This window comes from Papaver somniferum, chromosome 11 (assembly GCF_003573695.1).
Source record: "Papaver somniferum cultivar HN1 chromosome 11, ASM357369v1, whole genome shotgun sequence".
Classification (NCBI taxonomy): domain Eukaryota; kingdom Viridiplantae; phylum Streptophyta; class Magnoliopsida; order Ranunculales; family Papaveraceae; genus Papaver; species Papaver somniferum.
In genome coordinates this window covers 70,790,860-70,862,948 of record NC_039368.1, presented here as the reverse complement: position 1 = coordinate 70,862,948, position 72,089 = coordinate 70,790,860, and the positions used below count along the sequence as shown (strand labels likewise).

The 72,089-nt window shown below is 35.6% G+C and overlaps 3 protein-coding genes and 4 long non-coding RNA genes across 7 annotated transcripts; 3 read left to right on the top strand and 4 right to left on the bottom strand.

Moving 5' to 3' along the window:
• Positions 1–11,645: 11,645 nt before the first annotated feature.
• Positions 11,646–13,256, bottom strand: LOC113324149. The gene is made up of 2 exons (XR_003347918.1): positions 13,098–13,256; positions 11,646–12,081 (listed from the first exon to the last, which is right to left on the bottom strand). It is a non-coding gene; the product is annotated as an uncharacterized LOC113324149 (long non-coding RNA).
• Positions 13,257–22,956: 9,700 nt separating this feature from the next.
• Positions 22,957–23,401, top strand: LOC113321908. The gene is made up of 3 exons (XR_003346913.1): positions 22,957–22,977; positions 23,089–23,193; positions 23,288–23,401. It is a non-coding gene; the product is annotated as an uncharacterized LOC113321908 (long non-coding RNA).
• Positions 23,402–23,486: 85 nt separating this feature from the next.
• On the top strand, positions 23,487–25,075 carry LOC113324538. Its single transcript, XM_026572856.1, has 5 exons — positions 23,487–23,534; positions 23,650–23,859; positions 23,946–24,178; positions 24,278–24,482; positions 24,746–25,075. The coding sequence occupies exons 1-5, from the start codon at positions 23,487–23,489 to the stop codon at positions 25,073–25,075; spliced, it is 1,026 nt and encodes a 341-aa protein (XP_026428641.1).
• An 8,087-nt stretch (positions 25,076–33,162) lies between these two features.
• Positions 33,163–34,062, bottom strand: LOC113324537. The gene is made up of 3 exons (XM_026572855.1): positions 33,872–34,062; positions 33,607–33,774; positions 33,163–33,454 (listed from the first exon to the last, which is right to left on the bottom strand). The coding sequence occupies exons 1-3, from the start codon at positions 34,060–34,062 to the stop codon at positions 33,163–33,165; spliced, it is 651 nt and encodes a 216-aa protein (XP_026428640.1).
• A 39-nt stretch (positions 34,063–34,101) lies between these two features.
• On the bottom strand, positions 34,102–35,277 carry LOC113324536. Its single transcript, XM_026572854.1, has 3 exons — positions 35,243–35,277; positions 34,645–35,117; positions 34,102–34,361 (listed from the first exon to the last, which is right to left on the bottom strand). Exons 1-3 carry the CDS (start codon positions 35,275–35,277, stop codon positions 34,102–34,104), a joined length of 768 nt encoding a protein of 255 aa, XP_026428639.1.
• A 661-nt stretch (positions 35,278–35,938) lies between these two features.
• On the bottom strand, positions 35,939–38,627 carry LOC113323558. Its single transcript, XR_003347690.1, has 3 exons — positions 38,066–38,627; positions 37,669–37,822; positions 35,939–36,380 (listed from the first exon to the last, which is right to left on the bottom strand). It is a non-coding gene; the product is annotated as an uncharacterized LOC113323558 (long non-coding RNA).
• A 5,300-nt stretch (positions 38,628–43,927) lies between these two features.
• Positions 43,928–46,121, top strand: LOC113320948. Its single transcript, XR_003346369.1, has 4 exons — positions 43,928–44,533; positions 44,799–44,917; positions 45,164–45,383; positions 45,665–46,121. It is a non-coding gene; the product is annotated as an uncharacterized LOC113320948 (long non-coding RNA).
• Positions 46,122–72,089: the final 25,968 nt, after the last annotated feature.

Below are 72,089 nucleotides of genomic sequence, written 5' to 3'. Positions count from 1 at the left end.
CAAACGATTCAACATATTGTGACTTTTTCACATATTGTTTCAACAGGAACCCCTCATGATCCTTTGATAAAGCCTACCAACATGGGCTAGAACTTAATCCCGCTAAATCAAAAAGTCACCCAAACCATAAGAGTTCACACATTATGTGATCGAATATCAAGGTAATAAAACCGAAATTAAACATCCCATAAATATATATAGCAATAAAATAAAGCATTCAAGCACAGGCTATGTAATCAAAAACTATCACACGAAAAATTATAAAATAATAATTTTAATCATAATAATAAGATAGTTTTATTCATAATAGACTTTACAATTATTGAAATCAAAAACTGAAGTCTATCATTCCCTTGATTTAGTCCTTCAAGGTTGAAGCCGGATCTGATGATTTCACAGGATTCCAATCATCTTATATGGTTACTAGTCTTGATTCAAGACTAACAACATTGTCATTGACTTCCTTTACTTCCTTTCGCAGATCTTTTTCCATATTCCTTACTTCACATAGGATTAAATCTAGTTTTAATGACAGATTCTTGAGAAGATTGTCATTGAGAGATAAAAAATTTCTTCATTTGGAACATCTTGATGAAGTTATGGAGATGAATCCGAATCACCATTGGAGGATTCGAGACGAAGCTTCTTGTTAGGAAACAGAATTTTCCAGAATTTTTCAGTCTTGCGAGAGTTGCAGCTAGAGGAAGACATTCTGTCAAAACTCTATAAAATTAAGTAAGAGCTCTTTCTTATTATAAGTTCTCAAAAACTTTTGAGAATATTATTCAATTAATTTCTTAACCGAAAACCCATTTAGAAATATTTTTATTCAAATATTTACAATTGTATCCTTACTGTGTGTTTTTGTAAGTACAAGTAAGGATTCATGATAACCGATTAGGTTTTCATATTTCGGTTGTTGAATTTTCTTCCTTTGAAGGTTTCAACATTCATAAAAGATTGAGAAGCACTTGTGTTTGAACTTTTAGGTTCAACTCTCAATCTCGAAGTAAGATCTTGATGTTCGACAATCGTATTCACCCTTTTAGGAGTGATTTTTGATCTAGACTTAGATCTTGGATTTTTTGGGTTTGTAGACTCTTCCCTTTTTAATATCAGGACATTGCCGTTGATAATGCCCCTTTTGTTTGCTTTGAAAACAAACTCCATAAGTCTTCTGGTTGCAGGATTTGGGTTTCACAAATTTGTTTGACCTTGTATCCTTGCCTTTCGAGATATCAATATCAGGTGACGATTTTCTGAAGCAGTTGAGTTCGTCTCTCAGTTTCTGATTTTCATCTTTTAGCTTCCTTATCTCATCTCGATAGCATTTAATCTCGAGAATGAGTTTAGATACTTGAACCTTTTCGGAACATTTAGAGACCTCGATTTTCTCTAATCGCTTGTTGAATTTCTCTTTATCATTAAGAAAAATTCGTTTGAGTTGATCAAGCGATGATATAATTCGATTGATGTTAGATTCAAGAAACTGAGATCTATTATCTTTACATGGAACCAATTTTTTTTAAATCGTAGGTGTAACCTCTTCTTGAGTATCTATAGTTGAGGATATTTCAGAGTTAGAGACTTCTGCAATGGTTTCAATATTATCCAACATATATTCTTGATTATACTCGTCAGGGGAATAATCAAGAGTTGCAGTATATGCATTTCTTTTCCATTGGTTATCCTTAGTAGGACAATCCGGAGAAATATGACCAAATCCTCTACATTTGTAGCATTGAGGAATATTATCATCATCATCCCAAGTGTCTTCACTATTACATGTAGAAATATGTTTTCTTTTTGACACAAGAGATTCTCTTTTCGGATGTCTCAAATTTTTTTTGAGTTGTTGAATAATAATAGACAAATGATGATTTATATCAGCCTCATCTTCAACATTTTGATCTTCCTGATCTAAGGAGTTTTCCGAACATTGATTCGTAATCTTTATACTAGCATTATAAGTTAGATTGTCTTTTTGTTTAGACGAATACTCCTGATCAAATATCTGTAGTTTTCCAACAAGGGACCTTCCTGATAATGAGGAAAGATCATTAGCTTCAATGATTGCATGCTTCTTAGAATCGTATTTTGATAGCAACGATCTGAGAATTTTGCATACTGTATCTTTTTCATAAATAGTCTTTCCAAGAGAGAAAGAAGCATTAACTATATCAGAGAGTTTGACATAAAACTCTTCAAAAGTGTCGTTGTCATCCATTCAAAGGTTTTCCCAATCGGACAATAGAGTTTGAAGTCTAGCTTCTTTTTGTGAAGTGTTTCCTTCGAATATGATCTGAAGATTATCCCAAGCTTCTTTCGAAGTTAGGCATGTTGATACATGATGTTGTAGATCACGACTTATAACATGTATAATAGAATTCAAACCATCTGAATTCTTCTTAGCAAAAGCCTTTTCTTCAGTTGAGTACTAAGTGTTTAAACTAACTTTCCAAATTTACTACTTTCGGGAGATCATAACCATTGACGACTATTAGCCATGCATTAAAGTCTCGTGATTGAAGAAAAGATCTCATAGAAGATTTCTACCATAGATAGTTTGATCCGTCAAATCTTGGAGGAACGTTAATCGAAGTCGATGCATGAGAACTCGAATTCATTTCTTATAGGTTGGATCGCACCAAACACGGATTGTTAGATCTTTTCGTGTTTGCCTACTCTGATACCAATTGAAAAGACGAGTATACCCAACTATACCTTAATCTAAAACTTTTCCACCTATAAGTCCTTTCTCCGAAAGTGATTGTTTATTGACTGAGTCGAGACAGTACAACTAATCGGTTCACACTTCGTGTGATTGTCAATGGATAGTATATCGAGAAAATACGACAAAAAGATAACTTGTGTGATTGACTATGGATACAAGATCGATAAAATACAACAACGAAGTATGTTTACTTGATAATAGGTTTGGACTTAACCAAACTCTAGGGATTGACTATCAAGTAAAATAGGAATTAACGTTTGTGTAATTTACTTTAAATTATAATAACAATTGCGGAAAGTAAAGGTAAATGACACAGCAAGATTGTTAACGAGGAAACCGCAAATGTAGAAAAACCCCGGGACCTAGTCCAGAATTGAATACTCTCGGAATTAAGCCGCTATACAAAATCAAACCAACTTCGTATAGTTGAGAACAAGCAACTAAACCTATAGTTCACCTAGTTTCCTCAGTATCCCTGCGCCTCCAACTTGTTAATAAGTCACGCACTTGGAACAATTCCTTTGGTTCGTATTCCAAACAGTAAAGGAATAACAAATTTGTTCGGTAACAACTCTTTTCAAACAACGTGATTTGAGTTTGACAAAGGCTCTTCCGTTTAACCAATGAACTCCTTTGTCGGGTCCTTAGATCAATCTCTCAACAACTACCGAAGTAATTGTTAGACTATGCAATCAATATTATTAATCACAAAAAAGTGTATTGATGCTGATCTACTCAACTAATCAATCCAATCTATCACAAAGATAAACCGATTATAGTTGGATCCCTTTCCAGCCGAAACAAGTATTATGCACACCAAAGATTATGAACCCAAAAAGTCTTCTTGTCTTCCAATCTTCTTTAATATTCAATCAGCACATGCACACAATCAACTTGAATCTCTTGTGATCAATCATACACAGAACAGAGTCTGTTAATGTTGGATTATTACAATACGTCTTTAGATATACAAACAGTCTAAAGATCCCCGTCGAAACTTCGATCTAGTTTGAGTGAATCTTATATCAGAAGAGAAGATTCTCAAGCATAAAAAAACTAGGTGCAATCAAAGTGCAACAACCGTTAGTCAATCAAATCAATCAAAAACTAATAATAAACCGCAATTATCTAGTTTCCTACCAACGGTACTAATAGAGCTTCTCAATCCCAAAGAAGTCTTTAAACTGAGCGGCCGTAAGAGATTTCGCCTAATTAGGTTACTTTCCTCTCCGAATAGGCGGCTCCACCAGTAACAACACAACTAGGTAGTTTTGCTGGCTCTGAGGATTAGTTTGTTAGAAATGCAAACTTCAATATTTATAGACAAGGAAGTTTGGACACCAAGGAATTTCCAAAACCGAATATTCTCAAAGATATGCAATAAACACAAAATCGGTTTTCATAATTCCTGGAAATGCACTGTCCAAATATTGACCGAAATCCCAATAAAAAAAAACTATAATCAGTAAATGCACATTACTAATTATTATTTTCTAAAGATATGCATTTGATTGCTGGAGATTAAATAGCATATAAAAACTAAGAAACCTTAATTAAAAGATTCTCAATTTATTTCGATCTTGGGATTCTCCTTTAGCTATTAAGGAATATTTTGAAAAATTAATGATATATAAGAGTTACTGCACATGTTCAAAGTATGTCGACATCTTTACTTTGCAAGTTCTTTTTCATACTTACAATCTTGGAAACGATTTTCCATACTTCCAAACAAGTTTAGAATTGGTTCGTCTGAATTCCAAGAACTATGTGATTGATTATCCTATCAAATCACCAATTATGGGTTTCACGGTTATATCAAAACAAGTTCGGTTCTACCTCCATGTGAGTATTGTGCATAGTCACGCTAGTTACCAAAATTCCGTTGACTAGGTACTAGGATCGGTTCCCCACAACTTATGGTAACTACTTGTATTCGGTTGCACATGTCCATAGGATCGGTTCCCTCAAAACTACAAACTTGTTGCTTATGTTCATAGGATCGGGTCCCCCATCTACTAAAAACGTGTTGCACCTCTTACAAGGATCGATTCCTTCTTGCAAATTTGTTGCACCTCTTACTAGGATCGGTTCCCCAATGACTAGATAAAAGTTGCTATTTACAAGGCATCGATCATACCATCTTGAGTGATTACTTAAGATCGGTTTCACTAATAAAAGTCATACCAAATACATAAGTCAGGCCTTGTAAATAGTTTTTCCAAGATACATAAACAAGTTTATGAGCGGTTATACTAAACACACATATTGGTAATTCAAAATAGATTTGCAATGAATAACAATACCAATAAGCCTAGCGATTTCCATTTCAATTTACAAAACGAGTTTATGAACTTACTTCCTTTAAACAAATGTAAAACATTGTTTCCTAGGATGAAATCTTCCTTTACATAGCTTCGCAGTTATGTTTTCAATATGCATGACTTGAAAGATACGTTAGGGAAAGAAACAGTTCAAGTCAAATATTACTAACCTCAAGAGGAAGGATGATGTTGTCGTTGTAGCTCCATACTTCTTCACATTCTTCAAGTCTTCATGTAATACTTGTAAGTCTCATATCCTAACACTTTCAAGCTAACCTATACGAAGTTGACTCTAGTATATAATCAAGCGACTCTTTAAATGAGTTTTGATTCACTAAAATATGACAACCAAACTTGACATACCAACGCTTGGCGGGTTCAACCGAGCTATGCTCTAACAACAATACAACGAATCGGTTCACACTTTGTGTGATCGTCTACGGATACGAGATCGAGACAATACAACAATCAAAATATGATTACTTGATAATAGGTTCGGGCTTAGCCAAACTCTATAGGATCACTATCAAGTAATACGGAGTTAAAGTTTGTGTAATTTACTTTAAATTATAATAACAACAATTATAATTGCGGAAAACGAAAGTAAATGACACAACAAGATTTTTGTTAACGAGGAAATCGCAAATGCAGAAAAACTCCGGGACCTAGTCCATAATTGAATACTCTCAGAATTAAGCCGCTATACAAAATCAACCTAACTTCGTATAGTTGGGACCAAGCAACTAAACCTATAGTTCACCTAGTTTCTTCATTATCCCTACGCTTCCGACATTCAATAAGTGAATGCACTGGAACAATTCCTTTGGTTCGTATTCCAAACAGTAAAGGAACAACAAATCTGTTCGGTAACAACTCTATTCAATCTAAGTGATATGAGTTAGACAAAGGCTCTTCTGTTTAATCCAATAAACTCCTTTGTCAGGTTTAAATCAATCTATCCAAAAACTACCAAAGTAACAGAGTTTAGATTATGCAATCAATAATAGGATCTTATCAAGATGCAAAATACTGATGCCTATCTACGCAACTAATCAATCAAATCTATCAAATCTATCAAAGATAAACCGACTATAGTAAGATCCTAGCCGATCAAGTTTTGTGCACACCAAATATTATGAACCCAAATCAGAAATCTTCTTCGTCTTCAAATCTTCTTAAATCTTCAATAAACACCTCACACCACAACTTGAATCTGTTGTGATCAATCACGCACAGAACATAGTCTGTTAACAATGGATTATCACAAGACGTCTTTAGATCTACAAACAATTCTAAAGATCTCGTCGAAACTTCGATCTAGTTTGAGTGAATCTTATATCAGAAGAGAAGATTCTAAAGAATAAACAAACTAGGTGCAATCAAAGTTCAACAACCGTTAGTCAATAAAATCAAATCGAAAACTAATAATACTGTAATTATCTAGTTTCCCACCAATGGTACTCGTAGAGCTTCTTGATCCCACAAAAGTCTTTAAACGAGCGGTCGTAAGAGATTTCGCCTAATTAGGGTACTTTCCTCTCCTAATAGACGGCTCCACCAGTAACAACACAACAAGGTAGTTTTGCTGGATCTTAGGATAGTTTGCTCGAAATGCAAACTTGGGTATTTATAGACCAAAGAAGTTTGGACATCAAGGAATTTCCAAAACCAAAAATTTTCTCGAGCATTGCAATATATTTCCAAATTCGGTTTTCATAATTCCTACAAATGCTCTGTCCAATATTAACCGCAATCCTACTAGAAAATCTCAAATTATTAAATGCACATTACCAATTTTTATTTTCGAGAGATATGCATTTTAATTGCTGGTAATTAAAAGCATATAGAATTAACAACCTTAATTAAATGATTCTCAACTTATTTCGGTCCGGGATCTCCTTGAGTTATTAAGGAATATCCTTGAACAATAAAAGATAAGAGTTACTGAACATGTTCAAAGTATGTCGACATCTTAATACTTTGTAAATCCTCTTTCATATTTACAATCTTGGAACCGATTATACCACACTGAAAAAGCGGGGGTCTATCAACACCACCCAATATTTCGTCTAGCAATCTGTATGGACAAACTCGAATACACTTTTAAGAGAATCAACAAGACTCAATCAATTAAAAGTATATCGACGAGTTTATATCTCTATCCTTATTTGATTTCCTCAAACAGAAACTGTAAGTACTAATCAAACACAAGGAATAACTTGGACGATACCAAAGACCAATGTCCAAGGATCGATCAATATCAATCGACAACCAAAGGTAGGATTTCCAATTGTTTAGATCAAATGAACAAACTGTATTATTTCTATTATATAAACAAATATAATGCGAAAAATAAATAACACAAACACCAGAAATTTTGTTAACGAGGAAACCGCAAATGCAGAAAAACCCTGGGACCCAGTCTAGATTGAATACACACTGTATTAAGCCGGTACATACAGTAGCCTACTCCAAGCTAACTTCAGAATGGACTGTAGTTGAACCCCAATCAGTCTCCCACTGATCCAAGGTACAGTTGCACCCCTACGCCTCTGATCCCAGCAGGATACTACGCACTTGATTCCCTTAGCTGATCTCACCCACAACTAAGAGTTGCTACGACCCAAAATCGCAGGCTTTAACAATAAACAAATCTGTCTCACACAGACAAGCCTATCAAAGGATAAATCTGTCTACCACAGAAAAACCCTAAAGTTATTGTTTCGTCTTTTGATATATAATCAAGGTGAACAGAAACCAATCGATAATCCGGTCTTATATTCCCAAAGAACAGCCTTGATTAATCAATCACCTCACAAAAATCTTAATTGTATGGTAGCGAAACAAGACGTCGTGGAATCACAAACGATGAGACGAAGATTTTTGTGATTACTTTTATATCTTGCCTATCGGAGAACTCTCACGATCTCAAGCCAATCAATCTGATTGTACTCGTACGTTAGAAGATGCAAGATAAGATCACACAACTACGATAAAAGTAGTATCGGTCTGGCTTCACAATCCCAATGAAGTCTTCAAGTCGTTAACCCGGTTTGAGAAAATAAAACCAGCGGGTTAAAGTAGAATCGACTCTAGCTTACAAACTAGTATCACACGGACGTGTGGGGATTAGTTTTTCGAGTTGCTAGATGTCCCCTTATATAGCCTTTCAAATCAGGGTTTCTCCTTGCTCACAAAGCAAACGCTATCCACCGTCAGATGAAAACCTGATTTAGATTCAAGCTAATATATCTCAACCGTTAGATCGAAATCTTAGCTTGTCATACACAAATGAACTGCACGCTTCTAGGTTTGTAAACCGTACCCAAACGTGTGCATTGTTGGTTCAATAATAGTCAACCAAAAGGTTAGTCATTTGAGCATTTCATACCAACCACTTTCTTCTTCACCATAACTAGTTCAAATGACTCACATGATCTAGTTAGAGAGTTGTTCAATTGCAAGGAAATCTTATGTACTACACAAGACATAATTGAAGCAAAGATTATTCGATTCACATGAATCGGTTCATGAACTTTATAGCCACGGTTTGCAAAAGCATTCCTTAGTCTTTATGAGTTAAGTTCAGAAATCATCTTTACATATATAACCTATATAAGTTCGCAGACTAGGTTCGCGGACTTGAAGTACTGGAAAGAGTTTTCAAACTCCAACAGAATTTCTCGGGTTTGAGAGCTTCGCTAGTTCGCGGAATGGGTTCACGGACTTGGCTCACGCAACACAGTTTGATAACTCAGCAGAAATTCTCGGGTTTGAGAACTTCGGCATTTCGCGGACTGAGTTCGCGGACTTGGCTACTAGGCGATTTCCAGCATGGGACTTATGCACATATGTGTTTCCAAAACATACTTATGTCCACTATGGTTATGTAATCTAAACTCTCATTCCAATCATTGAAACATTCTTAGAGGACGTTATATAGTTGTTACACTATTTATCGTCAAAGCAATTTTCAAGATGATCGAAACATACATGACTTGCGTCAGGTAAAGAAAAACATGATCGAAACGAAACGCTTACCAACACAAATTTCGAGATATAGATAGGCGAGGTATACTCGGATCGAAATACCAAATGTGTATAATCTAAGTCTATATATATAGCATACGACTTTTGTCTCAAGAAGTAGAAGATAAAATAGATAGACTTTTGAGTGACAGATAAGTTCAAGTCTTCACATACCTTTTTGTCGAGAAGTTCCACCGGTTCCTTGAGTAGTTCTTCCACTTGTATGATGAATCTCCATGAAGTCCTTGAGCTCAACTACACTTATTATCCTAGTTCGAGACTTAGTTATAATAGACTAGAAATCAACACTTATAGTTTTGATCACTAACATTGACAAACATGCTTGAGATAGCAACGCATGCGAGTTTCACCGAGCAGTGCTCTAACACACACTTCCAAACAAGTTTAGAACTGGTTCATCTGATTTCCAAGAACTATGTGATTGATCCAATCAACACACTAATCATGGGTTTAAGGTTCTACCAAACTCAAGGATCGGTTCTATCTTAATATGGTTACTGGGACCGGTTACATTAATTACCAAATTGGTCACATCAATTACCAGGACCGGTTACCGTATTCTCATGGTATTACCTGTGATCGGTCACACCAATTACCAGGATCGGTTACACCAATTACAAAGATCGATTACACTCTTTTGTGATCGATCACACCAATTACTAGGATCGGTTACACCAATTACTAGTATCGGTCACACCAATTAAAAATATCGATCATACCATCTTAGGTGATTACTTAGGATCGGTTACACTAATAAAAGTCATAGCAATACATAAGTCAGGCATTGTGACTAGTTTTACCAAGATACATAACAAGTTATGATCGGTTCTACTAACTCACACATATTGGTAATCCAAAGATATGCAATGAATAAAAATACGAATGTAAACATTGTTTCCTAGGACGAAATATTCACTCATACCCATACACATAATCACAGTAGCATTCATACGATTATGTCGATGTCTTATATACGAAGTTCAAAAGATGAGCGTTATACTTCGTATTGTAATTCCTTAATACTATGTCTAATAGAGTATAATCATTCACAGCTTCACAATTATGTTTTCAATATAGCACAACTTGAAAGATAGTTGGGAATGAAACAGTTCAAGTCAAAATATTACTAACCTCAAGAGGAAGGATGATGTCGTCGAAGTAGCTTGTTACTTCTTCACATTCTTCAAGTCTTCGAGTAATACTTGTATGTCTCATTATCCTAATCTTTATAGCCTAACCTATACGAAGTTGTCTCTAGAACATAATAAAGCGACTCTTTAATTGAGTTTTGATTCACTAAAATATGACAACCAAACTTGATATACCAACGCTTGGTGGGTTCAACCGATCTATGCTCTAACATAGTGTAAGTTAGAAAGTTTAGTACAGAATTAGAGATTAGTTAGTCTTAATTATTTAACACATAGATAATCCAGCACCGGGGAATAGTGAGGTTTGTAATTCTGGTGTATTTGTGTTATCTTTGTTCGTAGGAAACCATTGTCGAGTCATGCTAACCTGGACAGGCCAACTACAAGCGTGGATTTCCATCATAAAAGGAGGACTTGCTTCCATTAGTGAACTCGTATTCCGAGCAAGTGGAGTATCATCACTTATCCAAAATCAATCTGGTAATGTTAGACCATCATCTTTCTGAACTCAAAAGAATTGTTGCAGGATTGAGATTTCAGGGGAACAAACTAACTCCTATAGCGAGCATACATTATTGGATCATTAAGTTTACGCCAACATTGAACAGGGAAGATGTGCAAAGTAGAATTAGTACCGATTAATATCTAGACATGAAGACATGGCGTTTTACACTTTGAAGACCCCTTACCAATAAACATTATTATAGATCATCAAAAGTGAGACAAACCAAACCTATACTGAACTTTTTCTATGGCATTTGCTCAAACAGATAGATTTCAAAAACATTCTAGCAGGTTTATAAATTTGTGTTGAATGATGAAACACTTATGAATCACTATTAAAACCCTTGAGAAATATATCTGATTTGCTTCCTTCATTCAGAAATTTACGCCTAATTCATTTGGAGAAATCAATAGAAAAACCTAATTCTAATAAATTGCAGCGATTCAATCAAATTAAATATAAATCCATACTTCGAATCCCCTCACAGATTTCCCACATACATGTTAAGGATCTTCATGGATGAACTCTGATATCCCCAATTTCTGAACGAAGAAGCTTCTGCGGAAGATGCGAAAGAAAGAGGAAAAAGATTAAGAAAAAATGGGGACGCGGGATTCGAACACCGATTCGTTATCTCGTTGTTTTACAGATCCAACCTCTGTACATTTCCTTTTTTACATAACTATAAGAAGAAAAATAAAAAATTCAGAGGGGCATTTTTGTCACACAAAGAGGCTTCACCAAGCAATTGAGTCTTTTCTTTATATTAGTACTAGTCTAGACCCACGCGCACCTGCCGTTTCATTCAATAATTTCTCAACGACTTAGACAATAAATGTGTGTATTGTACGGTTATTTGACAATGACTTTACAGCTCCAAGGACTTTATAATTCTACCCAGGTATGTGACTACGAAGGTCAAGATTGAATATGAACGTACTTTACAAAGTTTTAGTACAGAACTCCAGATGATAAAAATGTCTAAGCGGGATCTTCCTAAGTATTATACTTCTAATACAGGTGAGAAGCTGTAATTAATCCCAGAATAAGAATTTGGGTCATTTGACTACATAAAGACCATTTAAAAATTAGACGTTAAGCATCAGTCTGCAGTTATAAGCATTCTGACGTCTTTCTAGATGAGCTCCGCTTTCGGTTTCCGTCATTGATTTGATTTGCTTTACCCAAAATTCAATGCAGCAAGTTGACTATGACATTGTTTCTCTTCAGTGTAACTTGCAGTTCTTTCTAGAAGTCGAGCTAGGTCGATTAGTATAGGATTTTGACGGAGATCTCAGAGCTTGCCCTCCATAAATATTTCTGCATTTGAAACACAAATTAACTCAATTGGAGCTGACATAATTTACAAATTAGGAAGCCATAAACTGTAGTTACACAGTACATTAAAAACGTAAAAGCAATTTGAATTTAACAAAATCTCGTATTACTTAGTGGTAAAGCATGAACTTAAGAATTTAGATGTAGCTTTCATCTTCCTTTGGTTCTGAAATATTGCTGACATAAATTTCTAAACTCACACATGCATCAGCTCTTAAATTCACATCCACGTTAGCACTACCAAGTAGGTTACTTTAGTTCTTATTACTACTAAAATTTTGACGCATTAAGGAAGAAATGTTGCTGCATAATTTATCATAGAGCTCCAAAGTATACCTCTGCAACTTCCTATAATGCAACCTGACTGAAATGCAAGAATGGGACATTGGAAGGTCGAACACTAACCTGATGATTATGGGTGATGATTTGTCCTTTTAAATGAGTTAATCTTTAAACGTGCAGAAAGGCGGTGTCCTATCTTAAATGTATTTTCTATTTGCAACTAAGCTGGAGTAAATTTGCCATTTCCAAAGCCTTTTGAAGGTGAGACATTGCCATTACTAACACATCACTACCTGCAGTTCCTTGGGTATTTGCATGCACAATTGGAATAACCATAAAAGTCCAAGTACTACCTAAATGATACAGTTAACGTCATGAGAAAGCTTAAAGGTATTCCATCCACAAATCATAATTTGACAACTACAACAAACCCATTACTTCCAAATTTTAGAAGTAAAACTCACAAATACAAAATCAGAATTTCAATTTTGGTACCCAATTTTATATGATTTGAAAATCCGTGACTGGAATTCCTAAATTTAAAAAAATAAGATTACAGTTAGGAATTTGACTAACATTTGCGTAGAATGAGAAATGGGCAGCAATTGCAATGGTTTCTGAAATTGGGAAAGCAAAATTCGAAATTTAGGTCAAAATCATAGGTTGGAATTAGGCGATTGATATATTGTCAAAATTAGAGAACAAAAAAGACTTACCTGGATTCAAATCTTATGTTAAGCCTCAGATTTACGTAGCCTTTGTTCTTCTGTCATGGAGGAGGTGTTTCAGAAATCTCTTTCATGGTGGAGGAGGTGTTTCGACGAAGAAAGTTTGACAGAGAAAACACGAATTGGTTTTCTTCTGTATGGTCAAGTTACAGCGGTACCCTTTAGTGCATAGTTTTGATGCAAAAATAAGCGAGGGCAGTTTAGTAAAAAAGGGGACCACGGTTGAAAAGTCCCCATTTTCTTTATTATAGTAAGATAAGATGAGATATTATGTAATGTTCATTTTTTATAATAAACATATTGTACAAAAGTGGAACATAAATATGACATTGGGATTGACGGTAGTCATTCTGGGTTGGACGGAAAAAAAAAATTCAGGGGCAAATGTCAAATTGTTTAGACCAAGTAGCATCCTTTCTGGTAGCACGGCCTCAAATTTCTATATAAACTTTTTCTGAACGATTGCATGCCATAGATCACCCTGATATATGATAAGTTAGAAATGCCGAATCTGTATTAACTATGTTTTGAATAACCAAATCAAATACTGTGCACGAAGAAAACCACAAGATAAAACCAATGATATGACTATATTACTTATGCATTCCCTGTGGAAATCATTTGGGTACAGGCTTGAAGTTTCTTAACTTTTAATTTTATCATTCTGTTTATAGATTCCTAAAAATGAATATCCTGCCAGTGAACACCATCTTATAATGTGTTTTTCTATTTGACAATCTAACAAAGTGGTTCTATTGCTAAGATGTACTCAGTTAGTAAATTTAACAGAAAGCAAACACTTAAAATTCGCAGGAAACACCTAAAACTAAAGGATATGTTTGTTGAGTCTGTACATACTTACTGAGTCACCAAGTAGGAGCAAATCAAGGCTTGTAACCGCGTTAGTTCTCATGAAGTCTACCTCGTGGCACATCCGAGGGAAGCGAACTCTGGTCATCCATGGCCCAACACCATTTTTGATCTGAAAATCTTTCAATATGAGGATTGCAAGATTCTGTACAACTGGGGTAGGGGTTTGCAGGACGGGAGAGTTTGTAGATCTCATGCTGGCTACCTACATGGTTTTGTAAAAACACAAATAACGCTAGAAAAAAAAATGATGTGATCATTTTTTGTTTGATGAAATGCTGAAAAATATACCAACCTGGAATAAATACGGTTGATGATAACAGAGGGAGGAAGGCAGTGAAATATGCTGGGTGAGTGTGATTTGGCTTTCAGAATCAGGGGACCTATATATAGGCTGAACCTTTTCATCCTTTCAATGGGAATTCAAAACATGAATGAAACGGTTGTCATCGTTAATCATATACAACAATAACGAAGGTGGAACACCAAACGGTTGGTGGACAAAAAAAGATCGTAATGGAAGAACTGAAAAGGCAATTGGCATAACGAATCAATAAATTAAACCAAAAAATCATGGTTTCAATTTAGGGAAAATTATTTGTAGCCTAAAACAAAAAAAATTCATATGAAGAACCCGTCAATAAGATTCTATGTATATACGGCCCGTAATTAAAATAGATTACAAAAATAGCCTTTTACTTACACATATTAAGTTTTTTCCAAATATAATGGGATATTAATCCAATCCCTTAAAAACCTTCCGAGTAGTTATTTGACTGTCACCATAATGGAATCCCTTAAAATCTCCCGAGTAATTATTTGACTATCACCAAATCAGAAACTACTTTATGACGTCCTAATCTTTTTCTCCTTCAACTTCAAAAAATTGAAAAAGTTCCACCGACGAAAAACACAGGTTATATCACCACTGTTACGGGGTGAAAATTCATCTTTTCATTGAGGTCTTTCCATGTTGTGCTCATTTTCTTCTTCAAGGTCTTTCCATATCAACAACCCGATTATTAACATTGATTTGAAGTCTCTTTTTTATATCAGAAATAAAAAGGGATTATCAAACACTCAAACTTGCAATCTCTAATTAATTAGTTGTTGTCACTTTTTAGATGTATTCCTTTATGTACAGAGGTTCATCAACGCAACCAAGATTTTCATGCCCATATCTTCTCTGCAAAACTGACAAAAAAGGCAACGATAGTTCACCAAACATTAAGGTGTCATTTCATCCAATTGAAATGCAAAATTCTTTGTTGGGTGACTTTCCCATCGAAAAGAAAATCCGCAACAAAAATAGTTGATATAAGTTTAAGGATTAAAGTGAAAACTGAACCTTAAGAAACAGATGATAATTTGATTTTTCAACTTGGAACTAAATGATAATGGGAGTTTTCACATCAGGTAAATGTGAAAATCTGATCTTTCATATTATAAATGGATGATAATTTGATTTTTCATCTGGGCATCAGGTAATAGTTGGAGTTTTTACATGAGATGCAAGTAAAAAGTCATGTGAAAAACAGAAGTTCACTCAAGACCTGAATATACATGTAAATTTTCTAACCATCTCAAAAATGGGGGAATAAGAATTTTCACGTAAACCAAACTTCTTAAGATTAGGATAAGTTCATGCTCTTCTTTCATGTCACAATAAGAATAAAGTGAATAAATTTACACGGTAAATATTATAAGGTAAAAAAATTAATGAGAGTGAAAAACATAATTTTCATTTAAAACCCATGTGAAAATTTTATTTTTATTCAAATCATAAGTGAAAAAATAAAAATTTCACTCCATATACATATGAAAAGAGAACTTATCATTAGAAGGAAAAAGGAAATTATCACTTTTGAGTCGTAAGTGAAAAGACAAATTATCACCCTAAATGCAAGTGCAAAAACTAATTATCACAAAACAAATATGCCCTCCTCGAAATCTTATAAGTTCAAAATAATGAAAAAGCAAGGATAAGCAAGGATAAATTTGAAATGTTTCACTAATGGACAATGTCTAATTGAGACCGCACAGAGCCTGAGTTCATGCTAGTCGTTTTGCATAAGGAAAGATGTTCCACTTGCTTTTTCTGATTTACAGCCATTTCTACCGGATAAGGATGAACAAGAAACGATGAAAGAGGATAGCTATTTGCTTTGTGAAAGATCATAGGGTCTTGAAGAGTTTATCAGCTAATAACGGGGTATCTTTTTGTTTCCAAAAACAATGAAAGTGATTAAACCAAAGCTGATTTCCGGTGGATAATGTTTCACGGATTTTAGTATTCATGAAGGCAGTCCACAACTGATTTACCGGAGGTGGGATTTTGACTGATTTTTGGACTTTGAAAGAGTGTGATTAATAATAACTTCAGTCAATGCTATAATTTAGGCGTTGAGAACGGGCAAATTTGAATCATAGTAAATATTGGTAAGAGGCAACGAGTGCTTACACAAATAAGAATCTTCATATTAATGTTTACACACTAAACTTTTGAAAATATGAGTTTGCCCACAATTTGAAATTTCTAGCCGGTTTTATAAATTTGGATGTGCACATATTATGTTGTAATTTACGAACTGTGCCATTTTGCAAAAAAATGAAATACTAAAAATTAAATCTGTGAATATTATCTTTTGCAGGCTATTTTCTAGGAATAGTAAACCAATTTGACCGCATTTTTGTTTGGAGGTCCCCAAAAGATTGAACTAAATCTCCTAAAATCTTGTTACCTTTTTACCTTTTTGTTTATATATGCAACATTTACGGATTCAGTTTCTGCGTTTGGTCCGCTGCAGACTATATGCAATTGAGCAAATCTGTTTTTGCTTTTTTGATTTCGATTCTTATGCTTTACCTCTTTTGTTTTTGCTTTTTTGGTTTCGATATTTCATAAACATATGCTTTACTGCTTCTGATTGAATCAGGTAGTCATGATCTAAATGAAAGGTGTAGTTACAATGAATTGAAATCATGTTACTTTGTTTTGTTTATCAAGTCTGGTGATAAGTACATATATTTTTATATTTGAGCAAAAACAGATCTGTTTTGGTTTTTGATCTTTTCTTTTTGTTGCGTTAACTCATTTTAATATATTTCTACTGCATGAATCAGGAACCAGACAATAATGAACAAGACATTTAGATGCTCCATGAAAACATAGAAAACTTATTTGATGATGATTTTGTTTTTGCATCACCAGTTAAGGTGCACAGAGGCTTTGGATAGTAGATAGTAACGTTATAAAAGAAAGAAGGCCTTCAATTGGGTCTGTATGTATTAATTTTAAACAACACCTTAGTGTTTGGGATGATGGTCCATTTGGGAGTTCTCAAGGATCACGAGAAACAAGTCGTCCATCAATATTAGCATAGTTTCTATCCCTGCGTACCATTTCTTTCCATTACATATCTTGGCTGTTCATATCGGGATCCGGAAGATTGGTAAAGTTCATATCTCTTGACAATATAATGGTACTCCACAAGAATAATAGGTGGACTTGGTTAAATTTCCTACTAAAAGGGAAACAACTTGACCAACCTTAACATATAAAGTGATTTTTTTTCGGTAATAATAAAAAGAATTCACAAAAAATGGGTAAAGCTTTTTTGGGTATAAATGGAACACTAAATAAATTAAAAGTCTAAAAAACCCTTATACTTGGTTACAAATACAGTATTACCAAGATATTTGTGTAAACACCTATTTTAAGTTTTCCTAAATGTAAACACTAATTTGCAGAATGTATGACGGCTAATCACTCAAATTTTATATTGGTAAATATTTTGTTAACGGGAAGATATTCCGTAGGTATTACCGTAAAAATTGGACTGATTTTTGAGATTAATTAGTATAGTGAAATTGAATAAAAAGTTCAATTTAGTCTAACATGAAATGTGAAAATTTGAATTTGATCTAAAATGATTAATCTTAACCGTAGATTTTGTCTTTTGGGCTACATATATATATATCATCTTAATGATGAGTTTTTGAAAGAGAGATGAGCCAAACTTGGGCTACTCACATGTTTCCACATTAAATTAATATACCTAGCTAAAATAATTAGTCTAAAATAATTCGGAAAATGGGCATTTGTCCAAATATTTTTAAATCATGGTTCAAAAGGACGAGTAGAAATTAGTATGGGTGAAATGGACGAATTTTTTTCAGCAAGGATGAAACTGGATTCATCCTTGCTTAAACTTAAAAAATAGTTAGGATGAAACTGGATGCATCCTGTGTAAATTAAAAAATAAGAAAAAATATTTGAAAATAGGCAGGATAAAACTGTTTACATCCTGGCTATTTTATATTTTTGTCCATTTAAACAATATCAAAATCTAAGTGTACTTTTCACCCAGGAATTATTGATTTTGGTCTTTTTAACCAATTTTGTGAAAATAATTTTAATCGGAGCCACATCTGCATGCATAAACCCCAGAACTGGAAAATTTAGAACTTGTAAATTAAACCAAAAAATCAATTAAACCCAACGCACTTCCTTGAGTCTCATCAATTAAATTATTAGTATCCCTAGCTACAATAATTAGTCTAAAATAATTAATCAAACTGGTGTACAAATAACAAATTCATACACTTGCATCTGGAGTTGAATTTTTTTTTTCTTATCAATCTTTGGTGGTAACACGATGGATAATCCAACCAACGGAGGATAACCCGACGAACAGCAACACGATCGGGAAAAATTCATACACTTACAACGGAGTTGAATCATGATGCTTCTCACACTGAAAAAAATGGATATACAAATAGCCAAAAAAAGAGGATAGACGACAGTGATATGAACAGATGTATTTGACTGGAAATGACCACGCATGTCCTCGTTTGACTGGAAATGACCGCACGGGAGATAGAATTGGGTGCGGACACCCATAGCCATAGATTTAGCTTTCCTAAAACTAAATCCTCACCGTCCTTTACCTAAGCTAAGTTGTTCATTCTTAGTTATAACCGGGTTTTAGACTTATCATTAGGTCCATAGTTATTTGAAACAAGCAAAATGACCGGTTTACCCTAGAACTAAACACGTGTGAAATCAACCACCTTCTTGCGGTTTTTCTTTCCCGTACAACCACCTTCTTGGGGTTTTTAGACTTCACATTCAGAGATTTTCAAAGAGAAAATTTTTTCTCTTCACACAGAGAATAGAAACCCAAAATTCATTTAGAGAATAGTTTCCCTACAAGAAAATTCATTCAGAGAATAGTTTGCAAACAACGATTCTGATTCACAAGAATAGAGAAAAACCCTAAAACCTATATTCTCTTCCGATAATGGTTAAAACAAGAAAAATCACAAGAACAATCCAAGAAGAAGAAACAATAATGGATGATAGCACTGCTCCTAGAACATCGGAAGACGATTCAAGAATTTCAAGACGAAATTCAAAGAGGAAAAAGAGTAAAAAGCTTGAAACACCGAAATCGAAGAAAAAAACTTCAAAAAGTTCATCGGACGATGAATATATAGATGTACTAAAAAGAAAACGAAGAAAACCGAGTAAAAACGCACCAATTCAGAAAAAAGGTACTATTTCTAACACTTTCAGTATATTTTTTGTTTCTGGGACATAGATCCACCAGTACATATTAGAAGTACTGATTAAAAATTTATGAAAACCTATCAGAGTTTACATGCAACTTCTACTTTGTGTTTCTAGCACTTAGAATTGGCAGTACATAACTATAAAACTGTAGAATAAGAATCAAAAGTGATATGCAATGTGTTTCATTTTATTTCTGATACATAGAGCCAGCAGTACATATATCAAATACTGAGGTTTTTTCTTAATTGGGTTGTTTTTTGGCAGTACATAAGTCCAGTAGTGAATGGGTAACATTGTTTATGTGTCTATTTACCATTGTTTGTGTTTCTGGCACATAATTGGCAGTACATAACTAAAAAACTGAGACATTGTAGTGTTTATGTACTCTAAATTCATCAGTTTCTTTGTTTATGTGATAATAAGCTTTGGATATGAAGTACATAAGGCCAATAGTGATTGATTGTGTTTCTGAGATGATGAATGTGTAGTCCATAAATGTTGTACTGAAATAAAACCAATTAAATTTTGCAGGTAAGGTTGTGACAAAATCTGTTAGGAAGTTGTATAGGTCTGGTTTCACAGCATTACATAGCCTGGTTGCCAGAATGAAGGCGAGTAAATATACTTTGAGTGAAGCCACATTGGAAAAGATAGCCGAATCTTCTTATGGACAGATGTTTTTGATGTTCTGGCACACTAAGTACTCAGAAAGTCATTGGGAAAAGTTGGAAGGTGCAGTGAAAAAGTACTTGAAGTGTTACAAAAGGGGTCGAGTCAAGAATGAGCTCACATTTGAGTTTGTTAGAAGAGGTGAAACACACATTATCACGTCGACACCAGAAAAAATGGGTGTAATGTTTGGAATGCCAAGAATGGCAGGAAGAAGAACTGATGACACCTTTTTGATGCGAGGTGGTGGATGGAGGAAGAAACCATTCTACATTAGACACTTTGGAGATAGCAACACGGTTACAAGACCAATGCTACAAGATGCCATCTTGAAACTGCTCAAGCATACTGGAATCAAGAATTGTAAATCTGAAGGTGGCGAAGACAGTGATGATGACAATGATGAACAAGTACCCGATAGTGAAGATGATGAAGATATGGAGTACATGATACCAAGAGTAGAAACTGAACAAACAATTGAAGATATGGTTAAGCTATTATGCCTGTTTATGTGTATTACTTTGTTTTTTACAACAAAAGATGCTCATAAACTCAAAGAAAAGTACTTTGGTTTAGTTGATGATCTTGAGAAGTCAAAGAATGTATCTTGGCCTGACCTGATACATAGTTTCTTAGAGAAGAAAATCAATCAGAACTACAACACTCCCGAGGACATCACTGGTTGTGTCGTCTATTTGTTGGTATCGATCATCTAGTACAAGCTTTTTTTTTCCAAGTACATATTTACTCTACTGTCATTTAAGTTTCTGTATTTGATTCTATTGATGTTATTTTTGTCATAGTTGTTGTATGCGGAGCATACTCACTTGGTGAAACCAGTGACGTTACCAGATGATCGATACCTTCCAAGAGCGGCAAGGTGGAACATCAAAGAAATATCTGTTGAGTTTCTAAAGGATATGGAGGCTTCGCAATACACAGTAAGTCCCTAAGAAAAACAATATATATTACTAGGATAAGTTTTATTTCATTATGCTTCTTGTAGTTTTGGTTTAGGAAACAATGATGCACCAGTACATATCTAAAAAACTGAAAAGTTGATGAATTTAAGTATAATTATTTATGTTTTCATAAATAATTATACTTAAATGATTTGTTTTAGGTAGGACACTATCAGAAAAGCAGTTTTCTGATTGACCAAAATGATTGTGTGTGTCATATGCACTATTTATTTGAGTACATATATGTTATACTGATACAAAAACTGGTTATATGTGTGCGTTATATGTACTTTTCCAGTTCTCTAAAGAATTTAAGGATGAATATACTATGTATGAAAAAGAAATGTTGAATGAAATTGCTCAAAGGCTTCCAGTTGAAGACGTGCCATTGACAGTAGATTGGCAAGAAAAATTCGAGGATTTGGAAGTAAAGAATGAAGATTTGAGGCTGACAATTGCAGAAAAATGGTGTGAGTTACAGAGCAGGAAAGAGGACGGCCTCCCCATTGATGTGAGTATCCTAGAAGAGCTTTTGAATGATATATATCACAGAGCTTACCCACCTCCACAACCAAACTCGGGAGAAGAAGAATCTAGCAGTAGCTCTGAAGAAGGGCATGATGATTTGGATGACACCGTTCCATCAGCAACTACTCCCTTGGTAACAGAGGCTGAACAGGAAATTCCAGATGATACCCAAGAAAAGTCGAATGAACAGGGAAATGCTACTCCAACAATGCCTGTTATGGGGGGCTCTGAAGAAAATCTCACACAGTTCGATATTGAAGTTTCACAGTTTAAAATTTGGGCTAGATCTGATTTGGAGCGAAAGGTGAAAGAGCTGCAAGAGGAAAAGAGCATGCCAGAACCATCACAGGTAAGTTATATTCTTTCTAGTATTAGTTTAGTTTGTAAAAAACTAAAACTTGTCAGTACATATCTACTATACTGAAAAAACATACAAGTACATATCTGCAATACTGATTAAAAACATATCACCTTATGTTGAATAACAGACTGAAAAGGCTGAACTCCAACAAACAGCAGCGACACAAGTTCTGGGTAATATTGAAGTGGAAATTGGTTCTCTTAGAGATAGACAGGTGAGCGAATTGAACGTTACACTAGTTAGTTCAATTTTATACTTTGTCATCCTATAAAATAATACGGTTTGGCATTGCATTTATGTAGGGTGCATCGCTTGAAGAAATGTTGCCGAATATGCAGTTTATGCCTTTGGTTTGTGAGCTGCCGAGTCTCAAAGAACTGCATACCGTGCCGATGGAGAAACTGATTGACCTGGCCATCCATGGGAAGGGTATTTATACCGATGAGTACTCAAAATATCTACAAGCTGAAATTATGGGAGATCCTTATCCATCCTTAGGAATTCTTAGTCTGGAGTACCCATCGACTGGTAGTTTACCAAGCTTGGAAAAAATGGAATCTTCTCAAATCTTCGACAAATTTTATGCTAAAGATCTGGATCCTCCATCACAAGTTTCAAGACCAACTTTTGACTTGGGTTTAGGACCAAGTGATCAAAATGGAGAAGAGGTGCAGCAGCCTGCAATTGATCTAGGTGCACCTGATCCACCTCAAATCCATCTTGCAGCTGCGCCTGCATAATGAAGCTCCAGTTGCTAGAGGAGCATCAGATCAAGCTCAAACGGATCCCTCGGATGAGCAAGCTCAAATCGATACTGCACCTACACTTAATGAAGCCTCTGCAATTTTTTAGCTGCAGCTGAACAAGCTCGTTTGAAATGATCTTCAGCAACCTGAACAAGAAGTATGAACATGTTATAAACCTAGTACATATATCCTTCTGATACATATAACCAGCAGTACGTATATCAATTTTTGGTCAAATAGTTCGTAGTCTGATTTGTTTCAAATGCAGGGAACAAGGAAACCTTGGGATCCCATTCCATTCAATGAAGTAGAAAGGAAGAAGAAAATGAAGAATGACAGAAAGCAACAGCCTACTAAACAATTAGAGAGTCTTGTAAGTACCTAAATCTACTTCTGTTTAATGAATTTATGTTTTGTTTTTAATGATGCTTTTAGCATATGTACTAATGCTGCCGATTCTCAAACAGAAGTATCCAGTTTTAGATGCTGAAAAGGCAGAGGAAGCTCGACTGAAGAAGAATATGAGCGCCGAAAAAGCTAATGCATATGCTGAGACTCTCCAACTTCTTTCTGAGCTACAGAAGGTAATTATAATTACCAAAAAAGTGAAAAGTAACAACTTTATCAATACTTAATGGACCACTTATGTTACATATGTTCAGTAACATGGGAAAACCCAACAGTACATATGTTATGTACTCAGTGAAACTAAAAGTACATAACTTCTGTACTGAAAAGAATCCGACAATACATATGTTCTATTCTGTTCATTTTTTTTTTGCTTTTTTAGTCTCTCATTTGTTTTTTTTACGTTTATGGTATATTGAAGGATAACGAACTTGGAGTTAGTCAAACATCAGAGGAAGATGACGTAACACTTGCCAAGAGACTCGAAGATAGGCTGGCTACAAAGAGTAATGAAGTCAAACCAATAGCGAAGTCGACTACATCAGTCATGGACAAGGAGAAGAAAAAGCCGACTATCTCAGCCAAGGAGAAGAAACTTACTCCAAAAATCACATACACCCCTCAGAAGCCAGTAACTCGGAGCCACCCCAGAAAAGAGTTGATCCTGAGTTTGCTAGTGGCAAAGGACTGTCGGGACCTAAAATGCGAAAAACAAAGTCCAGAACTGAAAACCCAGTTGAAAAAGATTGCCCAACAGAGAAAGTTCAGAAAAAGGATGGCGAGAATGTGAGAAAGAGAAAAGCTAAAGGTGATCCAAATCTGCAAGAACTTACTAAAAAAGTGAAGAATGCACGCAAGTTGTTGAGCCTAAGGAAATCTCCGTTCTATAAGGATTTGAGTTCACAACAAAGAGCGCTTCTCTCTCCTTTTTTTGACAAAGCTACCTCAATGTGAGTCTCTCTTGGATAGGTCCCTTTCATTTTAACAAAACTTTATGTACTTCGTTTAGAATCAAACTTATAATTGATTTGGATTATTTGAATTTGCAGCAACAGTGCTTGGAAAGCTCCTGCTGTGATTGGTCATCACATATTATCTGCAGAGACATTTGAAGATCTGCTACATAACAGGGCTTTAGAGGGAGATCTTATAAATTACTGGCAATACCAACTGAAAAAAGCATATCATAATGAGCAACCGGTGAATGGACAGAGAAAGTACATTCCAGTACTCCACATTGATCCAACAGGCTGGGTATGTTTTCCAATTTATCTCGATAAACAACATGCATCATGTCTTTGTAAAGTGCAGTGCATATCTCTGATACTGTTTTACATTGAATCCGAATTCATGCTTATTTGTTTTATATATTGAGAATTTGAATAGCATATCTGCGAAACTAAAACGAAACAATTTTTTTTTTGATGTTGTAACAAATATTATGCTTTCATATATGTGTTTTACACTATAATTTTCAGTACATATTTACTACACTGATAAATTTAATTCTTTTTCAGTTTTATTTAAGTGACCCAGTACATCAAGTAGCAGCAAACACTGCTGTCTTCTTACCCATCAGGAATATGGAGGAAGGAACCAGGAAGATTATTATTCCAATGTCACACCAAAACGTGCATTGGACGCTTCTTGTGTATGAATGCGAGAAAGGCGAATTCTTCCACTACAACACTTGGGAAGCTGTATCCAAAAACGAGTGTCTCGATAATGCTAATCTTATGGCAGAATACTGCTTGTTAGAAATTAATGAACGCTTGTCGAGCCTGCGCCTTCCACTTGTAAACAGAGTAAAGATGATTAGTTACCCAACACCTCAACAGGGAGACTGACCAGATTGTGCAATATATATCATGCGCATTGTTAGGCTTTTAAGGATGTAAGAAATAAGAGTAAGAGGAAGCCTACTTGTTGACCGCAAGTGCACGGTGTCGATTGTAGCTTGTGCAAGAACGGGTCATTTCCACAGGGACTAGGGTGTGTAAAGTTGAAGATTCCTACTTTCCTAAGCTAAGATTATCCTAAGCAGTAAACTAAGTGGCAGTGATAGTGACAGTGGAGTTAAACAAAGGCAGTGAGCCTAAGGCAGAGAAGCTAAGCAGTAAATGCACTAGGGGATTTGAATTCACCTTATGGCCTATCTAGGCAGCATCAATCTAGTTTATGCTCTTGTCCCTAATGGACCAAGGTGGAGGCTCATGCCTTCCTATAATCCAGGGCATACATAGATAGAGAGTTAATTAACTAAGCTCACTAGCATCACCCCTAGCATTGAGTGTCTTCTTACAGCACACTCAATCACAGGTGATGTTTGATCCCTAAGCTTCATAACTTCCCTACTTTAGTTAAATGTGGATGGTTAAGTCCCTAAATTCTCTAGTTCACCCCTAGAATTGAGTGTCTTCTTACAGCACACTCAATCACAGGTGACTTCAATCACCAAGAACACTAACATCCTAATTCAGTTAAACCTACAAGAGTGTTCACTAAGATTTTGCTACCCAACAAGGTCTTCAGGCTTCATCTAAGCCCTAGCAAGAGTAATTAGAACATATTGACAGTAATTGTAAACATGATAAACATAAAGAGTAATTGAAATTGAAACTTAGAATTAAAACAGAAGATTACAAAACCTAACAGTGGAGAGCACTGGCTAATCCAGGCCTCCAAAGGGTGCTCTGGCTAATCCAGGCATAGCCCATTACAACACCCAAAGACCCCTATTTATACATACAATGGAAATCCCAAAAAATCTCCAATTAACAGCAAAATTAGGGTTTGTAAAAAAATACAATTAAACCCAAAATTGGTTCACCTAACCTACTGATAACAACCCAATCAACCAACCCATGCTTCAATTAGACGTACAATCATGTTCCCCCAATTATCCCCAAATTATGAAATTAGGGTTTATAAGAAATAGAAATTAGGTTTACCTAATCACTGCAAACTCTTGATAGCTCTCACCCATGCTTCCTTACGGTCTTCTGATGCTTCCCACGCCTCCAATTGATCTATATCATCAACTAATTTCACCAACTCACTCCTAGGGTTCAGAGGTGAGAGAATAGGTGAAATTAGTTGTTTGAGAGAGATTAGAACGTGATATAGGTGATGAGTCGAGTGTGTATGATGATTTGAGAAGAGATCGTGGTGGTTGTGGTGGTTGAGAAAGAGTTGGTGGCGGAGCAGGTGGTGGTCGTGGAGTTGCAGAGGAGAAGAAAGGGGGAGAAGAAGGAGAAGCCGATAATTTTAGGGTTAGGGTGTGTTTGGGTTAGGGTATAGGTATTGGTTACTCGGGTGTTGAGCGGGTGTAGCAAATGTTGATGCGCAGCAAGGATGAGACGTTGGATGCGAAGATGATGGATCGATCTAACGGCGAGATGGAGGCAGATCTTGAGTGACCGTTGGATTCTAGATGCAACAATTCTGACGTTCCAGATGAGAGTTAGGTGCTATGATGTTTGACAGGAGCTTCAGAATTTGATGCACTGTGATGAAGAGACCGTTGGATGCATCTGTGGATCCAATCTGACGGCTACGAGCTTAGGCAGGCTTTGGGCTTGGGCTTGGACTTAGGTTAGAGTTTGGGCTTAGAAAATTCTGAGCCCGCTTCTTCTTTAAGAACAAATTCTTCCTTCCAAGCCCACTTCTAGTTGGTCCGGCTCTTGCAAACATCATTCTTCGCTGCCTTTCTGCGGGAGTCTTTGTCGTTTCTTTGCTCTTTTCACTCCGTGAGTTAACCAGGCTTTATTTAGTACCTAAAAATGCAAAATTAATTAAGAAAAGTATTTATTCTTGAAAACAATGAAAATACAGAATATGGGTTAAAATGGAGAATTAGAACACAAAAGATGAGTTAATTGCCAAGAAAAATTATAGAAATATGCACTTTTTAGCACTCATCAAATACCCCTAAACCTGAATTTTACTTGTCCTCAAGTAAAACAAAACTAAGGAAATCCTACCTATACCACTGTCGTTGGTCTCTCGAATGCATTTAGCATATGCACTAAGCCTTTTAAACCACTAAGTGTCCCTAGTGGACGAGTTAAGTCTCGTGAAGGTTTGCTTAGAACGTACCTACAAAGTTCTAGGTCAAAATATAAGCTCATATTCCATCAAATGTGACATGTGCAAGTCAGTTTAAGCTCACAGCAAAATGGAGATGTCAATCTAGCTATCAAAGGCACAATCCTAGCACTGATAACAAATAAAGACATGTGATAAGAGTGTAAAGTGTATCTACACATGTGTAAAGAAAGATCTGAAGTTATGACTACTAATCACCAAGAGATAGTTTTTAGGCGAAGAACCGAATTCTAAGCCAAGCTAGCTGTTCGGCTTTACGAGAATTGTGAATGTTCACCCAATGAGTTGGTGATATTTCAGTTTACCCGCGTTATACATCGATGGCTGCACCCTCCTTGCTTATTACAAGACTATTTACAACAAAAAGATGACTCTTTACATGACTCTTATTTACATTGATTACTCTCTTTTATTTTTGGAACAAGAGAGAACTATTGTCTTTAACATGACAAAACATGAAATAAATTAATACTTGATTTTTTTTTTTTGATATTTTTTTGATTTTTCTGATTTTTTTTTTTTTTTGAAGAAATAACTTTGATCTTTACAACATAGTGACACTTTTGATACATGAACAAAAAGAAAAACATAATTACATGACTCTTAGCAAGAGGTGGCCCTTATCGAATGCATTCGGTCAAATTCTATGGTTGCTTTTCTTAACGTATCCTCCAACTTCTATCCCAGCCAACCAAAGAACAAGCTAGTCAAGTCTCATTCAGTATTATAAAGTGATTGGCAATATAACTTCCTATCAAACACCTTGAAGATCGAGGCTATACATGTATTGGTAGATCGTGCGCGTGCAAGTTTCTTATTACATGTGAATTGTGCTAGAATCAGGGTGCCTAAATATCTAGACTAAGACTCCTAAAATTTACATATTTGCACAAGAGTCAACATTTCAAGGTAAATGAGCTCCATTTTTATGATATTTTTTTTTTATTTTTTTTCAATTTTTTAATTTTTTTCAAAAAAGAAGGAGTTCTTGTTTTCAATTATAACATGTGATCGTGGTATCTACTCTATACCCCCAAACCTAAACTAAACATTGTCCTCAATGTTTCAAAAGATGTAAAGAATTATAATACAACATATGGAGAGGATTATGCTGAGTAGAGAAAAAGGAAAGAGAATACCCGATTTCGGCGAAAGCAATATTAGAACTCCGTTATTCAAGGCAAGAATCCAACATATTTCAGTTAAGAGTCACATTGGATTAGCAAAATATGTACAAAAGAAACAAAAGATTTAACTAAGAAACTATCTACTAAACTCTATACAAGAAAATTTGGTTTTTAATGGGATTGGACTTTTTGGGAAAAATTTGGTTTTTAAGGGAATGAACAACATTTGGTTTTTATGGGAAAAAGCCTTTTGGTTTTAATGGGAAAAAACTTTTTGGTTTTTAGGGAAAAAGAAAATTTTGGTTTTTAATGGGATAAGGAGACCAAGCCCACTGTTGGGTTTTGCGAAGCCCAGCTACGTTTTTGAAAAACAGGCCCACTGCTGGTGAGTAAAGCTCACTGTTGGTTTTTGGAATTTTGAAATTTTGGCCCACTCGAACTTTGGTTCAGGCCCACAGTTCAGAAACAATCCCAGGTAACAATTTGAAATTTGGGCTCTTAAATAGCCAAAGGTCGAGGCCCAACTGGGCTTTGAAAACGTTTTCTGTTTTTGGGTCAAGCCCACAGTGTAAATGTTTAGTTTTCAAATGGATGTTAAGCCCACAGTCCCAGAAATTTAGTTGGGCTTTGGCTAGCTACTAACTAAAATATGAGGCCCAACTGGGCTTTCAAAAGTTCAGTTTTCTTTAATTAAAACAACAGGCCCAAATCAATCTAAAACCACAAGCCCACAAGAAATTAAACAAACAAGCCCACAAGAAATTAATTACAAACCCAACAGAAAATATAAGCCCAAATGTTGGGTTTAATATTACAAGCCCACAAGAAAAATGGAAGCCCACAGTTTGGGTTCTCTTAATGGTTTTAGGCTTACTTGCTTAAGCACAGCCCAGCTGTTCAGTTTGGTTGCAAAAGCCCAGTTGGGCTTTGGATCATCCTAAGCTTGTGTAGCCCAGTTGTGTTTTGGTCTAGTTACAGCAGCAGCAGACAACAACACAAGATCAACTCAGCAACAACAATAGGCTTGGCCTGGCAGGAAACAGCAGCAGCACCAGGTCAGTTTGTGGAAAGGTCACAGCAACAACAGCAGGGGAAACAGCTTCAGCAACAGCAGCTCTGCTGCAGCACCACAGGTAACAGCAGCAGCACCATTTGGGCTTCAAAGCAGCACAACAGCACCAGAGGTTTGTTCTCAGCCTCACAGCAAGGTCACAGTACCTGGTCACTCAACAAAAATGTCAAGGACAACAAAGAAAGGCAGTGAACAAGAACTGTAACACAAGATTGACTGCAAGAATGTAAAGATGACTAATATGCAAATATGATATGCAATCAGGACAGCAAGATGCGATGAGTATGCAATGCAAAGATGAATATGCAGTAATGAATGAAAGTTATGATGAGATAAATGCTTACACTAAATGATTATACTAAATGCAAGATATGCAAGGGAATAGCAGCAAAAGAAAGCAAGGAAAAACAGCAACCACACAATGCCAAGTCCCCGGAAGCGGCGCCAAAAACTTGTTAGGCTTTTAAGGATGTAAGAAATAAGAGGAAGAGGAAGCCTACTTGTTAACCGCAAGTGCACGGTGTCGATTGTAGCTTGTGAAAGAACGGGTCATTTCCACAGGGACTAGGGTGTGTAAAGTTGAAGATTCCTACTTTCCTAAGCTAAGATTATCCTAAGCAGTAAACTAAGTGGCAGTGATAGTGACAGTGGAGTTAAACAAAGGCAGTGAGCCTAAGGCAGAGAAGCTAAGCAGTAAATGCACTAGGGGATTTGAATTCACCTTATGGCCTAGCTAGGCAGCATCAATCTAGTTTATGCTCTTGTCCCTAATGGACCAAGGTGGAGGCTCATGCCTTCCTATAATCCAGGGCATACATATATAGAGAGTTAATTAACTAAGCTCACTAGCATCACCCCTAGCATTGAGTGTCTTCTTACAGCACACTCAATCACAGGTGATGTTTGATCCCTAAGCTTCATAACTTCCCTACTTTAGTTAAATGTGGATGGTTAAGTCCCTAAATTCTCTAGTTCACCCCTAGCATTGAGTGTATTCTTACAACACACTCAATCACAGGTGACTTCAATCACCAAGAACACTAACATCCTAATTCAGTTAAACCTACAAGAGTGTTCACTAAGATTTTGCTACCCAACAAGGTCTTCAGGCTTCATCTAAGCCCTAGCAAGAGTAATTAGAACATATTGACAGTAATTGTAAACATGATAAACATAAAGAGTAATTGAAATTGAAACTTGAAATTAAAACAGAAGATTACAAAACCTAACAGTGGAGAGCACTGGCTAATCCAGGCCTCCAAAGGGTGCTCTGGCTAATCCAGGCATAGCCCATTACAACACCCAAAGACCCCTATTTATGCATACAATGGAAATCCCAAAAAATCCATAATTAACAGCAAAATTAGGGTTTGTAAAAAAATACAATTAAACCCAAAATTGGTTCACCTAACCTACTGATAACAACCCAATCAACCAACCCATGCTTCAATTAGACGTACAATCATGTTCCCCCAATTATCCCCAAATTATGAAATTAGGGTTTATAAGAAATAGAAATTAGGTTTACCTAATCACTGCAAACTCTTGATAGCTCTCACCCATGCTTCCTTACGGTCTTCTGATGCTTCCCACGCCTCTAATTGATCTATATCATCAACTAATTTCACCAACTCACTCCTAGGGTTCAGAGGTGAGAGAATAGGCGAAATTAGTTGTTTGAGAGAGATTAGAACGTGATATAGGTGATGATTCGAGTGTGTATGATGATTTGAGAAGAGATGGTGGTGGTTGTGGTGGTTGAGAAGGAGTTGGTGGCGGAGCAGGTGGTGGTCGTGGAGTTGCAGAGGAGAAGAAAGGGGGAGAAGAAGGAGAAGCCGATAGTTTTAGGGTTAGGGTGTGTTTGGGTTAGGGTATATGTATTGGGTACTCGGGTGTTGAGCGGGTGTAGCAAATATTGATGCGCAGCAAGGATGAGACGTTGGATGCGAAGATGATGGATCGATCTAACGGCGAGATGGAGGCAGATCTTGAGCGACCGTTGGATTCTAGATGCAACAATTCTGACGTTCCAGATGAGAGTTAGGTGCTATGATGTTTGACAGGAGCTTCAGAATTTGATGCATTGTGATGAAGAGACCGTTGGATGCATCTGTGGATCCAATCTGACAGTTACGAGCTTAGGCAGGCTTTGGGCTTGGGCTTGGACTTAGGTTAGAGTTTGGGCTTAGACAATTCTGAGCCCGCTTCTTCTTTAAGAACAAATTCTTCCTTCCAAGCCCACTTCTAGTTGGTCCGGCTCTTGCAAACATCATTCTTCGCTGCCTTTCTGCGGAAGTCTTTGTCGTTTCTTTGCTCTTTTCACTCTGTGAGTTAACCAGGCTTTATTTAGTACCTAAAAATGCAAAATTAATTAAGAAAAGTATTTATTCTTGAAAACAATGAAAATACAGAATATGGGTTAAAATGGAGAATTAGAACACAAAAGATGAGTTAATTGCCAAGAAAAATATATAGAAATATGCACTTTTTAGCACTCATCACGCATCATGAAGAAAGTTGCAAAGGAAGAAGTAATTGATGGAGTGCGAATGAGCTTGGGAGACCCAGAAGAACTAAAGGACAAAATACATAAGAAGAGGATCTCTTTAGCATGCGACATACTCTCAGCAACATCTCGTCCTGAGGAGAGCTGGAATATTCATGCTCCAAAAGGTTTTTAAGACAGTGCTTATATGAATTAGGACTGCATAGTAGAAGTTATCATAGAGAACATATTCAGAGTTTGCTAGTTTGTTTTAGACAATATCAAAGTTTAGTAATTATTCTTATTTATTTTGATAACAATTGTTCTCGAAACTATGGTGTTTGTGTTTAATGTATGTACAGTTGTTTGGCTTTATAAAAATGTTGACATGTTGGATGGTAAAAGTCCATAGTATGAAGTGTTTTGGTGTGTCTTATGTAACATAGACCAGCTATTAGATTCAATTGAAGAATATGACTCTCTAAATTTGTTAATCATGATGGGGAGAACATAAATCTCAGAGCTGGTCTCTTTGTTTGGTGTGTCTTAATTGAACACACAGTACATAATAGTTGTGCTCAGAAAGTCTTGAACAACCAGCCATAATGGCCTAGAAGAACTTAGGGTACATAATAGATGTACTCCAAAAATCCTGAACAACCACAATGACCTGGAAGAAACACATAGTACATACTCACTGTAATATTTATGTAGTACATAGGTGTGACATATTGTAACATTTTTCAGAGTGCACCTTGAAAAAAAATTCATCCAGATAGTTGTTCATTACAAAGTAGATAACAAATCATTATTAAAACAAATTTGGAAATCAACCTGAAAAACCAATAATATTGAAAGTGGATAATGCAGTACAAAGTACCATTAAAAGAGTCTTAAATGAGCACAAAGTACCTTGTCCCAGAAAGATATCAAACAGTACATAATTTCAGCACTCTAAAAAAAGCGAACAAAAGTGTTTAAAATAATGCGCAAAACAGAATCTGCATTGTGACCAATAGAACTAATAAGGGAGAACTGAAAATCTAAAACTCATGGGTATGAAGGAATGACAGTGCACGTTGCCTTGTTGTGGTGAGTTTTCTTCTTGCAGTTGGAACAACAGACGGACTTCCTAGCTTTCTCTCATGCATTCTTGATACGATTTCCCTTTGGCCTACATGGTGGAACTCGTGGATGGGGTGGGAAAATAGTATCCTCTGGCAGATACTGCTCTGGCCTGTTGTAGTTGGGGATTGGTCTGATAGCAATTGAATACAGCTGCTGAAAATTTGTAACTTTGAAGTAGTCTTCGATATAATCTACGTATCGATCACCCTTGGCAGAAATAGTTGCTGTAGCATGAGAGCATGGAAAACCATAAACACGCCATCTTTGGCAGGTGCAAGTCTTGTTCAGCAGATCAACAGTGTGAGACCTGAAGATGCGTAAAAAGCTTTTCAGCACAAATAACTTAAAAGCAGTACATATATGCAACACTGCAAACAAATACAAAAAAACAAAACATATGATTCACTCCTACATGTATGCTATAGTACAGTAAAAGTTGTTTTATGGGATAAAGCTAACCTAGGTGAATGAATCTCATACTCATATGCAGATGACTGAGTAACATTCCAAACTCGACCAATTTGAATATGTTCTTTAAGTAACGCCTCGTAGGTAGGAGTGAGCTTCTCTGGGTCCATCAAAAGACTTATTTCGCGACGTTCATTCATCAACTCCATAACGCGTAACCTATGAATGGAACAAAAAGAACACCTGTAATAAATTTTGAACAAAAAAAAATGAACCAAAAACAAAGAAAACACCAACAAAAAAAACACACACAAACCTGATCATGTCAACGAGGGCGCAGGCAGGAAACCTCTTGTCTTTCCGAATCCAATTATTGAAGGACTCAGCAACGCTTGATGTAGTCTGACCAAATCTACAGCCAGTGAAGAACGAGCTGGACCAATGTTCCCTAGGCATATTGCGGCAATACTCAGCAACCCCAGGCCTTCCCATTAACTCCATTTCCATTAGTGCTTCTTCATATCTTGCTGGTGTGAGAGCATAAGTTTATTTTTTGAAACAAGCCATAACTTCTTTGTACTTCTCGTCCGATTTCCTGATTGGTAAGTTTCCTTGCAAGTGGTAGTAACAATAGCCATGATGGGAAGTAGGAAAGTGTTTAGGAATAGCCCTCAACAATCCTTCATGACGATCAGACATAAAGGTGATAGGACGGTCATCAACAATGTTGCTAAGATTGCACATAAACCAATCCCAATTGTCAACATCCTCTCCTGGGACCAATGCAAAGGCTAGCGGATAAAAACCTGCAAAAAACAAACAGTACATATATTATATATTGTCACTAAATATGTTGCTATATTAATAGATGTAACATATATTATGTACTGGAAAATAGACTAAGAATTTCCAGTACATAATAGACATATTTTACTCAAAAAAAGGTCTTATGCTTACATATATGAATTAGTGTGTGTTAGACACAATAACTTTTCAGTACATAAATGGTATACTCAAAAAGTTCCAACGATTAAAAGCAGTGAATAACTTGTAAACAATAACAATTAAAACGTAACAAAGAGCACTTGCCTTGATTCCCATTCAGACAAGTAGCAACCATAAGGGTACCTCTAAATCTCCCGGTCAGAAAAGTTGCATCAACAAAAATCATTGGTCGACAAAGTCTATAACCTTCAATACAAGCGCCTATTTCAATGAATAACCTTTCAAATGTTTGAGTTGCATGGTTAAACTGAAAATCCACATAAGAGTCAGGATTTGTTTCTTTCAATGAATTCACCCACCAAACCAGATTAGAGTAAGACTTTACATCATTCCCAAAAATTTCATGGTGTGACCGTTCCAAACCATGATATGCATGGTGATATTTGATATTAACACCAACACCAACTTTTATATAATCTTCAATTTCGCGAGGCTTGATAAGTGGGTTGTGCATCACACGATCATGAATAAGGTTGTGTACCAGCTTCTTCGATACTTTAGGACTTCTCAACTTCACACCAGCTCCACAAGTGTGCCTCCCAACATACTTTTTTATCCTAAAAACATCGCAAGTAGAATCCTGAATAAATACGAACAAGATTCATAAAAAACAAAAAGAACACAACCGATCTCCATGAAACTGTAGCAGAAAGAAGAAAATAGAAAAGATTAAGCAACATACCTGTTAAAATCACTAAAGAAATCTTCAGAAACCATAGTCCAAACGCGAGAAGAAGAAAGAGAGCAGAAACCCGGATGTGAATTCGCTGATATCTTTTTTTAGAAACTTTGAAATAGGCTGCTTAAATATGGGATTGGAAGGGTAGTTTAGGTATTTGAAAATTTCACATGATTTGTCCCGCACGTGTACAGGACCTGGGATTAAAAAATTGGGTCCATTTTTATGTTTTCTTTTTATTATGGACCTCTAGTTACTGGGCTTTAGTGGGTGGACCTGCCACTAACTAGTATCATTATAATAATACCTATTAGTAATTCCTAGTGTTTTATATTCTTGAAGAGAATATGCTTTGTTTTAAAATCGTATGTGATGTTGATTTCTTCTAAACCCGTGTCGTTATAAACCAAGTTAAAGTTACCCAAGCCAAGATGTTATCACTTACGTCTTCTTATACCTCTTTATCATGCTTTCAGTTGTAGTCTTGTGTCCGGAAATAAGTACCTGAGTTGAGTGAAATCAAGTTCCCTCCTGCATAACTCTTGACTTGGCTTATAAAACACCGTAACAACACGGGTATATTAATTTATTCGTTTGAGTCCTTTCCTATATTGTTTTTGTCGATGAATTAGCCATGTTGTTTTAATGCAATAGGGTTGAACTGTTATTTTAGATTCACCAATATCATCAGGACATCAACATTCGAATTGTACCTTGGCTTGTAAATACTTTTCCTCTTTATCAAAACCATCCCCTTTCAGGAAAAAAAAAAACAAAAGAAAAGAAAAAAAATAAATTGATTCCCAGTTGGCATGAGTGATTCAACCTAAGATGTTGTAACATCCTACTGATCCTTCGTAGTCCAACATTAATTGATTTTTTTGCAAATATGAAGCCATCATATCATATTATACTTTCCAATTCTGCAACCCATATCAGATTTTAACAATGCAACATGGAAAATTTAGGCGGACAACCCCTTTCGAAATGCTTGCATCTTTATCATGAAGGTGTCCTTGCAATGAGGTGGTGCTACCCCACGCCAAAACATCCTCAGACTCTCTGTCGCTGCATGTAAAATTTCCTTCATATTGCCACAATAATAACCATCTCCTCTTGATGGTGCTCATCATCTTCACAGCTGCATGAGGAAACAAATCCTAAGTATCTCATAGATGAAGATAACAAACTTCATTTCAGGGAACCCATAAAAGAGATCGTTAAAAAATGTAACTTTAGTTAGCCCTATAAAACCTAGTGGCCTTGGGTAATGAACAAAATTTGATCAATATTAACTACCATCAAGATTAATTTACTGACAAATTTCTCGATCAATGGATATAGCAATCACCTGTATCAGAAAGTAAATAAGAACAGTTGCATGTTACAATGAAGTCATCACCTAACTAACATTGCTTAGTCCTAAAATGGCATAATAATCACCCATAATTTATTTTTGGTTCTTCTTAAACTAAATCATGCGTTATATGAGCATTTCCTATAACTCCATCCGTTTTTATTTCATCTACACTGGATGCAAGTAACACATTTCCTTCCCTAGGGCGTCGAGCCAATAGCTCTAAGAGCATGTATATATAGTTACTGCGATAACTGGCATTACAAACGATGTGAACCTTCTTTTTAGTGAAATGATTTCTTTTAAGGCACCGGCAACACAAACATTTCCTAAAATTTGGTTTCACCGTATCAGCTGGTTCTCTCTTTTCCAAGACAGTTTCAGGTTCAATATATACCACTATAATCTTTGTGAACTACAGAGATTGTATTAGAATGATAATTGTATCAAACGTATTGAATCTGTTTAAGACATATCCTAACCTATTGAACTTAGACTACCTCTAATTTAATTTCAAATCTTTGAAAGTAACTACCTTTGTTCCATATATACCAACTACTCTTGGTTCCACAGGCTCAATCTTATTTAACGAAAGAAATCAAAAAGTACAACTCATCCAAAAAAAAAAAAAAAAAACTTGAATTGAAAGAGATGATACATGAATACTAAGATCATATGATCCTTCATAATAAAATCTTAGGAAATAATCAGTAAATGGTTCACCTTGTATCATCATCTATCTTTCTTCCGAGCAAGATCAAAAGCATTTGCAGGAAAATCAAATTTGAATATGGCGTAAAAAAAAAAAAAAAAAAACAAAATCTAGTAAACAAATCTGGTTGATGGATTCCTTGTCTATAAGACCGAAGATCCTTCGAATTTTTCTCACTAATATCTCTTTCTTTGACATATCATTGCAACTCATTTTCTACAATATATTTCCATAAGCTCAATAATTAGTGGACAATCTTATATCTTGGTGCCATTAAATTTCAGGTGGTAACACGTATAATCAAAGAATTAATATGCACACTCTATGTTTCATATAGAAAATTTGAGAAGAAACACTTACCAGCAAAGTTGAGAATGAAGTAGAGGTCAAGTTCATATTCTGGGTTTAGAGGCTCATGTTTACTTCTTCATACGTGATCCAATATTGCTGAGGTGAGCTTGAGTGAGATCTCTGACCTTAATGAGAATGGACCATCTGGTACCCTGAAATCACCCTGTAAATTTGTTTCTTTTTTTGTTTTTTAATAAAGAAATCACCCTGTGCTAAAGAAGAAACAACACTACGGGCTACGGCGCATAGTAAGGAGGAAAGCAATATCAACAATCAGCCTAAGAATACAAAATCAATCGTACTCAATAGTAATACCAAATGAATTCAGAATTAATGATTTAATCAAGGAATTACCCAATATCCAAACTATCCATAAAAGTGATGAATTCAAAATCAATCAACGTACCTTAAGGGAACTAATAAAGTATTCATGTCTCTTTTTCATTGGATCATCCACAGAAGGACCACCATATATCTTCGATAGCTCTATTTACAGATTAACCCCTGTAAAATCTCATTAATAAAAACTAAGAATCCAAAGAATAGACTCTTCACTTAAATTGGAAAACTGAAGAAATATGAAATTCGAAATACAGTTAGTCAAGTGTAAATTTTGATTCAAAAACAGTTTCAATAAAAAAAGAAACATAAGAGTTGGGGATTTTGTATTCTTTCCTATTCCTCTGATTTATGATTCCATTAGCTCTCTCGAAAACTATATACTCGAAACTTATTTACGCAACCAAAGAGTTTATACTACCCATTTATCTCTCTATTCTCATTTTTCCCAATTATATTTCTCATTCATTACGCCTAATACTCTGGGACACAAAAGGGAAAAACGTAGAACTTTTAACACGAATGAAGAAGCGAAAGGTTTCAATGTTTTTTATTCTTCCTTTAAATCCTGAAATCGGGTAATAATGGAGGACAATTAAGAGGAAGGTGTAGTGATGGAAAACCGCAAGACCGCAGCCATAAATTTATCTTTCCCAAGGACCTGACCACTCTTTACATAGGCAGGGTTATCCAAATTATGCTATATATTCTTGATTTACGTAGTCCATTCACCTGAGTACAGAATGATTGTACTCTAAAAATTATCCAGGTACTTGTTGACTACGAAGTAAATAACAATGCAGAGTACATAACTCATGTACTCTAAAAAAAACTTATAAAACAACCTGAAAAAAATAATACCGAAACTCAATAATGCTTGAAAATAATCTCTGAATATTAAATGAGTTTTAAATGAGCACAAACTACTATCTCCCACAAAGATATATAGCATAATTTGGAGTACAATCATTATGTACTCAGGTGAATGGACTACGTAAATCAAGAATATATAGCATAATTTGGATAACTCTGCTTATGTAAAGAGTGGTCAGGTCCTTGGGAAAAGTTAACAATACATAATTGCAGTATTCTAAAAAAGCTAACAAAAGTTTTTAAAGTGATACGCAAACAAAATTTTCATTGTGACCGATAGAATTAGTAAGGGATAACTGAAAATTAAAACTCAGGGGTAAGAAAGAATGGCAGTGCATGTGGCCTTGTTGTGATGAGCTTTCAAATGACAGTTTGAACATCTGACGGATTGCATACTCTTCTCCCATGTATTCTTGATGCAATTTCCCTTTGGCCTCCCTGGTGGAAATCGTGGATGATGTGGAAAAATAGTATCATCTGGACCATACTAATTTGGTCTATTGTAGTTAGGAACTGGTCTGATCGTAATTAAGTACATATGCTGAAAATGGGTAACTTTGAAGTAATCTTGGATATAATATATGTATCTATCACCCTTGGCAGAAATGGCTGCAGTAGCATGAGAGCATGGAAAACCATAAACACGTCATCTTTGGTAGGTGCAAGTCTTGCTCAACAAATCAACAGTGTGAGACCTACAAATACACAAAAAAGCTGTTTAACACAATATCTTAAAGTAATACATATATGCAGTACTGAAAACAAAATACAAAAAAACAAATATGATTCATTGGTACATGTATACTATACTGCAAGAGAACTTGGTTTAGGGGATAAAACTAACCTGGGTGAATGAATCTCATAGACATTATCAGATGATTGAGTAACATTCCAAACTCGACTAATTTGAATATGTTCTTTAAGTAACGCCTAGTAGGTAGGAGTGAGGAACTCAGGGTCCATCAAAACACCGAGTTCGCGACGTTCTGACATCAACTCCATAATGCGTAACCTATGAATGGAAAACAAAAAACACTTGTAATAAATGGGAAATATATTTTAAAACAAAGAAAAATGAACACAAAACAAGAAAACACCAACAACAAGAAAAACCCACAAACATGATCATGTCAACGAGGGCGCAGACAGGCAACCTCTTGTCCTTGCGAATCTATTTATTGAAGGACTCAGCAACACTTGTGTAGTCTGACCAAATCTATAGCCAGTGAAGAATGTGCTGGACTAACGTTAACTAGGAATATTATGAAAATAGTTAGCGACCCTAGTCCTTCCCATTAATTCCATTTCCGTAACATCTTTATACTTGTATCCGGTTTCCTGATCGTTAAGTTCTGCTCCAAGTGGTAGTAATAATAGCCATTATGAGAATCAGGAATACATCATAAATAGACCTCAACAATACTTCACCACGATCGGACATAAATGTGATGGAACGGTCATCAACAACGTTCTTAAGATTGCGCATAAACCAATCAAAATTATCAACATCTTCTCCAATGACTAACGCATATACTAGAGAATAAAAACCTGTAAAAAAAATAGTACATTTATGATACACAGTCATAAACTATGTCGTTATACTGCTTGAAACTAGAAAAAAAAAACTAAAAAAATTTCAATACATAACAACCATAATGATTAAAACAGTGAGATTATGCTTACATATATGAATCTGTGTGTGTTAGATACTATAAATTTTCAGTACATAAATTGTAACGGACCAGAAAATCTGGACTTCCAACGAACCGGATTTCAGCCCGTTTGGCAAGCTCTGACTCTCTGATACGCCACTCAAGAAACTAGACTTTCAAATTTTGGAACCAATTCGAATTCGAATTATCTAAACTGCATTAAAAAGCAAGCACACTTAGCATTTATTCTCCAATTATGAGAGATGACCAGTTGTCAAAATGAGAGACGGACAATCGCCAAAAATAATAGACTTATATGGCCAGTTGCCAACTATAATAATTAATATGGCCAGTTGTCAAAATGGAAGATGACCAGTTTCCCATTCAAATAATTCATGTGGCTAGTTGCCAGATGGCCAGTTGCCATTTCAAATAATTCATATGGCCAGTTGCCAATTCAAATAATTCATGTGGCCAGTTGCCAGATGGCCAGTTGGCATTTTAATTAATTCATATTGCCAGTTTCCAATTCAAATAATTCATGTGGCCAGTTGCCATTTCATATAATTCATGTGGCCAGTTGCCAATTCCAAATAACTCATGTGGCCAGTTGTCAGACGGCCAGCTGCCATCGTTTTACAGTGACGCCATTGGCCAGTTGCCAATGGTGAAGGATGGCCAGACGCCATTGGAAGGTTGCCTATGGTGAAGGATTGCAATCATCTCTGAATAGATGGTATTAAACTGCAAAGCAGTAACCAAGACTTCCAGATGATATGAACAATCTTGTAGAATTGTGCTGAACCGCATAGCGTCTTCCTACGTACCCTCTCCGTTGCTCGAAGGGATCAAGCACGATCGTAGTTCGTCATTTATTTATTAATATATTATGAACTACTCATGATAGTAGCAATTATCTCTTACTAGATGATCATAACTATTAAGACCAGCCAACAATCATCGCTTAAATAGATTGTATGAACTGCTTGTTAAGACAACAATAATCTCTTAAATAATATGAACTTCTTAGAGTAGTAGTAACTATTTGTAGCGATGGATAAATGGCAAGATGTCAACATTTAAGTCTGCACACGTACATGTACCTGCAACTTGAACTCAACAGTAGAGTACGATTGTGTTGTATATATGACGACATACATTCACAATTTTTCAAATACCTCAAAACAGATAACCACACTGTCATAAACACTTTCAATATTAAACTATCCAAAAACACCCAATTACCACGAGCACCATTAGATTGACACTTTATTTGAATTTCATCCAAGTAAATATAAGGTCATTATTGAGTGAATCTTAATAATAGAATAAACATTCACACCCACCACTGAACATACGAATAAAAGTAGACCAGTAGACTAGTATAAGTGGAGTCACTTCTTCAATTATCCAAGGAAACAACGATTCATTCTAAAATCAGCAAGGGTCCATGCTTGAAGCCGGTGTTTAGGGATACAAAATAGTACTATATAGTACAAATGGCCATGCAAACATTTTAACAAATAGTACATGGGCACCCAGAGTAATGAGAAAGAGAATTTATCCAATTAATCATCACTGAAATGATCTTATATTACTATATTCTGCACAATGCATTGATCTCAGAGGACTAAATTCAAGACAGAGATATCAATAATAACGATTAGGACTACTACTAGTTGTGCATACAATTAGACCCAGTTCTAATTAAATGATTTAAGTATTCCACTGATACCTATAGTATCATTACACCCATATGCCGCGTCATTTCAAAACATTTCAATTTCATGGACAGTATAAAAACCAAATGATAGATAATCATTTTCATGGCATTCCAGAATCGGACCCAGTTTGTTCAAGTTTTTCAATATGAAAACTTTCCTGATTGACTTAAAAATTTTACAGTAGCCTAGTAACTCAGGGTACAACAACATATTCAAAAAATCATAATATTTCAACGGTTCATTAAAAAGATATACACCTCACAACCTAACTGCTTTTACTGCCGACATACAAAATTCAGTCAAGATATTCTTATAATCTGAGGTACCTAAATTGATTGGAACCTCTTGAAAATTATACAGTAAGTTTTATACAGAGTTCTAAATAATATACTATAAATCTAGCTTTATACGATATACAGGTAGTGAGAAACTCACTTATTTGTCGACTTTCCAAAGCTGCAACTCAACAAAATATAGTCAAGGTATATTCAATACTTTTAGTTCTTTCCCATGTCTAATCGTTCTCAAATTTTTATGGTGGCATTATAACTTATTCCAACGGTTTGAATTTAAGATATAAGAAAAATAAAATTCCGCATTCAAGGGTTCACAGGACATACGGGATTTTCAAGCAATAATGGATAATGAGATGAATTGCTTCAGTCAAACCATTATTATAAAAAATCACCATGATTAGAAAATACCCATTTCATCAATCTGTATAAGAGCATGAATAATAACAAAAAATCCCAATTTTCCAACAAGAACCCTAATTTCCATGTATATCAAACCAAAGTACCATAAGAAGGAATTGATGAATTGATTTGATATACATGAGTTCTCCTTTGTTTGCGACAACTCATTTCATCAACTTTTGCTAAAATTGCATGGAATATAACAAATGTAAAAATCATACTAACCTCATCGTCATAAGCATTTTCAAACACCATCCCTAGAATACAAACTCAAACACTACTCCAAGCTAGACATCTTCAACAATTTCATTTTTCAAGACTTTTGTGACGAGAGAATGAAATCCTCTTTCCTTTTCTTTTCATTTTCAGAGTCCAAAGAAGAGGAAGATAAAAGAAAAACCAACCTTTCTAAGATTCAGTAGTTAATATACTTTCTCTAACTATTTTTTTGCTTCTCCCTAACTTGTAAAACCCTGAAATTTTTCTTAATGCGATTTTTACGCCTTAAACCCATCCATATTGTTTTATTTGAATTTTAATTAATACTTACATTGTAAAGAAAAAAATATTAAACTTCGAGTATATTTATGATTGTCAAAAATAAATAAATTAACACAACAATAATTTTAAATTTTAATTACGTAGTGATTATGAAGTGTCACGTGTATATATTTTGTTGATAGAATTGGTGCATCTATCAATTGTTATTAATAATGTATGTTTGGGTGCATATGGCTAAATAGTGGGGTGTATTTATCTAAGTAATATATCCCTTATCAATACTTGAATGTTGATTAAAAGTAAGCTAGAATTTGATGAACAAAAATACGTATAGATAAAACAAACGGAAAAGCAAAAAGTGAGCCGTCACTTTCTTCTTCTCTATTTTTTTTCTTTTTGTCTCCTAACACAAAAACCCAAAACCATCATTTTCATCTCTCCTTCTCTTTTTATTTATTCTTCTACTTTCATTAAGAATACATAACAAAGTTCGGCTAAGTCAGCCCATGTAAACGGTAGGTTCAGATTTTTTTCTCACAATACATGATTCCACGGCTGTGGTTGATCCCCTGAAACACAATCTCATTAATTATACCTTAAATGAAAATTTTGTTTACTATTTCATGTCGTTTCTCTTCTCCACCGTAGTTTTCAATTTTCCAGTATCCTTTTACCTTCTCCAACTCGCGGCAGCATCTGTAAGCATAAGAAACCAAAATCTCTTTTCTCTTATGGGAAAATTCTTTTCTGTCTGAAATTCTTTTCTTTTCTTCACATGATCCATCGCTGAAGAAAGGGGGCTCAAACCCTAGAAACCCAAAAAACTTAGAAGAACTGAAGGAGATGACTATTCCCCCTTTTGTGATGTTTTGCTTTGAATTTCATGTTGACTGAATAAATTAGAATGATTCGTTTTTGTTTTTTTTTTTGGTATCGTGAGTTTTTCTGAAGTTTATTCTACTTGCAATTACGATGAATCAAGCGAGACATAATTGTTCCTCTTTGTCTAGCTTTAAAATTCAATTTGATTGAATAGATTATGATGATGGTACAATTGCTCTAAAAATGAAAGGCATTCTGAACAATCCGTGTAAGTTTCTCTGATTTATTGCTATTTTATTATATATGATTTCATAGTAAAGGTTTCAACTATTGAAACCTATGAAATTTACAAAACAGTGATTGGAAATAGTTGTTTTCCTGAAACATATAAGAATTCTTTAGTTTTTGGTGTAATTTGTGACTATGTTGAACCTTTTCTTATGGATGAATTTGAAATCATTGGATAATTTGTGACATGTGAATTTTAATCTCCATGGTTAGTGACTCAAGATTTTTTATTAATTTTATTGCAGCAGGACCAGTAATTTCTCAACGAGCAAGAGAAAACAACACAAACAAAAGATATGTTTGCACTAATGGAAGGTTTGGCTAATTACATGGTATTGAGCTAAAGGCTAAAGCCCTCTGGATGGTACAATTGAAGCTTCTCTTCAAGTTTTCTTTATATTCATCTCATAATTTTTTATTTTCATGTCACATATAGTCTATGATTAGTGATGATCATTTGCACTTTTGACTTCAATTTTGTTGTTTGGAGGTTAATGGTCATGTATTTTTACATACCTACATAAGTATTCCTATATATTTATTAATTACGTATATGTTTGTATGTCGTTGGAAGGTGTCATTTGATCCTCTGTTTGTGTCGACTATATAGGTAATTGGTGCTGGACCTCAAAGACTACCACTGGCAAGTAAAGAAGTGGTCAAGAAGCTTCCCATAATGACCGTACGGATATTGACGAGACTGCATAATAACACAAGGTCCTCTGCTTGTCATTAGGAATTGGTCATTGATGACAATATGCTGGAGTTACCTTTCAAACATTTCTAATTGATATGCAATTCTCACTTGCTTTCTCAGTTTGTATAGTAAGGTAACTATTTTATTTAACCCATATTCTTTAAATAATTTTGTTTTGTGGTCTCAAAAAATGCGAGTATTGGTCATTGTTGTTTGCATTGGATCTAGAATTATATGGCTAGACACAATGGTTTCCTTTAACTGTTCAGATTTCTAGGTAAAAGTTTATTTCAATTAGTTCATGTTAAATTTCTGTCCAGATTTAGATCAAACTCTGAACTTATTTGTGAGTAAGAATATACAATGTTTTAGTAATTTGAAATTTGTATTTTAACTTTAAAAAGGTTTTTACAGTGCCATTCAGAAGAAACGCCTTAGCCTATTTTGGTTTTGCTTACCTGAAGATGTTGAAGGAATTTTAGAAGTAATTTTGGATTCTAAGCTGAGTACGTGGAAACCAGTTTTGGATTATGGAAAGGAGAGAGATTGATCAATCAACAATGCACAAGTTGCTCTACAAATGATATAGGAGTTTACCTTTTCCCTTGAAGTTGGATCATCCGAATTGTACTTTTTAATGTCTGCGGTTGAAACAAATTTTGGCCAGCTCCCTTGCAATATTGTTTACAGTAAACCAGTTGGTTCAATTACTGAAAATATCTAATAAGGTGAACATTGTCCGTTAAGATCTATGTATGAAGTCTCATTAGGTGTTTTTGTTTCAGAAGCTTAACGGGAAATTAAAGTTTCTTTCGTATAAGTTTGAGTGACATCTTTACACCTCGAGATATAAAAGTTATTTAAAAAAAAAGGAGTCGAGAAGAAAGTATCGATGTTCATTTGATTAAATTTTATATGTTAGGTTGACCCAAAGCCTATTTCTGTTTTCTTATTTTATTTTGACCAACAGAATTTGGTGTTTCCTTATTTCACGTGGAATCAATGGGTCTTCCTCTTCAACAGGTGAGTTTAACTTATGTGGTCTTAGACTTAAGATTTGAATTTTGGTAATTAGGAGTTCTTAGTTTGTCTTGCACTTTTTTTTGGGACAACTAAATTTGTAAATTTAAGTTTTGATCCATGTTCCTTTTGGTTTTTATATGGACCACAACATAGCGATGGTGTTCACAGATGATGCCATTGCTAGAGCCTAAAATGGGGCAGATTTGAGGCTCTGTTGCTGTCGCACCTAGGTTTCTTGCGATGGTGTTCATAGATAACGCCATTGTTATGGCCTGAAATGGGGCATATTTGAGGCTTTGTTGCTGTTGCACCTAGGTTTGTTTCGTTAACTTTGTTTGTTGATTATACTCACTAATTCGGCATCATGACATGCTTGGTTGAAAGAGAATATATCAATCCTTACAACTCATCAATTAGCACTCAACTATTCTCATTAAACTTCCTACACTTCCAGAACACACCCAAAATACAACAAAGCAACTACGGAAACTAAGGAAAAAAGATCTTTGGTTAGCTGAGTCACACAATAACAACGGCAATAAAAAATCGTTGTTTATACTGTTAAAATGGTACTTTTGGTTTAGTACAAAAAGAGTTCTTATTAGAGCGTGTCTTAGACTCATTAATGTCTGAGGTTCATCGAGGTTCATTACAGATATGAACAATAAAATAAATGACAATACTACAATATCCTAATATTCTTGCTTCCTGCAACTTATTTACTACTTAGGTATTCGTGATACCGCATCCAAAAATGTCATCATCTGAGTCGCAAACTATAAATGACAGCACTGTTGAACACTGTCGTATATCTGCTACTGCTGCCATGTGATGAAATTGTTTGAAAAATACTGATGTACCTTGATTACTCTTTTCTCACCCATTTCTAGAGTCAATTTGGAGATGGGAGTGCGAAAGAGGTTAAGACAAACAAGCATTTCTGGTAATACTGAAGATGAAAACTGGGATAAATTAAGTATTTGAGGGAGAGATTGATCTAATAATATCGGAAGGGACCCGACTGTTTTTTTCTTCACAGTTTATTATTTTTATTAAACATTAGTACAAGACTATTGTTCTCATTATCTGTCATTGTAATTGTTGCCAAAAAAATTTCAGTAACATGAGTCGTGAGTCTCGTGACTACTTTTTCTTATTGATTTAAATCTTTGGAGCATCTCCAATGCTATGGGCGCGCTCTTAAATAAAACATGTCACCTAGGATCTAAGATATTTTCGAGCAAAATTACATTTCCAATGATTTGAACTATTTGTCTGTTTGATTTTATTTGAAATAAAGTATCTCTCATATATTTATTTATTTATTAAAAAAGAAAAATCTGCATCATCATATTTGTCTCTATATAGAATTAAGATTTGTTATACAGATTGGAGATGAATTTTAGATGAAAAATCTTATCTTTGCCCATTTTTATCACATCATGATAACCACAAAGAAAATGTCAATCTCCACGTAGAATTACCTTGACCGGAAGCATTGGACATGCTCTCAAAGAAGTTGTAAAATATGATATAATTGTTTCTAATTGACATATAAAATCGGTGGATTCAAACAACCGACATACTCATTGTTTTCTTCGGTGGCGAAGCCTCTTGCATTTTTAGAACCAAAATGGGGGTGATATGAAAATGAATGGAAAAATAGCTACAACACACGGTGATAATAACTATATAAAAACAGGGATTTCCTCAAATCATAGAAATCACTTACTTTTCTACGCGTCATTATATCAAACAATATTTATTTTCTTGAAGCAGTATACGCCCTCCGTACCACATATATAGGCGGATTGCTAAAATCTCTTAGATTAAGATTTCTGTTTTGGTTTCACAAATATCAATGGTCTTTCCTGTTTACCTTTTATTATATTCCCTATGTTAGAGACATAAATTCAATTGTGAGGATAACCAAGCATCACAAATAGGGGTAAAATGGATAAAAGCCATTTCGAATTGTCACTCCGCCTATCTAATGGTACAAGGAAAATGCAGTATTCCGCCTATATAATAGGTACGGAGGGAGTATTAAATAATGTTCTTTCACCAACTATTTAAAAAAAAAAATCAATGATAAATGGATCCCCGTGCCATTATGGCACGGGCTAAGCCCTAGTCTTAAGTACAAAACACAATTTGGCTAAGTTAGCCTGTGTTACTGGTGGTCCAGATTTGCCCTCAAAAAGATAAATCTACGGTAATAGTTCTCTAGACCACACGCTCATCTCGCACGTGTAAGTGGTGGCCAAGATTTCATCTCCCAATTGATAAATTTATGGTTGTAATTTCTCTCATAAAACTAACATTTAATGACCCATGAGTGGAAATATAATACAATAAATCTAATAAATATAATAAATACCTAACTAATTAGTATTTCACACTAATTGATGATAATAAATGATTTATTAATTGCTCATAATAATGTTTGTTCACTAATTGCTCATAATAAATAATCTAGTAAACATAATAAATAATGCTTGCCCACCAACAATGTGTAAAATCTTGTAAAAAGAGAAGGAGACAGGAAATAGAGAGAAAAGAGAGAGATTGTTATTTATTATCAGTGTATAGATTACAATGTTTAAGCCTCTATTTATATAGATAGAAGACTTGGTGTCCAAGATATGTAAACCCTAAACTTAGACACAAAGGGAATCTTAGTAAATAAACTTCGTTTATAACACTTCCCTTGATGACCACTGTGGCTAAGTTATTAAAAACATACCAGGAAAACTCAAAAGAGAAAAACCTGAAAATGCATAAGCATGTAAAGATTCAGATAGTGTTGGACACGCATATGTTACCTCGTTAAAACCTTGACAAGGAAAACCCAGTGGGAAAAACCGTGACGAAGGAAAAAGAATACAACGTGATAAGTCCAGTGAATGCACCTTAATTTGATAATGGCGCTCCCCATGACAAGTACTTTAATCAAATCTTGTCTTGCAAATCTTTAAGACGAGACTTTCCAATTTCCATGAAAGAAATTCTTGAATGCAGAAGATTACTATGCTTTTGTGAAGAAATTTGCTAGTTGATGAAGTCTTCTTTTGTGTTCGTATCTAATAGTAGTTTTCTCGCGTCTTCATGCTTCTTTATATACATTGAGGACTTGCTCTTAGATAGCTAGCTTCTTGAATATGATTTGCAGAAGTAGTTGATGTAATTCCTTCAACAAAGTGTCAATATGTAGTTACCGTTGTATAGGTGAACAAAAGTTGTGATCATACCTTATATGGATTAAAATAATATCCAAATTCATGGGAGATGGCCATGTTGATGTGGTCTAACAAAATTACCTACTTAATGGTGGGAATCCACCAAATAACCAAAATTGATACAACTCCCCCTTGGATGACCACCATGTTGAATTTAATTGCCTCACTAAAACTTTTTCCACAAAAACCCAATGGGGAAAAAATATATGGACGGAGGGAAAAGAGCACAATCTCAACATTTTGAATAAAAATTCATCGTCGACGAGATGTTGACTCGTTAAAACCTTGTCAGGAAAAACCACATGGGACAAAACCTGAAACGAAGGTAAAAGAGTACAACTTTTGACGATTTATGGATGCTAACTCAACTATATGAGTATTACAGAAAACAAGCATCAAAATCATAAATCTAGTGTATCTCAAAGAAGACTTTAAGCTAGCATAATTCTAACTGCAAATTTAAGGAAAAAAAATAGAATATATGATGCTAAAACGTGGATTTTTGTGTTTTTAAGGAATCCTCAAGAGACCTATATATAAAGCTGATATCATCAACTAATTAATCCGGATTCTTGGTTTCGCACCAAATTTCTAAAAACACATATATAAAGGATTGTTAAACCTGATATAATCGAGTCAGGTGGCTACCAGAATATAATTTGAATCCTTGAAGGATTAAAAAATCGAATATGTTCCTCGAGCATGTTTCTTGTGTGAATGCTATACGAGTCCTTCGAGACTACCACGTCAAATGCATTATATAGGGGAAAAAAATGTAATATTGAACCAATCCTGGGGTTTGAACATATAACCCTCAATCGCTCTTAAACGATTTATTTCTCTTAATACGCAATATGACTAACACCAACCTGTAATTTTCAGGCTTGACATTTTATGGTGTCAAGTCTTGGATCCAAAATTGCGTCAATCGAGAAACTAATCCAATCTAATTTGGATTGTATGCCAACCAATCACATATGTCGATATTTCTCTGCAGAGGGGTTAAAAACCACCATCATTTATATAAGTAGCTACTTTAAATGAATTTTCGAAAATTATTAGTTAACTACGATCCCACATGATTTTCAAATATATGCATATCTTGAAAAATTCATAGAGTTATTGGTACCAGTTCCCGCAGGCATTATAATCTTATATCATTTGAATGAGGAGATACGATAATGAGAATGTGAATCGTATTATGATAGACTCTATTGGATTACTATATGCAGCCGATATAAAAACGCTACATGCTTGCTAGATGTGATTGGATTTTTCTTTTCAAATGGCATAAGCTTATGGGAAAGCTAAATGAGATATTTTCACGCCTATTTAATAGTAGCCTTTTTCAATTTTATCATGATGGGAGAGAAACCGATGTAACATTTAAGTTAATTAACACCAATTTTTGCTGGTAGTGTATAGTCTCCCCCTGATTATGGCGCAAATATATTCATCTCATAAAAACGAAAACAAATTTCATAAAGTATTATACGATAAATTCGAGGACATATACTTATTATAATTTCTAGATGTTAACAATACCAGGTTGGACACTAGATACTGACTCCAAGAGCCATAAAAAAATTGTCCCAAAATTGTAATCTTTTTGAGATACAAATTGAATATCAACCATGTATTTTATTAGTTACAGCCAAAGTATACAATTAAAACTCCAAAATAACTTCATGACCTCAAGGATCAACGTGATAATGAACTAGAATGAAATTATGGACCTTTCTTTATCAAAAGAAAATTATATCAAGACCGATATAATCACAACAAGGACTAATGATATAGCTAACGAGTCGGGTGCGCACCCTTTGATCTTTAGTGTCCAATTCCAATTACAAGTGGAACAACTTCAAATTTTGGAGAATAATCCAAGGAAGAGAACTAAAAACTGCTAAATATCCCTCATGCAGCAATTCTCCGTCTCATTGGTGTTTGCAAAATACATGATAACGACATCTCATTTTTCTAGGATTTACAGTTTCAATTGGCTTATATGATTCTTTTTAAGAAAATAAAGAAATCATTGTCATTATCGACTTTAAAAAAAAATCCATTATGTGGTCTAAAAATTCACTCCTTTTTGGCAAAAATTTAGAAAATATGACAATCTCATGGAAATGATAGAGAAAATTAGCACCAATTAGTTTATACGATTTATCAAACTCATATGAAAAAATAAAAATATTTTGTTTGTTATCGCATGGGAAACCTACTTTGAGGTTGGAGGATGGTTTCTTGTGAAAAATAGAACCATATGTAAATCACATGATCCTCGTCTAAAAGACAAAGATACCAAATTGTATTGGCCGTAGTATTTTCAACCATCCACGTGATTAGTAACCATAAAGGTAATGAAATTGCGATAACACCAATTTTTGGTGTTTACAGTTTCATTAGAGGAATAGAAACGGGTGGATTTTTTATTTTCCTCTCTCTATAAAAAAATAAGAGAAAAAAATAATGTAAATCAATTTATTTAAAAAAATAAATAAAATTTGATCACCCGTATCAATCCCATAAATATAGGTGGTAATAATTGCCCTCTGTTTTGACGGGCTTCACAATTACCCTTATGACACAATAAATATGCCCCTCCCAGTCTAAATCCCATTAGGGATCCATTAGTATTTTTATTTCTTCCATATTTGTCCTCCTACCTATCGTCAAAACATATCTTATTCGTCTTCTTGTTCTTCATATCCTGTTCTTCTTCTTCTTCTTCTGCTTCATCGCTCCCACCGCCACCAGCAACATCTCTACCGTCGCTACCACAAACAACATCAGCACCAACACCAGTGCCGCAACCACCACCACCATCTCCATCGCCACCATCATCATCTTCTTCTTAACAATCAACAACAATCGATTCTGGTATCCAACCTCCACCACCGCTACCACAGAATCATGAACAAGCGAATTGGAAAATATATATTAGGTTTAACTTGATTTAGATCGATATAGCATGAAAAATCTAAATCGAAGATTTAATTTACTGTAAGTCAAAGAGAAAAATTTATGAGATTCATAATTTGAAGAATTCATCTTCATAAACGATTGAACAGGTAAGTAAATCGAAAGTTTTTGATTGATTTTCAGATATGAAATTTCTGAAACTAATTTTAGATTTTTCAAAACTTTCTGATTGAATTAATATGGATAATAATGGTGGTGGTTTGTGTTTGGTCATGGACTGGTGGTGGGTGGTGGGGTGGTGGTGTTGCGGCTGTGGTGGTTGTTGGTGAATGTTATTCTTTTTTGTGGTGATGGGATTCAATACTGTTCCAGATCAATTTTACAGGTACTGTTCTTAGGTATTAACTTCTACGGACGAGAGGTCTCTGGACTTCAGTTTTTATGGGATCAACAATTGTTATTGGTACCGTTTATGGAATCAACAACTGTTGTTGATCCCATTTATGAAATCAACTCCTGTTGTTGACAGCGTTTTCTATGAGATCAACTACTAACTCTTATTTGTTGACAGCATTTCCTTGGATTAGTATAGTCATGTTTGTAGTTGAAATCATGTTTGTTGATAGGCACCTAATATTGTATATATTCTTATCATTTTGTAGGTGTTTATGGTATCTTGTTGCACTAATTTCTTATATTTGTGCCAAATTTTGTATATTTTGTTTCTCTTGTTCGTTGCGAGTAAAAATGTGGTAATAGTCTGATTTTTATAATGGCAGGAGACTAAATTGAGTCAGCGAAGAAGGGTTGAACAATGGAAAGTTGTCGCACCATGTTAAGCTAGACATTTCAGTGCAATATATATAAGTGGATGCATGAGCAGCAACAAGAAGGGATCAGAGTTGAGGTGTTGGCTAACAATTGATAGTGGATGACTGAATGGGCCTAATTTCAAGTAACAGATGCTACACACGTTTGGGAAAGAAGAAGCCCATATGACTTTAAGCTAGCCTCAGATACTCAAGCTAGGTGTTAATGTTTAACATCCAAGTGAACCCTTTTATCATCTTCCCATTTCCATTTGCAATTCCAAGGTCAGAACAAAAAGCAAAAAGAATGGTACTCTTTCACCTGACAACTGCACCCATTCCTCTATCTTCTATGTACTAGACCATCACTGCCAAACTTTGTCTCCTTCTCTTTCAAGCTGTCAAGTACCTCTATCACCATCTTTCACCAGTCATCTTTGTACTCATTTCAAGCTAGCCCTAAATATCAGTAGGTGCTACTTAAGGAACAATAGGGTCTGCGAATTTGTCTCTAAGAGCAGTAAGAATCGCAGCTAAAGGTCTGATTTTCAAGATCTCCGCAACATCAACATCATCAGAAAATCACTTATTGAGAGCAATAGGGTGGCGGTGCAGTGGTGAGTAGTCATATCAAATCCCTAATTTCTTCTCTTGTAATTGTTGACTATGGGGATTGATTGATAATTGAGGAGAACTTTTTGTATAAATAGAGAAGGGGGTTGTGATATAAAACTCAAGCCCGAAGTAGCCGGTGCAACTTGCAGTAGTAAATTAGGTTTAATTTCATTTTGTATTATATTCTAAAATTCTCTGCTAGGGCAGAAATGAAACCCCTTGATAATTAGAAATACTTGGTTTGATTTTACTTTGTTTTCCATGGAATTTAATTGAAAGCATGATTTAATCTCTGAAAAACATCACCTTATATGTTATGCATCCATGGTAGTTAGAGTAATTATGTGTATGTTTTCAAGCACTATGTAAACTGATTTAACTCAATTTGTGATTATCTATGCCTTAGAAAGATAGGTAATACTAGGAATTGACATATTTTGCTGAGGTTAAATTATCCATTTGAACTAGTGATTTATCACATCTTCAAGGTAGTTTGAGGCTAGAACTTCTATAGATCCTTGATTGAAAGCAGAACTAGTTTATCAAATCTAGGATTTCTATGCATTTAGGTGGTGGATTCAAAACCCTAGTTCATCTATATCGCTTTTTAATCTTGTTTCCTTAGTATAACAATCAATCTTCTTGTCTTATCGACACAACAAACACCCTTTTGTTACATTGCGATATAAATCAGTTTAGTTTTCTTCTAGTTTCAACTCTACACCCATCAAGTCCCTGTGGATCGACCTGTGCTTGCCCTGTGTTGCATATTAACACTTTGCATTTGCAGTTTAATATAAAATTGTAGGCATTTTTTTAACCTACCAAGTTTTTGGTGCCGCTGCCGGGAATTTGGCATACGGTGTAGTTAAATTAATAGTTTCTGCTTTACTGATTTGTAGTTAGGATTGTATATAGTCTTTGCTTTTCGTTTCGTGAAATTTAAAAAAAGAAAGAAAAATACTGATAACTTGTTTGATAATTTTTACTTGTGCTGTCGCATCTGTTTGGCCTTTGTTTCATTGCTGCTCTGTAGATAATTCTAAAAATCCATGTATCTTGTTTACATATTTCATTGTCGGTAGCTGCGTAGCTTTTGTTTAGTTTAATTCTTCGTTGTTCTGTAGCTCTTTGCATATTTGCTTCACTTGATCCATAGTTTCTGAATTTATTTTGTTTCGGAGTCCAATACATAGCTAGCTACCTTGTATAGATTACATGTGCTCACTAGTCTTCCGTTAGTTGCATGTTGTCACCCTTTTCAGTAAAATTGTGTTTGTAGTTAAGCGCATTGGTTAGCTGTGTTTCATATTTTATCAAAATTGCATAATAATTTGTTACTTAGCCTCTCATTTTTCTTTGTTATTGAATTATTTCATATCCTATTAGTGGCATCTTGTCAAATTATTTTTCTAGCACTTAATAGCTTGTCTGTAGTTTGATATTTGTTAAGGATCGAGCAAGAGAGAGGAGAGCATAAACGCGTGGAAGCATTAAACGTCTACATTGATAATAATTCGGTGTATATAATTCTTATGGCTTAACAGCCTATTTATATTGTTCACAAACTTGACGACCACTCAAGGCACTTTCCTATCTAAGATCAAACTCTAAACATAGACACTTTCCTAATATAACTCAAACTCCTTAAAGTGTATATCTCCTAAATATAGACTCCTATATTATTTTCTAATACCCTCCCTCAAGATGGAGCATGTAGATCACGAATGCCCATCTTGGATAAAAGAAATTTAACTTCGGTTTTCTTCTTTCTTCTTCTTTTTTTTTCAACGCTTTTGCGAAAAAAAAATCTTCAGACCGTAGTTTAAGGACGTTTCGGTCCCATTTTCGGAAGTTTAAGGACATTACGGTCCCATTTTCGTAGATTTAGGACATCTCGGTCCCCTTCGGAAGTTTAAGGACGTTACGGTCTCATCTTTGTAGTTTTAGGACATTACGGTCCCATTTTCGTAGTTTTAGGACATCTCGGTCCCCTTCGGAAGTTTAAGGACGTTACGGTCCCATCTTCGTAGTTTTAGGACATTACAGTCCTATATCTTCTGAAGAATACTTCTTGTACTCTTGTTTTCTTGGTTTCTTCGATAGAATATTTTTGTACTCTCTCGACAACTCATAGGATTTCAACCTATTATTGTTGTTCTTTTTCTCATCACCTCTTGGTGATTGTTTTCTTCTCTTCTTTTTTTTTTTTTTTATTCACAACATGAATGTTGTTTCCTCTTCTCTCTTGTTCAAGATTCTCTCACAATCCTGTCGTCTTTACAAAGTCTGCCACACTTTGTAGGATCTCCAAGTTTCTGCCACAAACTCTTCAACCACTCTTCACTTCTTCCAACATGTTTAACAGCTTTCTGCAATACCTCTGCCACAAAACTGTCACACTTTTCTTCCGTTACGCTTCTGTAACGACTGTGACCTCCTTCAGTCACACTATTCCTTATCTGTAACAGTTCTCCTGTAGTTTTGTAACACCCAGACTGTTACTATTTTTCAGTAACATTTCTGTCCAACTGTGACAACACTTTAGTAACGCCTCTGTATCTTCAGCAGAATCAATCAATTCTTTTTTTTTTTTACCGATCATCACAGGTCCATTGACTTCAACAGAAGCTTCTCTTTTCTGGAATCACCATCATGATCATCATTAGCATCCGTCAATGGACATCTTCCTCCAACTTCACAGACACATCAAACATGGCATCATAACATCACAACACCTTCCCATCTTCTCTGTGCTTGCTTCTCGAGCTCCAATCACCGATCGAACAGCATCAAGCTTGGGTTCTTCTCTGCAGTTTCATCACAGCAATCTCGTGATTTCTTCCAACATCTCCATCAATCGCAGCACCCATTCTCGAGCTGTCCATCTCCAGCTGATCACGATAACTCCCAACAATCACCGATCATCATCAAAATGCCATTAATGACAGTTACCTACCGATTCCTTCACTGACATCATCTACAACAGCAGCAAAGCCAAGGTCGAGTTATCCATCTCTGCCATTCGAGTTCCATTCAACTGCATGTTCTCGAGTTCTCATCACTGCTCACAACTCCAGCCAGCCATCAAGTACTCCCATCACAGAAAAACCATCTCTGCCATGCTCGAACTCATCTTCACCATCAATATCTCGAGCATCATGTAACAGAACAACAGGTCGCTGATTTTTCAAACTCTGTATCTTCACCAAACACGAGTACTCATGTTGTTCTCTCGTTCATGGCAACACCCAACTTTTCTTTCTCAGCCTTCTCAACGACAAGAAAATACCTCTAAACTCAAACCCTAACACCACTCGTGTGTTGTTCTTTACTGATCTTTAACTTCTAAACCCTAGGTGAATTAATCTCCAACACAAAAACTCTGACCTCTTCTCGATTTGTTAATGAGTTCTCTCGAGTCAGCAGCACACGAACAATTCGAACCTCATCTTCAAACTCCACAACGTAACTTCTCTTCTGCAAAGATATCCAGCTGACCTCTCGGATTCTAAAACTCGTTCAGAAGTGTAGTTTCTTGTGCATCCAAAAGCAGTCATAACAACTGCACTTTACCACTTTTCTTCTTCTTGTTTGTTTGAAAGACTCCTCGTAACCCTTGGTATGAGCAGAAACAATTTTTAACAGCAACATCACGTCTTCACCTAGCTTGTATCAAGTCCTTATTTTCCTTCACACGAACATGACTTGCTTATGCTCTCTTCGCAGAAAAACCAAACGCAACTTCTTCTTTTTTTCTCCAAACTCTAATGTCTTCTTCGCAGCAATCTTTTTTTTTTTTTTTTTTTTTTTTTTTTTTTTTTATAAACCCTAAAACGAAAACTCTCTAACTTTCTCTCGCTCTCCTCTCTCCCTCTCACCTGGCTCTGATACCATGTTAAGGATCGAGCAAGAGAGAGGAGAGCATAAACGCGTGGAAGCATTAAACGTCTACATTGATAATAATTCGGTGTATATAATTCTTATGGCTTAACAACCTATTTATATTGTTCACAAACTTGACGACCACTTAAGGCACTTTCCTACCTAAGATCAAACTCTAAACATAGACACTTTCCTAATATAACTCAAACTCCTTAAAGTGTATATCTCCTAAATATAGACTCCTATATTATTTCCTAATAATACTAGTTTTAGTTGGTGGTAATTTATTGTTAATATAGGCTGCATAAACGTTTAGCTTCACATCATTTGCATAATTATTTGTTGCATTAGAGGACCTAAGTAGATTCTGTTGCATTTGGGCTTGACACTTCATTTTGGTTCTTTTTATCTGTAGCTTGTGCATTTTGTATTTCATTTAGGAACTTGTTTGCTCTAGCCTTTGTGCATATTAGTTTAGATGTCGTTGTACTGTTCAATATCATTTCATGACTTTGAGTAGGGTATATATACAAATCCGTAGGTTCTGTGTTGTTAGACATTTTAATATTTTTGTTTGTTTGTTACCATTAGTCTTGATAGATTTTAGCTTTAATATTAGTTAGTGGTAGAGTAACGTTCTTTAGTGTTTTTCTTAGTTCAGGACTTACTGTTGGATGTGAAACTGTAGTATCGTGTCAGTTCGTTGCTAAATTTTTTGGAGTCAGTACTAGTAGGTTCCATCTTATTGAATTTTTCTGTAGTATATTGCTAGTGTAAGTTATCAGTCCCCTTAGCGTGTACATAAATTTTTTCTTTTTAATTTATTAGGTCCCAATACTTGTAATTTGTCCCGTAGCTCATGTATTTTGGTTCAAGTCACTTCCGTTCTGTTTGCTTTCATTTCATATGAATCAAATTAGCAATTTGTAGGTTCTGAGTGTTTTATTATTTTAACGTTTCATTTTTGTTGTTACTGTAACTAGCTTTTAGCTTTAGTATTAGTTAGTGCTAGTGTTAGTTTTCAATGGTATTAGTGTTGCATTAGCCTTTGCTTTTCAGTTTTAGGAATTGTGTTAGGATTCTAAACCAAAACAACCGAAAGAGAACTCAAAACTAACAACAACTCTAAGATAAAATTCTTTTTTATGGGGATTAGCCACCTCTACTGTGTAACTAATAATGTAACTGAGTTTTGTATTAATTGAATGATTCGTTTACAAGCTCATGATCGAGTATTTAAAGCGAAACTAAACTTGTTTAACAAATCTAAAATAAGAAAACTAACTGAGCTAAACAGAGTTTAAATAAATAAGGAAAGCTAGCTATATATGGTGTTGGTATTGCAACATCCCCTACCCCTTGAGACACAACTTGTCCTCAAGTTGGATCATAAGACTAAACTAAAATATATGTAGCCAAATAGAATTGGCATCCTGACATTCCCAACCCCTTGAAATTCATCTTGTCCTCAAGTTGATCGTTATAGCTTATTATGAGAACATCTGTAACTGCTAACCAAGGAGGCTTCCACAATCTTGACAAGCATGACCAATCACGCTCTGCAAATACTGGCCAAGGCGGCTTCCATAATCTTGATAAGCTTGACTCATAAGAAGGAACATTACGGTCTAGAAAATGTGCTCTTATCGCGTTGTGCACTTGTATAGACAACTCTCGCACTAGAGTAAGAACCAGAATGCCCATAAAGCTTATACCGTATTTTTGCTTTCGATGAAAAAGAAAGCTTCTCATTACATGTAATGTGAATGTTGTTGTCTGCCCATAAGTATTTGTATCAGGGATGACAATTGCATGATTTTTGTCTCCCATATCCGACTGGACACATTTCCCAGTAATTGCAGTAGAATGTCCTGCATACGTGGGTGATATCCAGCTTGTTAACTCCTTCCAATCAAGTCTATCGCTATCGAAAAGATGAACACCAGACAAGGAGTAATCTAATGCATGTTTACAACCAATGAAAACAATTTTGTTATTCCTTGATGCATAGGTGTGACTATCTCGAACTGACGATGGGATTCCATATGTTCCAACATATCTCCATACTAGAGTCTCGGTATCCAGTATGCAAAGATCACTATAGTAAACTTCAGATGGATTATCTTTTTTACCCTTCGTAAATAGGACCTTGTCATCAATGGCAGTGTGTATAGATTCATCCTTTTTAAATTGCACCAAGCCATACTCTTTGGACTGACAAATATTGTTATCAGTAGCCACCTTGCAAGAGAGAACATTACCAAAAGCTACAAAGATATCAAGCAATGTCTTGTTATCTATGGATGAGTCCAGATTATTAATGAATCTATTTGCCTGCCCACTTTCTCCGCAGGTCTTGCATAATATTCAACATCCATAGCCAAATTCAATTGAAATGGATCTTTGTTTGGAATTTTTATAGTTGTTTCTCTACAGGCATGCTTCTCCAGTAATTCTCGACACCCATGAGTCATTATATAAACTTCCCTTGTATGATATACCAGACGCAACATGTAGATGTATTAAGACACGTATCTGAGACTGATATGGAAAGTATTTCATATATAAGTCTCTTAAAGGTGGAATTTGTTTAAGACTCGGATAGACGGTCTTAGATATGGTTTAGGAAAAGGAATTATATGCGTGTTAGGAAAGTCTTTGTTCCTTGAGTCCCAAGTCTTGGCTTGTATAAATATATGTTTATGGAATAAGAATAAACAAACCAAATTATTATTATCAATTCTTGACATGGCATCAAGAGCCAGTTACAAAACCTAAAAAAGAAAAAAAAAAAACAACGTTCAAACCCTAAAAGATGGGTGACGAAATAGAATCATCCAAAGGGAAGATGGTGGAGTATGATATACAAAAGAAGAACCCAGTATATCATCTAGGATCTAGTGATGGACCGGGAATTATCATCACGCCAATTATTCTAAGAGGAACTAATTATGATGAATGGGCTAGAGCCATACGGAGGTCGTTGATAGCCAAGAGAAAATTTGGTTTTGTTGATGGAACCATCAAACAACCTGTAGAACCAGAACAGTTGGAAGATTGGATAGTAGTTCACTAGATGCTAGTTTCATGGATTAGTAATACATTAGAGGCATCAGTCAGATCAGCTTTAGGAGACTATGATGATGCGAGTCTGTTATGGGCACACTTGAAGAGAAGATTCTGTGTCGTGAGTGGAACAAGAATATGCCAACTAAAAGCGTCTTTAAGTGATTGCAAGCAAAAGAAAACAGAGGGAGTTGCTGTATATTATGGAAGATTGAATAAAATATGGGATGAGATGGTGACTTATATGAAGATACCTAAGTGCAAGTGTGGAATATGCACTTGTAATATTGCAACTCAGGTAAGTACATTAAGAGAAGAAGATTTCTTGCATTATTTTTTGATTGGCCTGGATTCTGTTTATAGTTCTGTGCGTGAACAACTGTTAGCTAGGGATCCACTCCCGTCAATAGACGTTGCGTATCAAACAATTGTCAACTCGGAGCGCCTGAGAATTGGAGATGTAGGTGTGTCTGCAGATGTACAAGACAATATCATGGATTTCAAAGTACAAGCTGATCAACGTATGCTAAATAGCGCCTATGATCCTTCTAAGCACTGCAAGTATTGCAACAGACAAGGACACTCTGATGATGGGTGTTTTAAAATTATTGGATACCCTGAATGGTGGGTAGATAGAACAAAAAGTGGAAGAAGAGGTCGAACTAGAGGAAGAGGACGTACTGGTTATGCAGGCAGAAGAGGTGGCATAGGACAAGGTGGTAATACTGTTCGTGCACACAACTTGCATATTCCAGCAGCAAATCAGTCTGGTGGTGCGTTGACAGCCGATGTATCAGGACTGGTGGGAGTTACAACATCACAGGTTCAGCAGGTGATGGAGTTTTTAAACTCAAGAAAGTCCGGTTCACATCTACAAGGTAAAAAGAATAAAACTTCTTGGATTGTTGACACATGAGCAACAAACCATGTCATGTATGAAATACGTGACATGTTAAATGTAAGGGATATTAAGGCATGTTCCGTTGGATTTCCTGATGGAAAATATGCGTACTCTGAGAAAATAGGGACTGTGATTCTTCCTGGTGGATTGAGACTTGATAACGTACTTTATGTGCCTCAGATAACTTGTAACATAATTTCTGTTACACAACTTATTGATGAGATGAGATGTATTATCCAATGTACTAATAGTTTATGTCTGATACAGGACCGGTTGACGAGGAGGATGATTGGAGTGGCTGAGAGACAAGGTGGACTATATATTTTCTGTGGTGTGCCTCAGGTTGAAGTTATGACCGTGAGTGAAGATACATATGAGATCTGGCATATACGAATGGGACATCCTTCAGAAGAATAATGATGTTTGTGATATTTGTCCACGAGCAAAACATCGTAGAAGTAGTTTTTCTAAGAGTCTGAGTAAATCAAACTGTATTTTTGAGTTAGTTCATATAGATTTATGGGGTCCATATAAGATAAATTCATCATGTGGAGCTCAATATTTTCTGACAATAGTAGATGATTTTTCAAGAGGTGTGTGGATATATTTACTTCAGAGTAAAATTGAGGTTGAATTAATATTTCGTAATTTTGTTGCTCTGGTAAAGCGACAGTTTAACAAAGAAATCAGAATTGTTAGAAGTGACAATGGAACTGAATTTAATGCATTGCGTGCTTATTTCAAGACTAATGGGATAGTCTTTGAGACATCGTGTGTAGGTACACCTCAACAGAATGGAAGAGTTGAGAGAAAACACCAGCATATAATGAATGTGACAAGGGCTTTGAGATTTCAAGCGAATTTGCCTATACGGTTTTGGGGAGAATGTGCACAGACTGCAACATACTTAATTAATCGTACACCTACACTTATTCTGAACAATAAAACTCCTTATGAGATATTGTTTGGAAAGCAACCTCCATATAATCAGTTGAAGGTGTTTGGATGCTTGTGTTATGTGCATGATCAAAGTAGTAAAGGAGATAAGTTTGCAAGTAGAGGAAGAAGATGTATATTTCTTGGTTACCCTTTTGGTAAGAAGGCATGGCAAGTTTATGACTTGGACACAAGACAATTTCTGGTGTCGAGAGATGTAAGGTTTTATGAACATCAGTTTCCATATAAGACTAATATGGAAAGTGTTTTGAATAAGAAAGGACAGTCGGGTCCTAATGCTTCGCCTGTCAAGGATCTGTCGAGTTATGGAGACTCGATTGAGACGGATACAGAAGGTGCTGTGACAGGGACTCATCCATCCAGTCCAGATGTGAGTTGGAGCGATGATGAGGATAGCTCAGTCACGAGCATAGGTGAGGTCACAGACGCAGTCGCAGACACACAAGAAGTTACTCCAGAACCGACTGAAAGGGATGTCGATGCTACATAAGATGTTGGTAGTCGCAAAGATGTGACAGCAGAAGAAGAGATGGGTAAGGGTAAGCGTCAGAAGGTTCCTTCTAGTCGGCTCAAAGGATTTGTGACGCACACCATTCGGGAAAATAGTCCATCTCAACCTCATTCTGCACAATCGTCGTCCTCAAGTACACCTTATCCTTTGACATATTATGTTAGTTGCGATAGGTTTTCTGCAGTACATAAAACTTATCTTGCAGCGCTAAATGCAAAGTCTGAGCCTAAAAGTTTCAGAGAAGCAATGAAGTATCCAGGATGGAGGAAAGCAATGGCAGAAGAAATAAGAGCATTGGAAGAACAAGGTACATGGGATTTGACAGAGTTACCGCCGGGTAAAAAGGCACTAGGCAGCAAGTGGATCTATACAGAAAAGTATGATGAGAACGGGAAGTTGGTACGATTAAAAGCGAGAATTGTAATCTTTGGAAATCATCAAGTTGAAGGATTAGATTACAATGAAACGTTTGCACCAGTGGCGAAGATGACAACTGTTCGTATCTTTCTGGCCGTTGCAGCGGCTAAAGAGTGGGAAGTGCATCAGATGGATGTACATGATGCATTTCTTCGTGGAGATTTGGAGGAGGAAGTGTATATGAAGATACCGCCTGGGTTTGCCAAGGGTAATCCGAATATGGTGTGTAGGATGAAGAAATCCTTATATGGTCTACGACAAGCTCCCCGGTGTTGGTTTGCAAAATTGTCAGCCTCATTGAAGAATTATGGGTTTCGTCAATCATACTCAGATTATCCTCTCTTTATTATGGTTAAGGGAAAGATGCAACTTAATGTACTGGTGTATGTTGATGATTTGGTTATTGCAGGTAATGATCTAGTTTAGCTTACAAAATTTAAGACATACTTGGGTCAATGTTTTAAGATGAAAGATTTGAGAAGATTAAAATACTTCCTAGGTTTGGAAGTGGCTCGTAGTAAACAAGGTTTCTACATATGCCAAAGAAAATATGCGTTGGATATTATTATGGAAACAGGTTTGTTGGGAGCAAAACCTGCGGAATTTCCAATGGAAACGAATCATCGTCTTGCTTTGGAAAAAGGTGAGTTGCTCAATGATGTGGAGAAATATAGAAGACTGGTTGGACGTCTAATTTATCTGTCAGTCACAAGACCAGATCTTGCTTACTCTGTACATACTTTGTCTCAGTTTATGCAAAAACCTAGACTGGAGCATTGGGAAGCCGCACTGCGTGTGGTTAGATAATTGAAGAAGAGTCCTGGACAAGGAATTCTGTTGCGCTCGGATAGTAGTCTAAACTTGAGAGGTTGGTGTGACTCAGATTGGGCAAGTTGTCCTCTAACTAGGCGCTCTCTAACAGGCTGGTTTGTACTTCTTGGAGAATCGCCAGTGTCCTGGAAGACTAAGAAGCAACACACTGTGTCACGTAGCTCAGCTGAAGCAGAATACCGCTCGATGGCGGCAGCAACGTGTGAATTGACATGGTTAAAACAATTACTCCGAGATTTGGGAGTTCAACATACACAAGGAATGAGTCTTCTTTGTGATAGTCAGTCAGCATTGTACATTGCTAAAAATCCAGTTTTTCATGAACGTACCAAGCATATAGAGGTGGATTGTCATCTGGTCAGGGATGCAATATTGCGGAAGATTATATCACCTTCTTACACTCCTACCAAAGTGCAATTGGCGGATATTTTCACTAAATCATTAGGGAAAGCTCAGTTTCATGGAATTTTGTCCAAGATGGGCATTTGTGACCTGCATGCTCCGTCTTGAGGGGGGTATTAAGACACGTATCTGAGACTGATATGGAAAGTATTCCATATATAAGTCTCTTAAAGGTGGAATTTGTTTAAGACTCGGATAGACAGTCTTAGATATGGTTTAGGAAAATGAATTATATGTGTGTTAGGAAAGAATTTGTTCCTTAAGTCCCAAGTCTTGGCTTGTATAAATATATGTTTATGGAATAAGAATAAACACACCAAATTATTATTATCAATTCTTGACAAGATGTGACAAGGAAGTAAGTATTGAGAAAAATTAAAATCGCACATACCCATCCTTGGGTTGTAACCCGAACGAAGATATTGAGTCAGGTACTACACAAACAACTCCAATAGGGATGTAGAACTACCCCAAGAAAGACCAATCTCTCAAGTGCTTCATATCCGAGAAAAGGAGAGTGCTGACAAGATAGTATTTCCCAGAGATAAGAATGAGAATTAACCACCGTGGGAATGGAAAATTGTAACAGCAAAAATAAAAACTCCCTCAAAGGAATTTGCAGCACAACACCTTCATTTACATTAATTAGAACCTTAAAAGACTCAATGCAGGGAACATCTTTTCCAGCCAGTAAAAGATGGTGAAATTGCAGGGCTATATCACCCGGACATTGACTCAACCCCTAAAGTAGACGTCCAAGCACAGTATCCAACAACTCTCGTACCTCCCACTCCATGAGGCCATGATGAAGCAATTTATCATTATGTGGATAAGTCTTCCTAGGTCTTTCAACAAACCTCTTTTGACTGACACCATTGTCATCAATATTATCACACACTAACAAAATTGTGATTTCGAAAAACATATCAAATTGGCAGCCGTTTTTTAAAACAAGCTCATAAACGGGTTTACCATTGGAAGTATCCATTAAAATTGATTTATCAATCCTCTTTCCTGGATCGAATATGGAACAAGTAGAAGCAAAATGAAGACAAAAACATACACCATCCTTTAGACTCCTCACAACAGTATCAGCAATTTTGCCAAACCATCCGTGTACCTTCTTAGTTGCATATACCCCTGTCTTCAAAATTAGCAAAATTCTATGTCTACCAGACATTTGAATACACAACTTACTGACACTACTAATGTCAGCCCGATTTATACACATAAGAACCAATGAATCCATAAATTGGGAATCATGATGATTCCCAAGCCTTGGAAACAGGTCACAAACACAATTCCCATTGTAGATATCAAGTATTATCAACCCACGAAGAGCAGTTAGGCAAGAAGTACCAAAATAGCCTTCAGAATCACCAACAAAAGAAGATAACCCGGTAATAAGCTGAACCACCTTACCCACAACACTACCATCATTATGTTTACCAGATACGAAAACAATTGAATTCGTAAACAGTGAATCTAATTGGTACCCATACTTGAAAAGTAGTGCACTAAAGATAAGAACAATCTTAGAAGAACCAAGTATATCAAGGTAGTATTTAGAACTACTTCTAACATAGTAAGGACACCTGCCAATAACTCCATATTGTCTACCACGATCAAAGAATAGCCGAAAATACACCAAACGAAGAGCAAAGCATTTCTTACCGATTAGTTTAGCGTATGTAGTGATTAACGCCTCTAAAAGCTCGCAGTACTTCTCAGCAGACGTAATATGATTTTGGATGTCAAAGTCCCGTACTAACTTATTGGTAATATTATCAAGTTGAGAACCAAAATTACTCACATCAGGAACTTCATCATTAATAACAGACAACAAAGCTATCAAATCAATAAAAGAAAAATCTGATTGATGCCCAAATCTAGAAACCGAAATTGATGGCATAGCTGCATACTTCCCACGATCATATAATGAACGTCTACAGTTGAGATGGAAAGAAAAATATTTCTCACCAGGCAGCGTGTGGTGGATAATGATTAAGGCCTTGTTATCCATTTGTTCGTAATATTCTTCACTGATTGTAGGTGGATTCAGCTTGTAGGCCAAGACCAATCTATCAACACATTCCATACGGAAACAAATAACTTCCAACTCCATAGCGCAGCTTGGCTTATCAGCATGTGCTTTTCTTGTGTAGTACAACCACCAATTATTGCATGAATTTCTTTGATCCGGAGTATATGTGGTTATAGAGGGTAACTTTAACTTCAAGTCAACCGCCGTATGAGAGCTCCATGATACATTGAAACAATCCTGGTTGTAGGCACTCTCACGAGGAACTTTCAACTTCATATAGTTTGGAACTTGTAGACTGATAGGCCTGTTACATCGAGTACAAGGAAAGTTTGACAACGATTGAACAATCCGTTCTCTACTAATTTCTTCTTTCTCGGTAACATGGTCGATTTCTTTTTCGGTGTTCTTCTCGAGTAAAACACTCCCAAAAACAGCACCATCTCCTGTTACTTCTGTTGTAGTAAAAGATTGAAAACGAATGAGGGATTTGGTACTTGTTTTCTCTAATGTAGAAGTAGTGTCACATGAGTCAATATGCTTGTAAGATCCGAATCGAGAATGAAGTAAAGAACAAAATTCTTCCCATGTCGGTTTAGTAAGAGACTTTCTTACCCATCGAAACCAAGAATCGGCATCACCTTTAAGATGAACAACAGCTATTGGGATTTTAAAAGATGGAATTATCCCATGTAAGCTGAAATATTGGTCAGCTTGAAAAATCCAGTCTTCTGGATCAACTCCTTCAAAAGTTGGAAACTTCAAGTTAATGGTTCCTGTACGAATTGTTGTAATAGTTTCAGCGCCACCAATATTATTTCCATTAAGAGTGTGCTGATATTGAAGAGGAGGAACACCATTATGGCCATGCTTTCCTGTCATGAGTGTCTCTGTAATAGCTTCTGTAACAGTTGTTGGCAAATCTGTTGCCAAAGCAGCCATGTCTTCTTTAAGATTAGCTCTATTAATTCCCTCTTGAATCTTGGCTCTCTCAAGATTTTCCATACGTTGTTTTGTTAAAACTTCGAAAAGATCATGGATCCCATCTTTTAAACCCTTGATTTCCTCAGTTAATTCATTAACCGTCATGGTATAGAACTTTTTTTTTTTTTTTTTGTAGTGGATAACGGACGACGATAAAGAAAAAAAAAATAGGGAAAAGATATGAAGACCTAAACCTGCTCTGTACTAGATGTTAGGGTTCTAAACCAAAATAACTGAAAGAGAACTCAAAACTAACAAGAATCCTAAGATAAAAATCTTTTTTTATGGGGATTAGACACCTCTGGTGTGTAACTAATAATGTAACTGAGTTTTGTATTAATTGAATGATTCGTTTACAAGCTCATGACTGAGTATTTAAAGCCAAACTAAACTTGTTTAACAAATCTAAAATAAGAAAACTAACTAAGCTAAACATAGTTTAAATAAATAAGGAAAGCTAACTATATATGGTGTTGGTATTGCAACAAATTATTTATATAATCATTTTGTAAATATGCATATATAGTCTACAGGTTCAGTCTAATTTGATTGTGCAGTGTGCTTTATCGTTTACATTGGTCTCCTCCACTTTTGGTACTGAATTCTCTTTGGGCTTGTTAGGATCTTCAGCGATTGGTGGACACACCAAGGAGTAAAAGGAAAAGAGTTAACAACTGATTTATCTGTCTCTCTACTCCTGGTTTATTGCTGGAGCCTGGAGGTAAGTGTATCTAAACACACTGTGGGTGTGTGTTTAAGTGGTCTGTATCACCTATTGGTATACTGTCAGGGCTGAGTTGCATATTCTGATGATCTATTGTTAATGTCGTTACACACATTTGAGTCTGTCTAGTTGAAATCCCATTCCTAGTTGTTGACACACCTGTCCAAGCTGAGACAATGTGTGATGTTATCAATCGACCCCGTATTCTCCAGGATTACATGTATCCTGCAAGAATCAGTATGTCCTCATGTATTGTCTTACCCCAGACCGATGGCCCATTTGAATTGGATGCAATCATGATATAAATGCTTCCAATATTTCGAGGGGTTGAATCTGAAAGCCTCTATCATCATGTAAGAGAGTTTGAGCAAATCTGTCAGACTATGCAATTTGAAAATATGTCCGAGGACTCTCTAAAGTTGTATTTGTTTACATTTTCCTTAAAAGAAAGGGCTAAAGCATGGTTTTACAGTTTGAGACCACAGTCAGTCACCACTTGGGACCAACTCACAAATATATTTTTCAGAAAATTCTTTCCATATCATAGAACCATCAGCATTCTTCAAAGTATTAATTGTTTTGTTCAGTTAGATGGAGAGACACTTTTTCATTATTTTGATCGGTTTAATGATTTGTTGTTTGAGTGTCACCATGGATTTGAGAAGTGGAGACTGGTCGCCATTCTTTACGAAGGATTAGACTTTAATTATGGAGCCTTGGTTGAGTCTATGTGTAATGGTGAGTTCATTGATAAAACTGTGGACGATGCATGGTCATTTCTAGCTGAAGTTGCAGATAAAACCCATCAATGGAATCCTATAGGAAAAATAGGACAGTGTCACATGATATGGGTGATCTCCATGAGTCAAATGTTGATTTTGACTCTGATACAAATATAGAATTCTTAATTAGGAGAGTTGAAGCTCTAGAGAGGTGGACAGATGAAAATTCAGATGCACCCAATTTATGTAACCAGACTGAATTCTCTTTTTGTATCTTGTGTGATAGCTTAGGCCATTTGAGTGGAAACTGCTCTGAATTGCATGCCATTAAGCAGTCTAAAATGCATTGTGCCAATACTTTCCATCAAATGCATGAGAATAACCTACACTCGTCAACTTGTAAACTAGGAAAGAGAAACAATATGAATCTTTCATGTACTGATGACCCTAGACATGGTTTACAGCCTGCAGTGAGCAAAATTGCCTCAGTTTCAAATGAAAGAAGTGATGAGCATGTGGACTATGAATGTGAAATGTTTGTTTTTCCCCATGAACTTAATTCTGAAAATGGTGTTTCTTACCTTATTGCTGAGAATGTTAATGCATGTTCGCCTATTTTAGAGGCAGATGTATGGGAAGAGAACACTAATGGTTTGGACGAGGTAAGCTTTTCTTGTATATGTGATGATATTGATGATATGGTATTAGAAGAGGTTATTAATTATGAATGCAGAATTTTGGAGTTTTGCAAATCTGAAACGTTGGACCACATTGTAGAAACCTCCACTACTAATAGTTCATTTGATCTTCATACATCTCAGTGTTTATATATGCATGAAATTGATGTTGATTTGGGGCTTGTGCTATTTTTTTGTGATGATGAGCATGCTACACAACTTGTTTGTGACTTAGGGAAGGCTGAATTTTCTATCGACACCAATGATCTTATGTATGAAAATAACTTTTATGTGTCTGATTCCCTGCCTAGGTTTCTATATGCTGCTTCTTGTTATGCTAATTTGGGTACTTTGGATAATCATGAATATGATATTGGTCTTGTTGACTTGTTCTATGAATATGAGCATGTTGTGGGACTTGTAAACGACTTAGGAAATGCTGATGTGATTGGTAATAATGGTACCTTTGATTTCATACATGTGAGCAACATAGATGTGCCGAATTTCCTGCCTAAGTCACAGACTGAGACTCTTCCACACAATTTAGATTTGATTTCTAACAAAACTGTAAAACCAACTTTTCTAAAAATACCTAGTCTAGGGTTGGAACTGTGTGCCTCCCAAGTCCTCTTGGACTATTTTGCTGCTAAATATAATACCTTTGATGAGCCACAGTTGGAATGTTTGTCTCTGCCCGTCCCTAACAAAGTCCATTTTGAATTAGATCTTGTGCATGCAGAACCCCTAAGATTGCAAGATTTTGTGCTCAAAAACACATCTGTTGGCAACTTTAGGTTTGGGGGTAACTCGTTTACATATGCAGCCTTACTTTCACTCTCATGTTATATATGTGTAAGGTTGTTGATTGTCTCTGCATGTCTTCTTTTGGGTTGATCCTCAACTCTTTAGGTTGTATGTGTATGGTGAAGTTTTCTTGTATATAATCCAGTAGGTAATGTTTAAATTGAATCTTATGTTTCTTTTGTGTATATTATGCTAATCCAATGTGATCTCACCTGAAAAATGTTGGATCCTAGCCGTAAATAATGGAGTTTGATTCTTTTTTACATCAAATCTGGTAATCTCTTTCCTTATTCTCAAACTCAGCATGTTTCTCCTGGTATGTTACAATTATATTCCGTTTATCATTAGAAATATTGAGTACAATGTTTAGTTTAGGTTTGGGGGTGAAAAGTAGATACCATATGGTTGTCATTATGCTATCATTTTAACTGAACTCTGCCATCTTTAAAAAAAATAAAATAAATAAAAATGGAGCTCATTTACCTTGATTTGTGATACCTGTGCATGTATGATATCTTAGGATTCTTAGTCTAGATGATGAGGCACCCCTGATTCTAGCACAATTCACATGTGATATAGAAATTTTGTACGTGCACGACCGACCAAGTGTGTATAGCATCGGTGTTTCATAGGTTAAGTAGGTTGCCAATCATCTAGAATACTGAATGAGACTTGACTAGCTTGTTCTTTGGTTGGATGGGATAGAAGTTGGAGGATACATTAAGAAAAGCAACCATTGAATTTGACCGGGTGCATCGAAAAGGGATACCTCTTGCTAAAAGTGTTATGTATTTTTCTGTTTTTGTAAAGTTGTTGTGTCATCTTATGCTTGTATCTGCGTTATTCCAAAATCAGTTCAAAAGAAAGAAAAGAAAAGAAAAGAAAAGAAAAGGAATCAAAAAAAAAAAATAAGAAAGAAAGAGGAAGTATCAATTGCCTGTTATGTTCTGTTTCAGAGTTAAAGTTTCTCTCTTGACTCAAACTAAGAGAGTAGTCAATGTAAATATGCACTCAATGTTCCTTTTTGTTATGTGTTGTAAATAGTCTTGTAATATGCAAGGAGGGTGTAGCCATCGATGTACAACGCGGGTAAGCTGAAATATCACCAACTAATTAGGTGAACATTCACAATTCTCGTAAAGTCGGACAACTATCTTGGCTATGAATTCAGTTCTTAGCCTAAAAACTATCTCTTAGTAATTGGTAGTCATAACTTCCTGGGGTAAATCATTCTCTATGCATGTCTAAGGCAGATACACTTTACACTCTTATCACATGTCCTAGTTGTTTCAGTGCTACAATT

Coding starts and splice junctions, on each gene's coding strand:
- LOC113324538 (XM_026572856.1), top strand. CDS start 23,487: ATGGGAAAACCCAACAGTACATATGTTATGTACTCAGTGAAACTAAAA. Junction 23,535..23,649: donor TGTACTCAGTGAAACTAAAA/GTACATAACTTC, acceptor GGTATATTGAAG/GATAACGAACTTGGAGTTAG. Junction 24,179..24,277: donor TTTGACAAAGCTACCTCAAT/GTGAGTCTCTCT, acceptor TTGAATTTGCAG/CAACAGTGCTTGGAAAGCTC.
- LOC113324537 (XM_026572855.1), bottom strand. CDS start 34,062: ATGGAAATGGAGTTAATGGGAAGGCCTGGGGTTGCTGAGTATTGCCGC. Junction 33,775..33,871: donor GCCCTCGTTGACATGATCAG/GTTTGTGTGTGT, acceptor TTCCATTCATAG/GTTACGCGTTATGGAGTTGA. Junction 33,455..33,606: donor TATGAGATTCATTCACCTAG/GTTAGCTTTATC, acceptor ACGCATCTTCAG/GTCTCACACTGTTGATCTGC.
- LOC113324536 (XM_026572854.1), bottom strand. CDS start 35,277: ATGGTTTCTGAAGATTTCTTTAGTGATTTTAACAG. Junction 35,118..35,242: donor TTCTTTAGTGATTTTAACAG/GTATGTTGCTTA, acceptor CGATGTTTTTAG/GATAAAAAAGTATGTTGGGA. Junction 34,362..34,644: donor TTGTCTGAATGGGAATCAAG/GCAAGTGCTCTT, acceptor TGTTTTTTGCAG/GTTTTTATCCGCTAGCCTTT.